At 42.1% G+C, this 72,089-nt stretch overlaps 1 protein-coding gene across 1 annotated transcript; it reads right to left on the bottom strand.

The window, feature by feature from the left end:
- Positions 1-34,086: 34,086 nt before the first annotated feature.
- On the bottom strand, positions 34,087-68,942 carry LOC124567794. Its single transcript, XM_047131047.1, has 6 exons — positions 68,794-68,942; positions 65,053-65,107; positions 54,670-54,734; positions 54,539-54,574; positions 34,331-34,454; positions 34,087-34,184 (listed from the first exon to the last, which is right to left on the bottom strand). The coding sequence occupies exons 1-6, from the start codon at positions 68,875-68,877 to the stop codon at positions 34,087-34,089; spliced, it is 462 nt and encodes a 153-aa protein (XP_046987003.1). The 5' UTR covers positions 68,878-68,942.
- Positions 68,943-72,089: the final 3,147 nt, after the last annotated feature.

Below are 72,089 nucleotides of genomic sequence, written 5' to 3'. Positions count from 1 at the left end.
TCGAAGAATTTACGAGCATCTTGCAAACGCTGAAATCAATTTTTTTACTGTGTAGTTCAGATCTATTTGTATCGATTCCACTGGGGGAAGTGTTCAGTGCAGATCATGGGTGGTTTCGGAAAGTGTTTGTTTACCGGTATCTACACCCGATTCGAATTTCAACAGATTTGTTCCCGAAAAATGTTTTCGATGGACTGCAGAGCCAAACAGAATTTCGGCGGGGTACTCGGGTCCGAATCTGCAGAGCGCCTCTGGAGACTTTCTTGTGACGAAACGGTCCTGTGAAAGTGAGCGCAGTGGCGCTTGTATTTCTACGGCATTTCAATAGACAGTTAATCTGGAAAAATCTATAGTTTTATTTGGCATTTAATTAATATGCTGCAATTCATAATTTATATTAGATGTAATTTTCTTTCAATTTAAAGCATGCTGCATCAGCATCACAACAAATAATCGCACTATTGATCTGGCGGTTAGGGTATTTATGTTGCTGCGCTATAAATTTGTGTCTTGTAAATTTGGGTCTACTTCGTAACATGTATGGCACGCCAACATGTTATGAAGTGGAGGTGTGTGAGTTAACGAACATTTCGCTCTCATATAAATAAATGGCAGAAGGAGTCAGCTTCAGGAAATGTGAAACGGATCCTGTCGTCCAGGACCATGTGTCACAAAGGGTGCAGATTCGCCATGAGATGGGGAAATTCACAGATGTCTTTTGTGCTAAATGAGGCCTAGGGGGTGTAGTGTGCGAGTGAGACAGACAAGAACCTATGTCATAGGGAAGAAACATTTGTGAAAACTATTTAATTCTGCAGTAATTCAGGTAATTAAGCCATAGTAATTTTAATCTACCATCCTTCATAAATTTCATGGTGATCTCAATAAAACATGAATATTGATCATATCTATAATAGCTTACGATTTACTGTTAAAGTGAAATTAACAAGTTTTGTAACAAAAACCTGAATGCTAAAATCTGAACGCTTTAGTCGATCTTAACGATAGACATTTCATATAGAAGTGCATCATTAAAATGACAAATGTTGTAAATATCAACTCTGCACCTTTATTTGTTTAAAAGATATTGTAAATTTAAATTATCAGTATTTTCAGTTAAGCATCAGATCATCATTTCCTCCACACAAAACACATAAACGATGACAGCATGACACCTTAATGAATCATTAGGTAATAGAATATTTGGTGTAAGGTTTAGTGCATAATAGTTACTTTCGTTCTTTATTTAATTATCAAAAAACACATTGGTGCAAGACTTCTGTCCGTGACATTCGAAGTTAAGAAGGAAATTTTATTGGTTTAATGTAAAAGAATTTAACGTTTATTATGTAATGGATGTTACTGTTACTTATTTTAGAACGTGATAGTGGTCAAGCTTTGATTATTTAGATATGATAAAATGTAAAATAATGTACTATAAGCTGTAGCGAATCAGATGGACGGCTTCAAGAAAGGGAACTGCTCTAGTCAGTTGAGCAACGATGTTCGGCACGCGGAGGACGCGGCGGGAGACGGGGAAAGGGACAGTTCTGGTCTAGACACCAAAGGGTACACGGCTGGTGGAGACGCGAAAGCAGACGGTCCGTCTTCAGGTAGCTAGGAAGCGAAACAACTTAGAAAATTTCGCGTTGTGTGGTATCGCGGGACTTAGTCTCTGAGTGGTGAGCAGCCGCGCGCCTGGTGTGAACTTTCCGCGAAGGTAACTAGGTGGAGTATTGGACTTGTATTTTGCAATGAGATTGTGAATGATCGAACTGTGTCAAATGGATATGCGCTCGAGTGTAACAAGAACTCTAAACACGACCACTTCGGCTATTAGTTTTCTTTCTGAATAAACATTGTTGTAACCAAATCGCAACTGTGTACCCTACGTCATTTATGGGTCATTAATTTAGTTCCCGATACTATTATTGCTGTTATTATATGTTATATTCACTTTGTATTTCGCAAACTTGCCATCAGCCAGACAATTTAACCAAAGGGTCGCAAGTGTCTAATTTAGGGCGTGTAATGCGACACGTGCAGTTTAACCGCTAGACGAGTTTGAGCCAAGACATTTCGAAGAAGAGGAACCGCATGTGAGCCCGAACATCTTTGGGATGTTAGCTGGCACTACAACTACTACAAAAGTAGGTTTGTCTTTCCTTAACCTATCTTCTATGAGAAGTCGTAAGGTCAGTATTGCCTCGCATGTTCGTTCATTTCTCCAGAATCCAAACTGACCATTCCTGAAGTAGATATCTAGTAGTTTTTCCATTCTGCTATAAAGGATTCGCGATAGTATTTTGCAGCCATAAGGTATTAAACTAATAGTTCGGTAATTTCCACACCTGTCAGCATCTGCTTTCTTTGGAATTGGGATTATTATATTCTTCTTGACGGCTGACGGTATTTCACTTGTCTCATACATCTTACTCACTATATAGAAGAGTTTTGTCAGGACTGCCTCTACCAAGGCTATCAGTAGCTCTAACGGAACGTTGTTTATTTCTGGGGCCTTGTTTCGATTTACGTATTTAAGTGTTTAGCCAAATTCTTCTCACAGTGTCACATCTCCCTCCTCATCTTCATCTATATCCTCTTCCATCTCCATAATATTGCCCTCAAGTACATGTTTCTTATACAGATCGTCAATGTATTTCTTCCACCTTTCTGTAAAAGATGGTTCAAATGGATCTAAGCACTATGTGACTTAACATCTGTCCCCTACACGTAGAATTACTGAAACCTAAGGACATCACACACATCCATGCCCGAGGCAGGATTCGAACCTGCGACCGTAGCGGCAGCGCGGTTCCGGACTGAAACGCTTAGAACCGCTCGTCCACAGCAGCCGGCCTCCACCTTTCTGATTTCCCTTCTTTATTTTGTTCAATGATCTCTTTAATATTCCTGTAGGCAGTATCTATCTTACCCCTAGTGATATATGCCTCTACATTTGACCTCTGGCCATCCCTGCTTAGCCATTTTGCACTTCCTGTCGATCTCATTTTTGAGACGTTAGTATTCCTTTTTGCCTGCTTTATTTACTGCATTTTTATATTTTCTCCTTTCATGAATTAAATTCAATATCGCTTCTGTTACCCAGGGGTTTCTACTAGCCCTCTTCTTTTTACTTACTTGATCCTCTGCTGCCTTCACTATTTCATCTCTCAAAGCTATCCGTTCTTCTTCTACTATATTCCTTTTCCCTGCTCCTGTCAATCCTTCCCTAATTCTCTCTCTGAAACCCTCTACAACCTTCGGTTCTTTCAGTTTACCCAGGTCCCATCACTTTAAAAACCTGCTTTCGCAATCTATTCAGTTTTAATCTGCTGTTTGTAACCAATAAACTGTGGTCAGAGTCTACATCTGCCACTGGAAATGTCTTACAAGTTTAAATCTGGATCCTAAATCTCTGTCTAACCATTATATTGTCAGTCTGAAACTGTCCGGTGTCCTCATGTCTCTTCCACGTATACGACCTCCGTAATGATTCTTAACCTAAGTGTTAGATATGATTAAATTATGCTCTGCGCTAAATTCTACAAGGTGGCTTCCTCTTTCATTCCTTTCCCACTGTAGTCTTACTGTGTTCTGGGGATGGCCTGGCAGTCGACGATTGCGTCATGAAGATGCGGTGGTGTACACTGTGTGCGGGCGTTGCGATGGTGTAGACTGCTTGCTTGCGGTGGAGCAGTCGTCGATGGTTGCATGTTGACCGGACGTCACTGGCTGCTGCTCGCTTTAGGCGTTCATCTATTAATTTTGCTTGGCTTCGTTTTCCTACTATCGAATTCCAGTCCCCCATACTACTAAATTTTCTCCACCCTTAACTATCTCAATAATTTCTTTTACCTGATCATACATTTCCTCAATGTCCTCATCATCTGCGGAGCTAGTTGGCATATAAACTTGTACTACTGTGGTATGTGTGGGTTTCGTGTTTATCTGGGCTACAATAATGCATTCACAATGCTGTTCATAGCAGCTTACCTGCGTCATTATTTTTTTACTCATTATTAAACCTACTCCTGCATTACCCCTATTTGATTTTGTATTTATGACCCTGTATTCATCTGACCAGGCGTCCTGTTCCTCCTGCCACCGAACTTCACTAATTACCCCAATATAAATCTTTAACTTGTTCATTTCTCGTTTTAAATTTTCCAACCCACCTGCCCGGCTAAGGGATCTGACGTTCCACGTTCCGATCTGTAGAACGTCAGTTTTGGTTCTTGTTGATAACGACATTATCCTGACGGATCCGAATGGGGGAATATTTTACCTCCAGATGTTTTATCCAAGAGGATACGATCATCATTTAATCATATAGCAGAGATACATGCCCTCGGGATAATTACGGCTGTAATTTCCTCTCGCTTCCAGCCTTTCGGAGTACCTGCACAGCTTGACCGTTTTGGTTGATGTTGCAAGGCCAGATCAGTCAATCATCACAGACTGTTGCTCCTGGAAATACTGAAAAAGCTGCTGCCCCTCCTCAGGAACCACACGTTTGTCTGGCCTCTCAACAGATATCCCTCTGTTGTGGTTGCACCTACGGTACGGCTATCTGTATCTATGAGGCACGCAAGCCTCCCTGCCAACGCCAAGGTCCATGATTCAGGGGGAGAGAGGAGGGAGGAGGGGGGGAGGATGGATTTTGTAAGAACATTTCCATATTCACCTCTGTTGACATTTTCCTTGTTATCACTGGCATAAACAATGAAAGGTGGCTACACTGAGCCACAGCGCCAGAGATTGCGCCAAAGAGTATCATACAGCCGCCTCCACTGGCAGTGCTTGGGGAGAACTCGTAGTAGTCAGTGCTTCTTGAGATGTGCTAGTGAAAAGTGCTTGTTGAGAACTCGTAGCAGAGAGTGCTTGCTGAGATGTGATACTGAAAAGTTCTTGTTGAGATGTGATAGTAACGAGTCGGTGTGGAAATATTGGAATGATTAGAGTGCTTTTCGTCAATATATGAAGGTAAAAAAAAAAAAAATAATTTCCTTTTCGTTTTATTATCTCAATGTCTGAAATAATGCGTCATTACAGATTCAGTCAACAAAGCATCTGGCTTGTGTTCTTGTATTAGAGTGTAATTCTGGTTTTCTTGCGTGATTATAGGATTTCTATTTTCTTTAATTACTTCAGTATAAATGATATTTAAAATTTCTTGTCTTATTGAAGGAGAACCGTGCCAGATGTGTACGTTGAGTTATACTTCCACATACAGAACAGTTACACTTGTGTTTTGGTTTCGTAGGTTTTATAGTTGCTGGGGACTTAATTAATTAATTGTGTTAACGAAAATTTCCATTTCGTTCTTGTTGTTGTTCTATGCAGTCAGATTGCGTAATAATACTAGTCAGGGCCAACCGTTTACGAGACACAGCGTAATCGGACATACAGCCACCAAAATAAAAATGATTTTCAAATTTAATAATAATTAAGCCCCCATGCACGTGGCTGCCCTGCCAGGATCGTCCCTTGGAATTCTTCTGATTGTAAAAATAGTGGACAGTAGTATTGTTGTAGTAATTTGTAGTTTAGTAATTGTAGTCTATATTGCATGTGTAGATTTGGTAATTGGCATTCTTCTAATGGTATTTTTCAAAATTTAATTTTTATTGCCTTGTATACGCGTTTGACAATTTAGTGCAATTATTTCAATTGTTCGATTAATCGTGTTTGAGGGAGACATCTCATGTAAATGGTATTGTTGGAGATAAAGAGTCATTGTGTGTAATTTTCGTACAGTGACGAGTTTTGTATGTTTTGTAAATGATTACGCGATCGATGAAAAAGGCAAAAATGATGGATAGTGAGAATGACGAAATTGTTAACATGGCGAACTCGCCAACAGAGGAAAACAGTATGATGGATAATGAAGTGGAAAACAATGTAATAAGTCGGGAAAATAGTCCGGAAGCATTTCAAAATTTTTCACAATCAAAAAATTTTCAGAATCCGAGATTAACGACAGAAGATTCTGGAATAGTATCGAACTCAGATAGCTTTGCAGCTATGACGAAGGAAACTGGTTTCGTGGGAAATTTTAGGGGTGAAAAGAATTTTGAAACAGTTACTATGGAGCAGTTGATGAGTGCTATATTAAATGTGGGATCACAGTTACGATCTGAATTTAAAACAGAGATAGGAACCATTAAAACTGATATGGGAACAATGGAAACACGGTTAGGATCTGAATTTAAAACAGAGATTGGATCAATTAAAACAGAGATGGGAACTTTGGAAACACGGTTAGACTCACGAATAGGGACATGTTTCAAAAATATGAAAGATGAATTAAAGAAAGAAATCAGAGAAGAAGTACAACCGATTTTGAATTCTCATAATAATAGATTAATTGCAGTAGAGATTAGACAAAGGGAACAGGATAGAGAACAGGAAGAAAGAGATCGCGTGATAGTACAGAAATTTTTAGAGTTAAATTTACAACGTGCAAAAGATAAGGAAGAAATACTTGAGAGAATCGAGGAATCCGTACCAAATGACAGATTAAATAACCTAACACAACAGTATGAACAGTTAACTACTAAATGTGTTAATACTGAAACCCGAGTCGCGACACTTACGGAAGACGTAAATAAACAGAAAGAACAAATAGGTGATTTATCGGAAAGAGTTGAGGAGATTTCAGACAAATTGACAAATCTTAGTTTAAATGGGGACAGAGATTCAGATGATGCAGCACCATTGCCATTTGCAGAAACCGAAGAGTACCAGAACATAAATAAGCATGTTGAAAATCAGGGAAAATTTAATGAACGAGTGAAAAGGGAATTTGAGGCATTAAAAAAGCAATCAAACAAATTGAAGGCAAAATCGTAGGAAAAGACAGCAGAAGAAATTTAGAGTCACGGATAGCAGAGGGCTTTGAAGAAAATAATTTGTTTCATTTACGAGAAGCAACAAGAGAGCGCCAGGCGCGTGAACTTGACAATAATCAACATTGGGACTGGGACAGACGCGGTAGGTCTTTGTCGCCACGGGGCGAAAACTTTGACTATAAACACTTTTTGACTGTTTGGAAATTTAAGATCTTTCGTAATTCTAGGAATGACATACATCCATGTTCATGGCTAGATCAATTTATGTACGCACTTCCGCCAAATTTGCCACTAAGTCACAAACTGGAAATTATGTGCAGCTATTAAAGTTCTCAGGGGATTCACTACTCTAAGTGAATATGTGCCGTAGCGTGCATAGGGCCCCGAGCTGTAGTGGTGCTATTTCCCTTTTAGTTTTCTGCACCGCTGCCTACTCTTTTACTATTCTTTGCATCTGTCAAAAACAACTCTTCTACTATCAATCTATCTAGAGAGTAAATAAACAATAACCGGGTATGACTATTTTACCCAAAAGTGATTTCGGAAATTACCGTTTGGACTTACTGTATCTTCAGCAGCATTCATTCGTAGCTTAAATGAAATTTTAACTGTTTATCTTCGTGACAATATTACTTCATATGTTGACGACATTCTTATTGCTAAACGTTCTTGGAGTGAGCATAACAAAATTTTGGATTCATTATTACGTATTTTGCACGAGTTGGCATTACAGTGAACTTAGAAAAATCTGAATTTGGTCGTTCTCAGGTGAAATTTCTCGGTCACATTATTTCTACAGAGGTATTCTTCCTGATCCAGAGAAATTAGACGCTATTCGTAATTATACTGTTCCTACCACAAAACGTGATGTTCGTAGTTTCCTTGGTGTCTCTAATTTTCTTAGACGCTTTGTTAGATTGGACAATTTGGCCACACCTCGTTTATGTGAACTGTCTGGAAAGAAATCTAATTGGTGTTGGGATGATGAAGCTCAGTCAGAATTTGAACAACTCCGTGATGCTTTAGTTGCTGCTCCACTTCTTTCACATCCGGATTTATCTAAAGATTTTTGTTTGGCGACGGACTCAGAAACCAACAGTTTACGTAAACATGCAGAGAATACAGGGATACCGCACTGTGTTTTGGCGGCGGCACATACTCAAAGCAACAGTCAAGTCTGCGCGCCGCACAAGGCAGTCGTTGACCGCAAACAATTACTTCCTACGTCACGCGCCTACAGCTGATCGAGCGCTCAGTGCGAATGCACTGACAGCCGTAAACAAACACACAGTCTAATTTCTCCGATTAAATTCAGTATAAAGCTATAGTGACTTGATGAATTATGTTATTAACATTCAGTATTTTTCAGGATACGGTTCTATAAAATATTTAAGAACTTCAGGTAAATTCTGTGCGTGTCCGACGTTAAGACGACTTGCTATCGAGAAAATTTCAGGAAAAATGTCATTTCCAAGAAGAAACTAATAAACTAAAAGGGTAACTATTAATTGAGTTTATTTTTCAGGTAACATATTTCCACTTAGGTACGTACTTTAGACGTAATTTGCTGCTCGCGGTTACGTGATTTATACTTTGTGCTAAATTTCATGTTCTATGAAATTACTTGTGAAGCGACGTGCTTGCGTACATTTGCTGATTTTTGTCAATGTTTTATTAATGAACAGGGTTGTTATTTGTATATATTATGCATCGCTTGGCTGCACTGCTTTTTCACTGATGTCATATTTTTTTTATTATGTGCCTGCTGTGCTTATTTATTTAAATTATAATTGTCACCTGATTAATTGTGCTGACTGTGATTATGTATGTAGGTTATACTTTGTGATTTATCTGCTTGCGCCTTCATGTTTACTTATTAAGATTACATATGAACATTTATTTGCTTATGCTGGTATGATGCTAATGACCTGTTTATTATGTTAGATAACATATTTGCTGCCTTGCTTATGGATTGCATATTTACACATTTCTGTTTTGTTGTCATAACTACTCTTTAATTTGGTATATAGAAATGCTGATATACTGTGTATGAACATAGAGTTTAGGTCACGCTATTGTATTAATTATAGATTGTTCGCTTGGCAGAGCCTCGTTGTAAGAATTGTGATGCATCCACTTGTTGACATTCTGTTCTCTACTGCTATATTTACTCGCTATTGCATGTTTTGCTTACGCTCAGTGCCTTATATTTTTAAGATAAGAAAATGAACTGCTATAATTCGACGAACGACATTAGTACAAGAAACTTCATAGAAGTCACATGAGCTGAGCTTTTATGGAAGCTGTATAAATTTATGCTAATAGGAAGGAAGCTAACGACATGACATACCAAAACTAGGTTTAGACCATTGACAGTTATTACACTGCATTTTTAGTGAGCAATTGAAATAGGAAGTGACACTTGACACAAGAAATACTCCACATGTTTGCTTCTGTTTGCCATAATTCTTGAAGTGGTGTACACACTGTGAAATATTATGATCATTCACACTCCGTAATCGTACTTAATTACTGAGAGTTATTCGAACTAAGTCTGTTAGAGGTCATGTATGCATTTCTTTTGTTTATAATTCATAATGAGTAGAAGATTTGGGTCAGATGGATTACACAGAGGTTGTGTGTTGACAGTGTGTCTTCGGATCGTATGGGATGATGAGGTTTGCATTAGGATTTTATCTGTACTTGTTCGAGGAGACTGACTAGAGGATAGAGCTGTTATGGAAGTGAAATGATATTGGTAATAAGGTTTATATGTATCGACGTATTGAAGAGGTATTATTGAGGTATTATTGAGATTTTGTGAAGTTGATGATTATTGGAGTTTTGGTGGACAAGAGGTAAGGTAAATGCTATTAATGATAAGGTTTAAATGTATCGACGTAAGAGGTATTATTGAAGTATTGAGATTATGTGATGCTGATGATTATTGGAGTTTTGGTGTATAAGAGGTAAAGTAAGTGAGGAGCAATTTTTTTTTTTTTTTTTGTTGGTCTATATGGAACAAGGAGGATGAAGATAGCAGACTAGAACACTAAAGTGGAAGGAAGATTGTCTACACACACTTTGTTAAATCACTAAGCAGTATATACTTTTTTTTTTTGGAGAGAGGAAGTAATTGCATATCTAGGCTCACTGACAGTTGTTCAGCAACCGTACATTTTGATCTGGCTTGGCAAACATTGGTCTTGACATGATGACTATGACGTTGACTTAACTATTATTGACTGTTATACATTGCTGCCACTACTACTTGATACACAAGATGAACATCAAATTTTGACAGAATTGCATTTACACAGTTAACACTATTCAATTACACAGTAGTACTTAATGTGGATGAAAGATGAGTGAGTGTGTTTTGTGTGTTTTCCTTTCCTAATCCTACCCACCTATCTCCTAAATATTATTTTATTTGTTTGTAGTGGCTTGCACTGACACCCATAAATATTATAGGTTTACTGAGATTTGTGTATTTGTAATAGTTAATATGACAATTATCTGACATCATTTGTGTGTTTGTTATGATTTGTATGTTTAGTGTAAAAGCATTTGTATGTGGATTCAAACTATTGTTCATGCCTGAACTGTCTGATTAGTGATGGTGAATATTATGGACTGTTACCTGCACTTTTTCAACATAATGGGTGCCACTTAGAAATGTTTAATTTCTGCTGATGAACTGTGTGATCAGTGATAGTAAATATTATGGATTGTTACTTGTACTTTTTCTACATGATTGGTGCCACTAGGACATGTTTAATTTCTGCTTATAAACTCTGATGAACAATGTGATTAGTGATAGTGAATATTATGGACTGCTGTCTGGACCTGCTCAACATTGCTGGGTGCCACTAATGGACCGATTCTACTGGAATAACGTCACTTGTTGGTGTCTGCACCTGTTCAACAATGCTGGATGTCACTAATGGAACCGCTTCTGCTGAGAAATGTGACTTGTTGCTGTGTGTACCTCCTCAACATTGCTGGGTGCCACAGATGGAACTGCTTCTACTGAAATAATGTCACTTGTTGCTGTCTGCACCTGCTCAACATTGCTGGGTGCCACTGATGGACTGCTTCTACCGGAATAACGTCACTTGTTGGTGTCTGCACTTGTTCAACACTACTGGGTGCGACTGTTAGAACTGTTTCTACTGAAATGATGTTACTTCTTGCTGTCTGCACCTACTCAACATTGCTGGGTGCCACTGATGGATTGCTTCTACTGAAATAATGTCACTTGTTGGTGTCTGCACCTGTTCAACAATGCTGAGTGCCACTGATGGACTGATTCTACTGAAAAGATGTCACCTGTTGGTGTCTGTACTTGCTCAACATTGCTCAGTGCCACTAATGGAACTGCTTCTGCTGAATGATGTCACTTGTTGGTGTCTGCACCTGTTGACCATTGCTGGGTGCTACTGCTGGAACTAATCATTGAAAGCATTTTATGTGAACATTTGTGTAAACTGATTTTTTGTGTATTGTGTAAACTATCATGTAAAGTCACATGTATGAAAGAATTTGTATTGCCTACTGTATTTTATATATTAGGTTATTGAAAGGTCAGTGCAAAGCCAAAATTTTATCTAATTATGTGATATTTATGTATTAATATTATCTTTTATTTTTGTCTGTATTTTTGTGGACGAATTTGGTGGTATTTTCACCACCAATGCTGGCAAAAATACCATCAAATTCTGGCCCGTGGAGGAGGGGCATATGAAAGGTGGCTACACTGAGCCACAGAGCCAGAGATTGCGCCAAAGAGTATTATTCAGCCGCCTCCACTGGCAGTGCTTGGGGAGAGCTCGTAGTAGTCAGTGCTTGTTGAGATGTGCTAGTAAAAAGTGCTTGTTGAGAACTCGTAGCAGAGAGTGCTTGCTGAGATGTGATACTGAAAAGTTCTTGTTGAGATGTGATAGTAACGAGTCGGTGTGGAAATATTGTAATGATTAGAGTGCTTTTCGTCAATATATGAAGGTAAAAAAAAAAAATTTCCTTTTCGTTTTATTATCTCAATGTCTGAAATAATGCGTCATTACAGGTTCAGTCAACAAAGCATCTGGCTTGTGTTCTTGTATTAGAGTGTAATACTGGTTTTCTTGCGTGATTATAGGATTTCTATTTTCTTTAATTACTTCAGTATAAATGATATTTAAAATTTCTTGTCTTATTGAAGGAGAACCGTGCCAGATGTGTACGTTGAGTTATACTTCCACACACAGAACAGTTACACTTGTGTTTTGGTTTCGTAGGTTTTATAGTTGCTGGGGACTTAATTAATTGTGTTAGCGAAAATTTCCATTTCGTTCTTGTTGTTGTTCTATGCAGTCAGATTGCGTAATAATACTAGTCAGGGCCAACCGTTTACGAGACACAGCGTAATCGGACATACAGCCACCAAAATAAAAATGATTTTCAAATTTAATAATAATTAAGCCCCCATGCAACAAGCTCACAAATTTTACCCAATGATCGCACTACACCCACAACAACAATTATGAAATGAAATGCTGGTGTAGCTCACCGTAGTCTTACTGTGTGCTGGGGATGGCCTGGTAGTCGACGATTGCGTCATGATGATGCAGTGGTGTACACTGTGTGCGGGCGTTGCGATGGTGTAGACTGCTTGCTTGCGGTGGAGCAGTCGTCGATGGTTGCATGCTGACCGGACATCACTGGCTGCGTGCTCGCTTTAGGTGTGTCCTCTGCGTTTGCGTGTTACATCGGTTTAGACGGACGCTCTTAGGAAAGGCGCATGTTGTTCATGCTCCCTGTTACTCTTGGCAACACGTCTTCACTTTCCTGATTTATTGCGGAATTTCTTCCTTTCTGTCCGTTTTTCTTTTTTTTCTGCCGCTTTCCGCGTATGACCATAGGGTCGCTTCGTGGAGTGTTTATTAGTGACTGCTGACTGTTGTACTTAGCTAGTGTGCGATGTTTTGACTGCTTCAGCAACATCTGTTCTAGACCTGTTACTCAATGGTGTTATACCTAAAACCGTCACATTAACACTTTCGTATTTGTTTGGTGTAGATATTCAACGTCGCAACTCTTCTGATCTACCTGTGCGTGCAGCTATACAGTGCTCTGTTCTTCCTCGAACTTCTTTTTTCCGTGCAGATTTCTACAAATGAAGTGACTATAAAACAATATACTGCTTCTCTTCTTAAATAAAGTGTAGTCTTGTTCCAATTAACTTTGTGTTTTCTCGCAAACTTCTACAAAACGTTACACGTTACATGGGAACCAAACTAATATTACTGTCTCAAAGATCTCTTCTTTACATTGTGTGAATAGTATGTAACAAATGGCTCTGAGCACTATGCGACTTAACTTCTGAGGTCATCAGTCGCCTAGAACTTAGAACTAATTAAACCTAACTAACCTAAGGACATCACACACATCCATGCCCGAGGCAGGATTCGAACCTACGACCGTAGCGGTCGCTCGGCTCCAGACTGTAGCGCCTAGAACCGCACGGCCACTCCGGCTGGCCAATAGTATGTAACAACGATCGCTTATATACATCATATTCGTTTTCCTTGGAGTTTCAGATCTTCCATGTTACCAGTGCTCCTTCGTTCCTCCCTGGTCCACGGAGATTACAGATCCTCTCTAGCAGGTAGAATCCGCACCTGTTGAGTAATTTTCTCTCACAGTAGGTGGGCCGATGTTTACCAACTGATTGCGATCATACACATCTTTACTCTGAGCTCTATATTTGATGTGATCCAAATCCTTCCGTAAATTGCATAGACCACTACACAGTTACCCTAAAAACTAGCTATTCCGTTTGTATACAACACCCTCAGCGCTCAATAATCAATTATATGTGTCCTTGGTATGCCTCTTCCTCGTTAGTGGGGTACCGGTCGACACCGGTCCGCCAGAGGATACGTACGCACCAGTGGACTGCGATGCAGGGGCGTGCTCGGCAAGCAGGAGGACAGTGGACTGCTGGCCGCAGTGTGGGCAACTGGTGGACTGGATTTACCTGGGACGCGTGAGCGCTCTGTTGGGCCGAACGTAGCTGGAAAGCGGCGGCCTACCCTTTAGATTGTTCTTGGGGCCATGACGCCGGTTCGAGCTTAATAGTCAGCTATTGTGTTGCTGGAGAAAGAGAGACTGGTGGGAGAACCGTCGCATGACCACATAGTGGAGTACACGGTGATCCTTACTGCAACGGGCAGTAATTTTGTTCTTAACTGAGGTGTGCCCTACTGGCCGCGCGGGATTAGCCGAGCGGTCTTATGCGCTGCAGTCATGAGCTGTGTGGCTGGTCCCGGCGGAGGTTCGAGTCCTCCCTCGGGCATGGGTGTGTGTGTTTGTCCTTAGGATAATTTAGGTTAAGTAGTGCGTAAGCTTAGGAACTGATGACCTTAGCAGTTAAGTATCATAAAATTTCTCACACATTTGAACATTTTGTGTCCTATTGCATCCTGGTTCGTATCAGGTCTGTTTGGTATTTGTGATCGTTCCTCTAATTTACTGTTGTGATTCAAAGGCGGTGGTATTTTTCTATCAGGCTGTGTTTAGCCGATTTTCTGGACAGGCATTCGCGATTTGTGGCGAACTTGTGCTAGAGCTTGATTTTGTTCTCTACTCGCCACGTTACTGGGTAACTTGGCTGGGCTGTTTGCGTACGCAAGCCCGAGCTTTTTGTCAAATCTTTTTTTTAAGTTGCATGTCTGGTATATCATTTATTCAGTGATTGCCAGCCCTCTTTAACTCATTGGGGTTTTGGTGATTTGTTAGATTACTGTTTAACTTTTTGAGTGTTTGTCAAACTGGTTTAATTCATTGACGTTTTGTATTTTGTAAGAATACTGTTTAATGCTTTTACTGCTTGTCGGACATGCTTTTATTCATTGGTGTTTTGTATGTTATCAAAAATCTTTTAATTCCGCTTATACACGTGTGCTACAGAACAGATTAGCCATTATGTTTGCCTTACTTGTCGTATCTAGGAGAAAACCCTGAAAGGGGCCTCACTGTTAGCTTTGGTTCGTCTTGCGACGTTCATCAAATCATTTTCCAGCGTGAACTCCTCATAAATTTGTGGAAAAATAATTTATTCTGGAAGGACGGCAGGTCAGATGGTTCTAGTACATTCACATTACTTGTCATCAGGTGTTTTCTGGACTAGCTGCCTGTGTTGCAGCTATCTTGTGTTTTTTTCTTTTGCCGTTTCTGTCCGGAAATGTTGGATGATTTATGCCGTATATTTTGTCAGCTATTGCAGTTGTTTGCTTAACTGTAATCCCGAAAATGAAGCGTTTGCCTTGCTTTGGTATTCTATATTTAGGTCGTACATGGTACAGCAAAAGGAATCATTATAATTAACTTTCGTTATGATTTAATGCAAAGGGTGTCCTCTAAATCTCGCTTAAGAGACGACCTGTAATACACTCCTGGAAATTGAAATAAGAACACCGTGAATTCATTGTCCCAGGAAGGGGAAACTTTATTGACACATTCCTGGGGTCAGATACATCACATGATCACACTGACAGAACCACAGGCACATAGACACAGGCAACAGAGCATGCACAATGTCGGCACTAGTACAGTGTATATCCACCTTTCGCAGCAATGCAGGCTGCTATTCTCCCATGGAGACGATCGTAGAGATGCTGGATGTAGTCCTGTGGAACGGCTTGCCATGCCATTTCCAACTGGCGCCTCAGTTGGACCAGCGTTCGTGCTGGACGTGCAGACCGCGTGAGACGACGCTTCATCCAGTCCCAAACATGCTCAATGGGGGACAGATCCGGAGATCTTGCTGGCCAGGGTAGTTGGCTTACACCTTCTAGAGCACGTTGGGTGGCACGGGATACATGCGGACGTGCATTGTCCTGTTGGAACAGCAAGTTCCCTAGCCGGTCTAGGAATGGTAGAACGATGGGTTCGATGACGGTTTGGATGTACCGTGCACTATTCAGTGTCCCCTCGACGATCACCAGTGGTGTACGGCCAGTGTAGGAGATCGCTCCCCACACCATGATGCCGGGTGTTGGCCCTGTGTGCCTCGGTCGTATGCAGTCCTGATTGTGGCGCTCACCTGCACGGCGCCAAACACGCATACGACCATCATTGGCACCAAGGCAGAAGCGACTCTCATCGCTGAAGACGACACGTCTCCATTCGTCCCTCCATTCACGCCTGTCGCGACACCACTGGAGGCGGGCTGCACGATGTTGGGGCGTGAGCGGAAGACGGCCTAACGGTGTGCGGGACCGTAGCCCAGCTTCATGGAGACGGTTGCGAATGGTCCTCGCCGATACCCCAGGAGCAACAGTGTCCCTAATTTGCTGGGAAGTGGCGGTGCGGTCCCCTACGGCACTGCGTAGGATCCTACGGTCTTGGCGTGCCTCCGTGCGTCGCTGCGGTCCGGTCCCAGGTCGACGGGCACGTGCACCTTCCGCCGACCACTGGCGACAACATCGATGTACTGTGGAGACCTCACGCCCCACGTGTTGAGCAATTCGGCAGTACGTCCACCCGGCCTCCCGCGTGCCCACTATACGCCCTCGCTCAAAGTCCGTCAACTGCACATACGGTTCACGTCCACGCTGTCGCGGCATGCTACCAGTGTTAAAGACTGCGATGGAGCTCCGTATGCCACGGCAAACTGGCTGACACTGACGGCGGCGGTGCACAAATGCTGCGCAGCTAGCGCCATTCGACGGCCAACACCGCGGTTCCTGGTGTGTCCGCTGTCCCGTGCGTGTGATCATTGCTTGTACAGCCCTCTCGCAGTGTCCGGAGCAAGTATGGTGGGTCTGACACACCGGTGTCAATGTGTTCTTTTTCCCATTTCCAGGAGTGTATATGTTCAGCCTAGTATTTTAGTCGGCCTTTGCGCCGTAAAGCACCCTGTGCTTATAAACCCGGTAACTTCTCTACCCGTTGAGGTGTATTTAGATATAAGATTAAGATCTCTCAAAGCAGTTACTAATGAATTTCTTTTATTTTAACCAAGTTTGATGTAAGAACCCTCATCAACTGGAAAACTAATTTGTATGGCCGCCGACCGTTAGTTCAGTTATTCTATATTTGCCTTAAATGTTATTTAAGTTCTCTGTAGTGAAATTCGGTTCACTTAAGGATGCCCTGTGTTGCTCTAAACTGTTCTTTATGGCTCAGTCATCGTGTTCTTTAGTGAAATTTATGTGCGAAACTTACGTATTTGAAATTATTTTGGCTTCGTTGTGGTAGGCATTTGTCATCTGGTCTTAAGCCGTTTGGCTTTTTGTTAAGTGTAATTACTTAAGCAGTTGATTTTCTTGACCTGTAATTGTCTGTTACCGAGCAACGCAGTATGACAGTTAATAATTTGGCGGCAACTACTTAGTACTTTGATAATTTTATTTTCGCCCGCAAACGTTTGGCGATCTTTGTTCTTTTTTTAAGTTACGATCTTGCTCCCATGCATTTCAAGTATTTTATTTATTGATGTGGTGAGCCTTGACTTTACTGCCTTATTCACTTCTCATCACTGCTCCCACTATTATATTGTGTACTTTCTTATTTTAAGGAGTTCTGTTGTTTTTATTAGTAAATTGCTGTTTAAGTACATTTCTTTTGATGGTCCTAGAGTCTTAACTCTCACCGACCAGTTCCAATCATTGGCGACTGTCGATCGCTGTCTACTGGCCATCATTGTTCACTGACGATCACTGTCCACTGATCATTATTGCCGACTGACAGACTTCTCCACTGATTGTTCCACCCACTCACCGTCATTGATCGCTAGCCATTGTTGTCCACTGACCGTCACTGTCCATTGACCATCACTGTGCGCTAGCTATCATTGTCCATAGACCATCATTGACCCAATCCCAACCATTTTCGTGTTTGAGATGGGTAGCAAATGATCCGCAAATGATTGGAAAATGGCAAAACAGGGTATCAGGGTTTATCTGTTTGAAAGGTTGCAGAAAAACTTACATAGTGAAAATGAATTGTACCCAATCTTAAGAGGGAAACTGACATGTTAGGGAGCTAGAACTTGGCAGTGGTAAGGTGCTGAGCATAAAAGAAATAATCTTTTGTACGTATTTATTTATCTCAGACGCCGTGTTTAATATAGACAACTTATTGGCAACAGTGCTCAAAATTTAAATTACAGTTTCTACTATAGCAAACAAAATTTTTAAACGTAAAAAACTCTGAGAAAATCTCCTCAGATCTTCCGCTGCGTCTCACTATATGATACTTGGAAATCGGTATTAGAAAGGCCAGACTGTGCACTCACTTTAATCATTAAGGAAAAAAAAACTTTCAAGGTATCAGAATAGGCAGAGAAACAGATATATCGGTACAACCTTTAAAACAAGAAAGTGGGTATTACCAAATCAACAGGCATAAACAATTATTCAAAAGAGCAACCAAGGACAAATCCTAAGTAAATAAGGGAGCTGAAATGCATGGATTAACGAGGAATTTGTGACCATCTTGAGCTCGGCCCAAGCCAAAAGCTGTTGCTCGTTTCAGAACAGAGTAAAAAAGAAAACATTCGCAGAATTACATTTAAGTTGCGTAATATATAAATGAGAAGTAGTACATTAACATTTTAATCTGAACTGACAATGAAAAATGCTAAAGAAACCTAATCCTGGAGAGTGGAAGCACCAGTAAGGCAGATGAAGGTAAATGTTTCTAAATCAAAGTTATCTGACAATGAAAAATTTTAAAGATACCTAAATCCAGAAAATACAGGCACCAGTTGTTCAAGTAAAGATTAATCTTTCTAGATCATGGTTAACATAGAGAACAAGATAAAATGAAAGCCATCTTACAGTTGAATAAAAGTTTAAATCTGTCATCTCCTTATTATTGTGAGGCTGATTCACGTGAAGAGATTCAGCTAAAATAATTTCCAGCATATAACCTTATGGCAAGAACACTAAATGAAATTCGGTAGCCAAAGCGCAGGTATTTTCGCGAACCGCAGTGGATACCTTACAGCATGCAAGAAACGGTGCTCACCGTTATTCCTCCGTCACGCCTAGAATGATTGAAAACGGCGTATGTGACTATGTCTCCAACCCAAATACCAAAAATAGGCCTATTCGACCTCCAGAGAATGGCCCGCTACCGCACAGGCAGAGGCGAGCGGCGACTCTCCAGTAGGTGTAGGCACGCTCTTCAGAGTCAACCTCGCTGATCCAGACTCGGCGAGTGAGCCTCCACGAATAGCAAGCACAGGCTGCGATCCAGAGACACTCCTTCCCACACAGTACATCTCCAGCATACAGTATGCTAGTGCGAACTGCGTGCACGCCTAAATCCTGCTCGAGCGCATATACAGCTTAACCTCGTTCCCTTACAGAAAAGCAAGAGAAGATAGCGACGGGGAGCAGACCCTAGGATTTAACGGACAAATTTGGGTTCAGCATCCCGATTACCATACATAATTCGGAGCTGACTTGACGACAGTTGGAACGTCCGACACTGACAAGGTTAAACGTAATTAATTGACTTTCCTATATTTCAGAAGCCACTTTAGCAGTGGACATGAAACTCTTACAGGACGTTATACTTTACGTTCTTAGTGTACCGAATAAAAAACATTGCATTTAAGCCGGAGGATTGGGGAAATTTTGTATAATTGTTCGTTTTTTTTCAAAAATTACTTTAATTATAGTCAACATTATGTTTTTATTTCTGTTCAGTGGACTCACTTTATCTATATTGCAACTATACGCAAATTTGTACACTTTAATCTAAGTGGTTCCGAAGATTTAGGGAATTACGCAACTGAAAATAAGAGTTTTCAAAAAAATTGGTTCTAAAGTTTGAAGTGGCTATGTTTACTCACTCAGAATCATCCAGCACCTTGCTGCGTATCATCCTTTCCATAATTTTTCATAGGTTTCATTCTTTCCACTCTTCTGTACTCCTTAGTGGACATTTCTGCTGCACAGTGAGTTTTATCGCTGCGAACCTTGTCTATCTGTTGAAGCCCTCTGATGCAATTTACACTACGAATAATTCGCATACACTGTGCAGCTTCCACCTGTAACGCCGGAAATGCATATCCTCCTATTTCCATCTATTGTACTATATTTTTTGGCCTAGGTAAAACTACGCCATCGAACGATTACATCGATAGGTCGTGTGCAGAACCAAAGTGTTTAGCATCTTTGGTGGTGTTAACTCTGCCATATGGAGCGCGGACAGAGGGAGTCTGGCTGGAGCAGGGGGTGGAGCAGGTGTCTTGTGTGACGCTCCCGCGAGTTGCCGCGCTTTCGGGGTTTGGCAGCATGTAACTGCACTCGACTTGCTATGATAGTTTCTGACACGGTGTCGCGGACGGGAAGCACTAGCTGGCGCACATCAAGAGCCCGTTTCGCCTGGTGACCGTGTCGCGAAGAAGGTGCGCCAACATCCAGCTTCTGCAACAGCGATGGCCGACAATGAGTGACTGTCGCCACCTCCCCGATCGACGACTGTAAACCTTCAATCAACGAACAAGGAAGACTAAAAGCAAGTGAAGTTTTAGAACTGCATGGCAGACCTCAGCTTCTCAAACTGTTGCATCACAAAAATACAGCAACTTAGCATGAACCTTTGTTGCTCATTGTCCCAATTGCATTACCAAGCAGGGTCCCTTCCTTTTCTGGAATGAACCCGAGTGTCGTTGAAATTCATACGCCAGCATTAAAGTAATATCATTCCATTTCACTGCTTTAATTTCAAAGTTCAGTTAAAGAATTCGTAGCTGGCTACAATAGATTACACAAGCAGAAATTAAGAGTGCGAGTTTTGTTACCATATTTTAGCTTACCTGTGACTGCAGCTCAGCTTGGTACTTACTAAATTTTACTATTGTTAATTGTTCAAAATCATTTAATTCAAGTTCAAAGTTAAATCTCTTATTTCTAAATCACGTAGATTCAAGTAGCTTTTGAAATGATTGTTGAGGTAGCCCAAGACTAACCTTATTTTATTGAATTTCATAGTGCTTCAGAAACAAAGTTCGCTATTAATTTCAGTCACTAAATTATCTTTCAATTTTCCAGTTTTATTAATTCTTTTGCTAAATTAAGTAGCAAAATTTATTACTTCTAACAAACATTCAGTTTTCACACAACACGTGTCAACCTTCAGTTGCCACGCTTTTAGTGCTAATTATATGTGCATTAATCTTTCATTTTCAGTTATTATAGTAGTTGTCCATAGGACTGTGACCGTAATTTTCCCCAAATCTCAAATATCTAATTAACGCCGATTAATTGTTAACGTAACGACCGCACATTTACTTTCTTTGTTAATTTTACCCTTTTCTCAAAATTAATTTCCACCAATTCCATTTGCATTTTTCCTTTCATTTAGATGTAACCCGTTCCTCCTTCTTTACCGACAAATTAACTTCGCTGACGATTGCTTTTCCCAAATTTCCATTAGGTGCACACGGTTTAATTTTTCACTGTCATTAAGGTCTATAAGTGAGGGGGAGGTTACACACCCTACTACTATTGACATCATTAAAAACAATAACTGCATCACGTAAATCCCATTTTTAGTGTTTTCTTTCCTACAAAAAGAGTTTTGGCATGCAAGTTAATATGAGACTGTTGAAAGACTCATTTCGATTCTGAATCTGCCCATGTAGACACTTATTCAACAAGTCAGCATCTGCCATATCTTTTAAATGGTATTTATGACTTCCATGACTACTACGATGGAATGTTTCTGGTTGTATGAAGTGCTTGAGTATTGGGCGTTGCGTTACGTGCACCATGAATGTGGTACAGTAGGGCAAAGATTTACTATTTTGACTATATCTTCTGTTTAATATACGTTTATACCCCACCCCATGCAAGCACAGGGTGGCGCAAACTATGTGTCAGAAAATATTTGTCTACTGTGGTTTAATTGTATGCCGTATTGATTCTCCTTGTTATATTTCATTCTCCTTGTTAAATTTCTAAAAATTCTGTAGCTTACTCATCAATGTCTTAGTTTAGATTTCAGGAAGGAAGCATTAATACTGGAACAGCGTTTGTTGATGGTTAATACATTTTACACAAATTCTGGTCCCAATTTTGTGACAAGATGCACATTCAACATCACATTTGCTCCGAGAAAAGCACCGTCCGGAATGACCAATGCTCGGTGAGATTACACTACTGAACTGCCGTGAAATTGTAATGGCAAAACTTAAGCATCCTCTGATACAGATTGCGCGTAATGTTTTCTTTGCTTTTGCATGTTGATGACATGTTTTGAAAGTAACGGATCTCTGTATGCTTCCAGGTATGGCAAGTCAGGATGACCAGCCTCAGATGTAACGAGAATCTTTAACGAGTGCAAACCTTATTCAATGAGTAGCCCACTACATAAGTAAGACATGCAGCACAGCAGCTGAGGATATCACTATAATCCCTCCAGAGAATAAATATAGAGGAACTTAACCTTCTCCATCCAAAAATTCAATAGTGCCAACCTTGAAGGGCAAGGATGTGAATCGGCGATTTTTTAAAATTTTTCATGAGATGAGTAAGGCCTTTGAAAATGGAACAGTCGATACCCGTCATATCGGGGTTAGTGATGAGGCACACTTCCATCTGCATGGGTACGTCAACAAACACATCTGGCGCCACTGGGCTACTGAGAATCCACACGTTCCAGCTGCTGCTCCATCTCATCAACAATAAATCACTGTTTGCTCCGCAGTCGGTGCACATCGCATTATTGTTCCCATTTTTATTGAAGGACTTGTTACAGCAGACACGTACAGACAGGTACTGGAACACGAATTTGCACCGGTTGCGCGACGCGACGGAATGCTCCGAACCTGTTGATACATGGAGGATGGAGCACGTTCACACTCCACCGCGGATGTCTTTGATTGTTTTCAGGAGACACTGACAGATCATATTGTTGCCCTGAACACCTTATCATTCACTGGAGGTGGTGTAGAATGGCGCCCTTATTATCCTGAGCTCAACTCGTGTGATCATTTCTTATGGAGTTATCTCAAGAACAGAGACTTTATAAAGATGCACCTGCATCACTCCAGTAGGCTGGTACCGTAGTTTCCGGAGAGGTTCCTCCAGATAGTCATCGGGGAATTCAGTTTACAGCTCTACTCACTCTTTGCTGCAGAACGAAAGCACTTTGAATACCTGCCTTATCAAATTTCAGGTTGTCTGCTATAGCACAAATATGTAACAAGAATCTATCAACCCATATTACGTTGTAGGCTCTAAAATTTTTCTATTGCAGTACCTTGTACTTTGTTCTTATTATTTGTATTCTGTTGTTACATTTAAACATTATATCATTTACGCCACAGTACAATTTTTGAGACTTACGTTTGCATTGTACAGCCGAGGGTAGGGACACATTTCACTCTGTTCCATTGTTACTGTTGACGTCTGGTTGCTACATTACACCCTGCATAAAGGAATTTGTATCTAGTTCGTAATTTATCTTAGCCTTATGAAGTGAGTGATACGTCGTAGGTAGCCATGTATAATACGCAGGTGTCCGAAAAAGGTGGACGAACTTTAAGAACAGGTTCTGTATTCAGAAATAAATAAAAAATATCGAGTAAACGTGGGCTCTAAAACGAATGCTGTAAGAGGTATGAGCACTTATTGATTTTTCATACTGTGAAACAGATCTCTTCCACAGCATGCTCTTTGATTTCATATGTTGGGAGGAGGCCGTATCGACCAAAATAAGAAAAACGTTCAGTAAACATGTCGCCTAAAATGCATACTTTAAGAGCTGTGAGCACTTGTTCATCTTACATAATGTGAAACACATCTCTCTCACTGAACAGGTGCTCACAGCTCTTGGAATATGCATTTTAGACTCCATGTTTACTAAACATTTTGTTCTTCTTTTGATGCATTCTACCTTCTCGCAAAGAGCTTTCAGAAAACGAGAGATGTGTTCCATAGTATCGAAGATGAACAAGTGCTCGCATCTCTTAAGATATGCACTTTAGAGCCCTTGTTTACTAGAATTTTTTTCTTGTTTTGCTGTAATGAACTTGTCCCTAAAGTTTGTCGGTGTTTCTTTGGGGCACCCTGCATATTGCATCAAAAATATTATTGCTGTCCTACAGTGGTAGATTTTTTACATGTGACTTTATTTTAAAGGATTTTCCTATACATATTGGATTACAGGCCTACAACCTACGCAATTTAGATGACACATTACGCATACAGCGTTTTATATCATGTGCACGGTACCAGACGAATGCGATTCTAATAAAGTTGCTTTAGCCTCATATGTTTTTAGGCAATATGAAATAAATCTATGTATAGCTTCTCATTAATATGTATGTACTCCTCTTACTACACTACTGGCCATTAAAATTGCTACACCAAGAAGAAATGCAGATGATAAATGGGTATTCATTGGACAAATATATTATACTAGAACTGACATGTGATTACATTTTCATGCAATTTGGGTGCATAGATTCTGAGGAATCAGTACCCGGAACAACCACCTCTGGCATTGAGTCAAACAGAGCTTGGATGGCGTGTACAGTTACAGCTACCCATGCAGCTTCAACACGATACCACAGTTCATCAAGAGTAGTGACTGGCGTATTGTGACGAGCCAGTTGCTGGGCCATCATTGACCAGACGTTTCCAATTGGTGAGAGATCTGGAGAATGTGCTGGCCAGGGCAGAAGTCGATCATCTGTTGACCAAGGGATCGAGACGTGGCTGCACGATCCGTTACAGCCATGCGGATAAGATGACTGTCATCTTGGCTGCTAGTGATACGAGGCCGTTGGGATCCAGCACGGCGTTCCGTATTACACTCCTGAACTCACCGATTCCATATTTTGCTAACAGTCATTGGATATCGACCAACACTAGCAGCAATGTCGCGATACGATAAACCGCAATCGCGATAGGCTACAATCCGACCTTTATCAAAGTCGGGAACGCGATGGTACATATTTCTCCTCCTTACACGAGGCATCGCAGCAACGTTTCACCAGGCAACGCCGGTCAAGTGCTATTTGTGTATGAGAAATCGGTTGGAAACTTTCCTCATGTCAGCACGTTGTAGGTGTCGCCACCGGCGCCAACCTTGTGTGAATGCTCTGAAAAGCTAATCACTTGCATATCACAGCATCTTCTTCTTGGCGGTTAAATTTCGCGCCTGTAGCATATCATCTTCGTGGTGTAGCAATTTTAATGGCCAGTAGTGTAGTATAACTATTGTGCAGATTATCTGATTTTCAGCAACTATTACACATATATGTTATAGTGGAGCACAATCTGTAGCTGTTATCTTTTACAGGTTTAATACTATCATAGACATACTCAGATATTTAATTTTAATTGGCCTGGTCTAATTTAGTTAACGAATAGTGTGATAATGATATGTCTGTTGTATCTATATATGGGTTCAAGATAGTGGACATCACAAAACTGGTTGCAGTTCAATCTAATATACAACATAACAGCTGTTGTTCCGTTATCCATTATAAGAGGGATGCACGGAAACAATGAATTAGCATTTTTCTGTTTAGTGTCTGTGATGGTATAAACCGTCACCATGTGCGCAGCAAGCTGAAATTCCAGCGGCTACTCGGCACGTCTGTAGAGCACGCGACTGTAACTAACGCATGTGCCGCCTTGGTGGAGCTGCGACGAGGTGCTTCTCATCGGCGGTGCTGGGGCCACCTGAATATGTCTCTTGCGTCAGCAGCGTGTTAAGGATACAGGGTGGAAAAATCGAAAATTTTTATGACTTTATTAAATTCTACAGTCCCTCCTGATTACATTCATATACACATTATAGGGTTTCGAATGAAAAACGACCTATATATACCAAATTTTAAAGTTACGGTAATGTATGCCACGCCCCCTTTATCTTTGTTATAGAAACCAGTATTATTTCGAAAAGAACTGTGAACTTTTTGTTTCCAGCGATTATAAGTATGCTACATTGTATATGTTGGTAACAGTGCAGGTTTCTAGTGTCTGTAAATGATTACCTTCGCTAGTATTTACTTTTTTTTCGCTGAAGCAGTTTGTTCACGTGTTACTAAATGTCTGTTGGCCAAGTGCTACACATATTTGTGGAAGTACATATCCTTTAGTGAGCAATAAATACAAACTATGCCACACATCAAGAAATTCAATAAAAGGAAATTCCGTGGTAACCAGTTTACAAACAAAGCAAGCCACACTGTTGAAAGTAACGTATGTATCAGTTCTTCAGGAAAGAAACTCCCACATGGCACGCCTCCTGGTGATACAAATCTTTGTTTTAACAATGACGCTGTTTGTAGGGCAACTGTCGTTGTTGATGTGGGCATCTTATCTTCTTTGATAAAGGAAGTGGCGAAATGTAAACAATGTGATGGTGTAGGCTGTCTGGAAATAAATGAACAGCAAAGTAGCAGGCAGGGTTTAGCGTCAAAATTAGTTGTTCTGTGTAGATTCTGCAATAAATCCACCTCGAAAATGACTTCGAATATTGTGCATAATTCATATTACGTGAATTTGATGTTAGTGTATGCGTTGTGTGCAATAGGAAAAGGAGAAAAGGTTGCTCAAACGTTTTGTGGTTTGATCGACATTCCTCCTCCTCCCAGAACGTTCAGCAAGTACATAAAAATACTTTTAGGTACCTTGACGGTTGTGTCCAAAGCATCTAAGAACCGTGCAGTAGAAGAAATTGTAAATATTAGTGGAACCAGGGACATTGCTGTTGCACTTGTGGGACATGGCAACGTCGAGGACATCGTTCCTTGAATGGTGTTGTAAGTGCTACTTCTCTGGCGAATGGGAAAGTTGTTGATGTTTAGTTCTTATCTAAGTACTGCCAAACCTGCCATGGTAACACTGAAGGACATATTAAACATCAGTGTTCTAAGAATTATGGTGGTTACAGTAGAGGTATGGAGTGTGGTGGAGCTGTAAAAATATTTCAGAGGTCGGTGCCCGTTTATAACGTTGGATATATGAAGTACCTAGGCGGTGGGGACTCTAAAGCTTTCAGTGAATTTAAGTTCAATGTTTATGGTGATACCTTGGCAATAAAACTGGAGTGTTGTGGACGTGTGCAAAAGAGGATGGGTGGCTAGACTGAGGATGCTACGAAGAGAAATGAGAGGAAAGTTGCTATCCGATGGAAAATCTTGGACTGGCTATTGCACGAACTGCACCTCTGAATGATGTTACAGCAATTATAAAAGCTGTATGAGCCACATACTTTCATAAGTTCTTCACAGATGACCACCCTGTTCACGGACTTTGCCCTAAAGGAGCAGATTCTTGGTGTGGTTACCAAAAAGCAAAATAAAATAAATATACCATCAGAAGCATTGTCTTCTGGAGCCTGTTATGAATGAAATAAAGCCAATTTTTAGAGACCTGAGTGACCTTGTTTTGCTTAGTAAATATCTTCATGGGGGCATTCAGAGAATACAAATGAAAGTTTCAACCACTGCATATGGGGATGATTACTCAAGAATGTTTTTGTAGGATCAAATAGATTAAAAGTTGGTGTACTAGATGCAGTGATATGTTTCAATGATGGAGTGATAGACAGTTGGAAGTCCTGAAAGATTTAGGCATAAAATGTGGCTTTAATATGGAAGATCAATTGCTTGCGTGTGACAGACAACGGGTGCATGAAGCTGAAAGATTCGCTCTTCAAGTTACCAAAGAAGCAAGAAGTGCTGAAAGGAATGCCAAGAGGAAGCTTGAAGATGAAGAGATGTTGCAGGATGAAGACTATGCTTCAGGAATGTTCTGAGGCGCTGTTTAATTGGACTTTCACCTTCTTTCGCAATTTAGTGCAAGTTCTATTTTTCAGAATTCAGGTACAAATATTTCCTAAGGTTTACAAAGCATTGCTATAATTTGTTTCTGTAACTTGCAATAGTCCATACTTATGTAGTTGACCTAAGCTTTATTGGAGAATCAACTGAAATAACGAAAAAAAATTATTAGGAAAGAATTACAAAAATTGAAATGTAAGATGTGATAATTTTTAACCTTGTAATATACGTAATAGGTGAAATTAAATAGTCTAGTATATGAGCCGTTATGTCATACATACCTGGTAATAAATTGGATAATAGGTGAAATTAAATAGACAAGTATCTGAGCCGTTATGTCATGTATATCTGGTAAAAAATTGGTCTACTTCAAATAAAAAACATTGGATTAAATGGTACCTCAATTTGAGGAAGCATTTTGGGGAAAAAATTGCATCAATTTCTTTGTAATTTTTTAATAAACCTAAGCAGGTCCAAAAATATTCAAAATACTTCTAATTTGTTTAGAAAGTGTGCTGCGTTGCCTGATACCAACAAAAAACCTGCAACATAATACATTATAAACAGTGCCTGAAAGAAATAGGTGCTGATTTTTACATAATATTGAACCGCAAAGGTATCCTGTATCCTTAAGAAGAAGCATCAAGATTGCCCGTAAGGTCGAATATGACTAGCTAATGACGACTGGTAACCTGGGGGGAGACAGGCAGCGACTATCGAGTTAAAACCGATGTGTGGCGATCGTTTGAGCAGATGGGCCTGTGTGACCTGCGAGTAATTCTAGTTCAAGATTGTCTACATTTTGCTTATGTTTGGTAGCCGTTAGCCTCACCTCGTTCCTCGGTAGTAACAGTATCTGGATCTGGACCAGAAATAAGGACTGTTTTGGCATTAATAATTTGAACTGGTTCACAGTAACTGAAGTTACATTATTAATATCAGTACGCGTGTGCCTTGAATTACGAGTAACCGCTTGTGATTGAAGCTGGCGATTGACCGTTTGACCGGCAGTTGTTTCGAAAAACTGATATTTCGTACCTGCATTTTTACGTCAACAATTTGAGGAGACACATTCAGTGCCGGTTTGAGGTTAATTTAAGCTGGTAGTTGAGCAGCATTGTGTTCTGAACTAAATATGTTAATGATCTGAAAGTGTGTGCCGGACAGAGACTGGAAATCGAGACCTTTGTCTTTCGCGAGCAAGTGCTCTACCAACTCAGCTACCTAAGCACGACTCATGACCGTCCTCACAGCTTCAATTAAGCCAGTACCTCGTCTTCTACTTTCCAAACTTCACAGAAGCTCTCCTGCGAACTTTGCAGAACTAGCACTCCTGGAAGAAAGGATATTGCGGAGACATGGCTTACCCACAGCCTGGGGGATGTTTCCAGAATGCGATTTTCACTCTGCAGCGAAGTGAAAATCTCATTCTTATATTAGTGATCTAATTTTAAATAACTGAGATTTTATACGGTGATCTCGTGTAGGCACCTTCAGTGCCAGTTTCACGTTAAGCTGGAGCTTGATCAACGTTGACCTGAAGTATAGCTTCTAATGTTTCTTGCTTTTAAATAAATTGAATTTTAATGTAAGAAGGGATGAGCAACTTCAGTACTTGTTTGAAGTTAATTCAAGCTGGGTCTTGATCAGATTTGTGCCTAGAATAAAATCTGCTGGTGTTCTTCACAGGTCATGTTAACTGAGGCTGGAACTTGGCCAGTCGTTATTTTAGACGGACTTGTATTTGTGTCTTGAAATTTTCTCATTAATAGTGTTGCTACTGTCTGAACAATGGGATGGATGTATCGTGTGTACCCGCGAATGGAACTGAGCCTCACTATCTGGAAGTGCAATTTTTTTCTTTCGATGGTGTTTTGGAAAATAAAGATGTTTTTGGAGGTGTGTACACGTCTCTCAGTCTAGCACCACCTCTCCCCAAAGACCAGTTCCGCTGCAGTGTTGCTACCACTCCTGGTGGGTTTATGAGGGGTGACGAGTCATCACTGTGCAAGACAAGGAGATACCGCGTAATCGTCTGACACAATGTTACCAGCGCCTGACAGTCTGAAACGGAGCTCACTGTGGTTCTCCATTTGGCCTGCTGGTCGAATTGTGTAATATCCGGATTTGGTGGGCACTGCGATGTGCCAGTGGCGTGATGTTGGACTGCGTGGGGATGTGGGTGCAGGCTAGCACGTCGTCTAGGTTCAGGTCGACCTCGTCTAACCACCACAAGGGGGACTCTCCGTATTGTGCACCAAGTACGCCGTAACTCCCTCACGTCTGCGTCTGCCGCCCAACAAAAAGCAGCGGACACCTTGCAAAACCCTGTGTCATCCCACACCATTGGTTGGAGACAATCAGTAGCCGAACCAGGGAATTACCACCCCATGCGAAGGCAGTCGTTAACACCACAAATGCAGCCTTTGGTGTGGTGCCGTGACCGGGAAGCATGACCTGCTGATCAGTGGCGTCACGTTGTGGTCAGCAACGAATTGCAGATGTGCACTACCCCGGATGACCATTATGCAAGTACGGCGGCGACCTGTGGAAAGGTCTTATTCTTGCAATGTTTCGGAGAGGTTCAACAGTATCACTCCTGGCGGCGTCATGTTGAGAGCCATTGGATGTAGCATCAAGTCACGGATCGTAGTGATTGAGAACACTCTGACAGCACGATGATACCTCGCAGACATCGTGCATACCCGGAACCGTATCGTACTGCCATATTTCAACAGGACAATGCTTGCCCATGCATGTTACGTGTCTGTACGAAATATCCGCGTGATGTTGAGGTATTCCTGTGGCCAGCAAAACGCCAAATCTGTCCCTGATTTAACGTGTGTGATACCAGCTCGGACGTAAACTCCATCACGGTGACACTATCCTGCATGTCACGGCCCAGCTACAACATTTGGGGTCCAACTTGCCGCAGGAGAGGAAATACAAATAATTATTTTTGACTACCACAAACCATCGTTTCTATCTGTCATCAACTACAGACTGGTTTGATACGGGTCGCCACGAATTCCTCTCTTGTGGCAACCATTTTGACTTAGGCTACCAATTACATTCAGCGTTCTCAATCTTTTTTTTAATTTGCATCCTCTACAGCTCTATCTACGATCATTGAAGTTACTCACTGCTGTCTCAACACATATCCTATTATCCTCTTCCTTCGTCTTATCAATGTTTGCAACATATTTGCCTCTTCACTGATTCTGCGGGAAACCTCCTTATTTCTTACCTTACCAGTCTAACTAATTTCCAAAAATCTTTCTGTAGCACTACATCTCAAACACCCTTCTTTGCCAGCCGGTGTGGCAGTGCGGTTCTAGACGTTTCAGTCTGGAACCGCGAGACCGCTACGGTCGCAGGTTTGAATCCTGCCTCGGGCATGGATGTGTGTGATGTCCTTAGGTTGGTTAGGTTTAAGTAGTTCTAAGTTCTAGGGGACTGATGACCTCAGAAGTTAAGTCCCATAGTGCTCAGAGTCATCTGAACCATTTTTTTATTCCTTCTTTCTGGTTTTCTCTCAGTCTATGATTCACTCTCAGGCAGTGTTGAACTTCCAGCGTATGTATTCAGAAATTTCTTCCTCAAATTAAGGCCTATTTTTCATACTAGAAGTCTTCTTTTGGCCAGAACTGACTTCTTGTGCTAGTCTGGTTTTTTATGTTCGCCTTGCGTCGTCCCTCATGAGTTATTTTGCTTCCCAACTAGCGGAATTCCTTCACTTCGACTACTTTGTAGTCCTCAGTTTTGGTGATAAGTTACTCACCAATTTCATTTCTACTACTCCTCTTTACTTTCGTCTTTCCTCAATCTGCTATGTAGACCATATTCTGTGCTCAGTAAACTATTCATTCCACTCAGTATGTCCTGTAATTCTTCCTTGCTTTCATTGAAAACACCAAAGTCATCGTCGAACCTCATCATTAGTTTTCATCACAATTCTACTCTGCATCTCGTGGTCTAGTGGCTAGCGTTTCTGTGTCTGGATCACGGGGTCCCGGGATCGATTCCCGGCCGGGTTGGGGATTTTCTCTGTCAGGGCACTGAGTGTTTGTGTTGTCCTCGTGATTTCATTATCATCATCATTCGTGAAAGTGCCTAGAACGGATTGTGTAAAAAAAATTGGACTGCGTGAAAATTGGGACTGTGTACGGGCGCTAATGACCGCGCAGTTGAACCCAACATCATCATCTCCCAATTTTGAACCTTTATCTCATTAATGTCATTGCTTCTTCTTTGATGTAGAGATTGGTCAGTATAGGAGAAAGTTTACATCCGTCCTTTAAGCCCTTTATAATGCGAACACTTCATTCCCGGTCTTCCATTCTTATTTATCCTCCTTCCTTCCAGTAGTATTGCATATTACCCGACTCTGCATATACCGTACGTCAATATTTCTCAGAATTTCGAAAACCTAGCACCATTTTACAGCACCGAACGCTTTTTAAGTCGGCAGATCCTAAGAAAAATTCTTGATTTTTCTTGCTTCCATTATCAACCACAACGTTAGAGCTTCCTTTCCGGTGCCTTTAACTATCCAAAAGCTGAACTTATCATCCTACAAAAAATTCTCATTTTTGTTTTCCGCTCTTCTGATACATTACTATTATCGGTAATTTTTACGCATGAGCTCTTATGTTGACTGTACAATGGCTCTCGTCTTTATCTGCCCTTCTTATCTTCGAGATGGTGTTGATGATGTTTTTCAGAAAATCTGATGGTGCGTCTCCAGCCGTATAGATTCTACAAACCAACGTAAATAGTTATTTGGTTGCTATTTTGCCCTTTATGATTTTAGAAATCCCGAAGGAATTACCTTTCCACCGTATCTGATAGCACATCTTCCTAAAATCTGTTAAACTCTGACTTTAATACTGATTCCCCATGCCTGCCATACCGACATCCCTTCTGACATGTAGTCAGACAGTTCCTTCTCCCCACAGAGGTATTCGATGATCTATTACCACATGTACACTGACTCTTCTGCGTTTAACATTGAATTCATCTTCAACGCTTGATATTAACGCCTTTGCTTTTCATTTCAAGCAAGATATTTCCTATACACTGAATCAGTCCTTCCGAAAACCATTTTTCGATTTTTCACATTTTTTCTGCGCCGTTTCATCTTAGCTTTCCTGTATTTTCTATTTATTTTGTTCCTAACTGACTTGTTGTGTTCCCTTCTTTTCGTTAGCATTCTTGCACTTACTTCTTTCATCGAATCATCATCCCAGCAATACCTTAAAAAGTAAGTCGAAACTCACAGTTTGAAACTCGTTTTCCAAGACGTTTTCTTTGGCTGCGTAGAAAAAGAATTGCACGTCACTTACAGCTAGTTTTCACTTAGGTGCTCTTACTACTGCCCTAACTGTTCGATCCGTCTGAAAAGGATAGAGTGCTATAATGGCTTAAGTGTAACTATTGAACTGTACAAAAATGCCGTCCACGGATTGTGCAGAGAAATAAATAGTCAACTGATTTGAAGAAATGTTAAAATGTGTGTGAATTCCTAATGGTCCAAACTGCTGAGGTCATCGGTCCCTAAGAACAACACATACACACCCATTCCCGAGGGAGCACTCGAACTTCCGGCGGGAGGGGCCGCGCAGTCCGTGACATGGCGCCTCAAACCGCTCGGCCACTCCTCGTGGCAACTGATTTGAAAATTCATAAAAATGCCTTCTACTGTTCTAACGCAAACGTCGGTAACAACGGTTCCTCAACTCTGACGTGGTTGCACGATACCTTGCCACCGTGGACCCCTGGTATTTGTTACGTATCTGCTCTTTTTTCTCTACGTTAACCAATGCATTCAGTTCTGCTGACGGTCATTGTTGGTCACGTGGGGATAGAAGAAGATCCGAGATAAGATGTGGGGCCTGTCTCACACGCTGAACACGAAGAAGAGCAAATAAGAGGAAATCACTTGTTGAGTTGATATACAAAGTCAACACAGAAGTCAGTTATTGAATTACCCGTACGAATTTTCCGGTTCCTTCCTTCGGCGGTACGCCAGTCCTCGTAGGTCACGTTGGCGTCTATAGTGACGCTGCAGCCGGTGCCATACGGGTTATCCATTATAATGCTCATGTTATTCTGCATTATTTGTACTAGTGATAAATGAGTTCTCTTGCTTTCACAATGAAAGGTGAACCCTACACATTTCACTTATCGTACCTCAGCTTTCTCCCGATTATTTGTTGTACAGTTAAAAATCATATTCCCATGTCATTAATGACAATTTGTTGCCACTTCGTCGATATAAAACAATGAAACGGTTGAGTGAATCTGTATGGTAGTACGTTCATTAGGTCGCCAAAATGTAAAAAAAGTAACATTTAATTTGCTGAACTATTTATTACCCCAATAAACAAATCCACACACTGGATTAAGTATTGAAATCTACTAAGATCAATTATTAAAGATCGATGAAGATGATGAGCTGGCAGTAAGACCCTCGGCGATGCACTTTTTGATCAGGTACGCTGTCATACACTGACCTGTCCCAGCTAAAAACAAAAGACAGAAAGAAAGAATATCTAAGTGATAACGTGATCATCCTACATACTTATAAGGTTACCAGTACATGCGAGCTAATCTATAGTGTATCACATGTTTCAAATATATGTGTTAGGTGAATTTTAATCATACTTACACTTCGACTTGCAATTTTCGATTATTTTCTTCACAGACTCGACACCAATCTGGGATATTTTTGGATAGTAACTTGTCAACATAGATAGAGTTCTTTCCACATTGATCGTTCCATTGCTGTATATCTTCGAAAGAAGAAAAAATGTGTTAAATTCTTTGAAACACCACAAAAGCAAGGTAAAGCAACAGAATCTGGTTTTTAACCCAAGGTTAATGTGTCGCAGGCCCGTCAGTATCGATGTCTAGTACCGAGACTATTGTTAAAGACGCATTTAGAATGTTCTAAAACCTTTGCGTGATATTACTGCCAGTGACGCACGGAAGTAAGACATAAAGAGTGGAGTCGTCCATCGAGGCAATGGAACTTAAGACAAAAGATTTAAATTTTGAGTGAGAAAGTAATACAGAATATTCATCACTACTTGTCTCCATGTTTACTTGGACAATAAATATGTTTAGAGTATTGTGAGCCAAACATGACTTCTGCTTCTCCTCCCTTCACTGACACATGTTTCCCCGTTCTTACACTATCGCCAGGGGCTTTCTCTACATTTTACCGCCAAACAATAGCAGACAGTCTCACAAACGTCAAAAACAAACAGTAAAAACAATGAGCATAGCACGTTTGGCAATAGAAATGATAAATAAACCGACTCTAAGCAAAATAACATTAGCAAAGTGAAAAATAACCCAAACACATATAGTTTTATTATAGCCCTAAATTATGCTCTTCATTCAAAAAACAGTACTCTAAAAGAATTCTCCGTTAATTGCAGATAACAAACTGTATTGAAGGGAAATGTGTTGTGGGGAGGGCCCCCGGCGGGTAGACCTGATCGCCTGGTGCAAATCTTTTAAGGTGACGCCACTTCGGCGATGAGGATGAGGATGATGAAGACGACACAAACACCCAGTCCTAGAGCGGAGAAAATCTCCAGCCCGTCCGGGAATCGAACCTGGTGCGTTAGCATGACAAGCCGGCTCGCTGTCCACTCAGTTACGGTAAACATGCAACGGTGCAAAAAGGAAAACAAGAGCTGTATTTAGAAGAAATCTATATTCCCGCAAAATTAAATTTATTGTGGAAATTAAAATATTCAGTGTGGAAATTTTAAAGACGGGTGACAGGAAGTTATAATCAAAAATATAAATGTTCAAGGAAAAGCTATAGGCAATAGAAGCTAACTCTACCGCCGGCGTCTTGGTGAATATAAGGGATATTGACAGAGACACTACTACGAGAAAATACGTAACAAGTGGAGCGACACGTACATTGAATAATGTTTTAAGAGCGATTATTTAAGCAGTCAAGTCTTTTTAACGCATGAATCCTAAAACGAGTACAGCCGCACGACAGATTAGTGGAAGAACAACGGAACGTTTTAGTCAGTGTCGTCATAGCTCCACACAGGCATGAGTAAGTACACAAAGCCGCGCGAACGCTTGTGTCTTCTCGTTTTCCATTGTACATCGTGAGTACAGGTAACAGCCCCGTGGCTACGGTACCGACTACTTGTGGATGCCCAGTAAGACTCTGTGAAGCAAGAAATTGATATGGAATAATTATTATGTAGCACATTCTGATAGTTTAAAAGATCAGTCTAACAACAAAATCTAGAAGAAGCGTACATTTTGGAAATCTCGCCAGGCTCAATATTTGAAAGACTGATGATGTTTCATTGCTTCTCCAACATGTACACGAGATTTGGTTCAAATGGTTCAAATGCCTCTAAGCACTATGGGACAACATCTGAGGCCATCAGTCCCCTAGACTTAGAACTACTTAAACCTAACTAACCTTAGGACATCACACACATCCATGCCCAAGGTAGGATCGAACCTGCGACCGTAGCAGCCGCGTGATTCCCAACTGAAGCGCCTAGAACCGCTCGACCACAGCGGCCGGCCAAGATTTGGTACGTGGACCATTCGCCACTGAGAAAGGTTCTACCATGCGGCTGCCCGGTGGCGTCCCGTTTCCGCCAACATGCAGTGATTGGAGCTCTTGCACTGACTTGCCCGACCCTCTGTTGTGTGTTACCAAATACGATAATATCATATACCTGAAGATGGGATTTTAAAATCCCGAAACCGGTCTTGGTTTGAGTAAATAATTAATACAAATTAAGTAGATCTCTTAATTATTCTCCAAGGCCCTTCTCATTTGGGGACCGCGCATACTCGTCATCACCGGTTTCCTGAAAATTTATGGTGTATGCACGGCTTGGCCGGAAATGAAAGTAGCAGAAGTTGGAGCTGCAGATGGCCAGGCGTTTAGAAAAAATAGCGTTTCTGATACGGGTTGGGCGATGCATACGAAATTTGTTTCAGTCTTGTGTTAACTAGAAATCCAGACCAGAGCTTGTAACGCCGGAAATGCATATCCTCCTATTTCCATCTATTGTACTATTATTTTTTTCCTTGTTTTGTTACCTCAAGATATGACATTTCTGTCTCTTTATATATTGTAATTGCTTTACTGTTTGGATATATATATATTTATGCACTTATGTCGATGTATAATTGGTTTGTTTCGTAAATATTATTTGTATTGTTACGCTGGGTCTTGCCTAGGGAAAACTGCTATCGAAAGATTACGTCGATAGGTCGTGTGAAGAATCAAAGTGTGTAGGATCTTTGATAGTGTTAACTCTGCCGCGTGGAGCGCGGGCAGAGGGAGTCTGGCTGGAGTAGCGAGTGGAGCAGGTGTGTTGTGTGACGCTCCCGCGAGTTGCCGCGCTTTCGGGGTTTGGCAGCATGTAATTGCGCTCGACTCGCGATGATAGTTTCTGACATGGTGTCGCGGACGGGAAGCATTAGCTGGCGCACATCAAGAGCCCGTTTCGCCTGGTGACCGTGTCGAGAAGAAGGCGCGCCAACATCCAGCTTCTGCAACAGCGACGGCCGACAATGAGTGACTGTCGCCACCTCCTCGATCGACGGCTTCAAACCTTCAATCAACCAACAAGGAAGACTAAAAGCACGTAAAGTTTCAGAACTGTATGGCAGACCTCAGCTTTTCAAATTGTTCCATTTGCCTCGCAAAATTACAGCAACTTAGCATGAACCTTTGTTGCTCATTGTCCCAATTGCATTGCCAAGCAGGGTCCCTTCCTTTTCCGAAATGAACCCGAGTGTCGTTGAAATTCAAACGCCAGCATTAAAATAATATAATTAGATTTCACTGCTTTAATTTCAAAGTTCAGTAGCTGGCTACAATATTTAGGTTACACGAGCACAAATTTAGAGTGCGAGTTTTGTTAGCATATTTTAGCTTACCTGTGATTGCAGCTCAGCTTGGTACGTACTAAATTTTACTATTGTTAATAGTCCAGAATCATTTAATTCAAGTTCAAAGTTAAATCTCTTGTTTCTAAATTGCGTAGAGTCAAGTTGCTTTTGAAATGATTGTTGAGGTAGTCCAAGACTAACCGTATTTTACTGGATTTCGATGTGCTTCAGAAAGAAAGCTCACTATTAACTTCAGTCACTAAATTAACTTTCGATTTTCCGGTTTTATTAATTCTTTTGCTAAATTAAGTCAGAGTGTAGCGAAATTTATTACTTCTGACAAACTTTCAGATTTCACACTACACGTGTCAACCTTCAGTTGCCACGCTTCTAGTGTTAATTATATGTGTAATAACCTTTCTTTTTCAGTTACTATAGTAATTGTCCTTAGGACTGGCGACCGTGATTTCCCCCAAATCTCAAATATCTAATTACCGCTAGTTAATTGTTAACGTAACGGCCGCACATTTACTTTCTTTATTAACTTTACCCCTTTTCAAAATTAATTTCCACCAGTTTCATTTGCATTTTTCCTTTCATTTAGATGTAACCCTTTCCTCCCTCTTTACCGATAGATTAACTTCGGTGACGATTGCTTTTCCCAAATTTCCATTAGGTACACGCGGTTTAATTTTTCACTGTCATTAAGGTCGATAAGTGAGGGGGAGGTTACACGTGGCGACCTGGTGACAGGACAATCTTCGGATTTGAGGTTGTCCTGGACACGAATTTTGTATGTTGCAAATCTCGTAACAAAGTACTGGTTACGTACAGGCCGTTACGTCAGCGAGAATAAGTAGTGGGAGTAATCCTAATTATATTTGAGATTTGGCAGTTATATTGAAAATTATTAAAATGAGTGAAGGCAACAATTGCCAGAATTTGGTAGACTTGGATACGGAACAATCGGTCGAACAGTGGGAAACGCGCGCCGCGGTACCCATTGTTCAGGGGCAGGCGGCTAGCATGAAAGACGCGACCGCCGAAACGCAACAAAGAGCAGAAATGGAATTCCAAAGTTTAGAAAATGTTTCGGAATCAGAAGTGAAAATCAAATCTGAATCCCTTGATGACGAATACGGGGGGACAATTAAAGAGGAAGCCGCTACGGAAGTAAAACCGGTAGTTTCCGGGAATTTAACTGATTTATTGAATGTTTTGATTAACGAAATCAAGAGTCAATCGGCCAAGCAAGAAGATCAGGCTGCCAAACAAGAAGCTCAGGCTGCCAAGCAAGAAGCTCAGTCTGAAAAATTTGAACGGATGCTAGACAATCAGAACAAAGCTATTAACGTTGTTATCAACAATGTTGGAGTTTTTAACACAAAAGTTGATAAAATCAAAGAAGATATTGTTGTAATTAATACCGAAATCGGTAATCTTAAACAGGAAATGATAGGCGTTCAGGCGGAAATTGCGAGCATAAATACTCGTTTTGATTCCGAAATTAGCAGAATCGAGAAAAGTGTAGGAGACGCAGTTGCTCCGATCATCGAGAATAAGGTGACGGAACAAATTCAATTAGTGAGAAAAGAGGATCATCAGAAGGTGGAAACTTTAAAGGCTTTAGTATCCGAAGTAGATACCAAAGTGACGAAGCAGGCTAATACCTGCGAAGAGAAAAAGAGGGAAGTGGAAACGCTTGCGACAACCACTTGCCAAGTGATTACGAGGGTGTCGGAATTAGAAAGGAAACTTGACGAAAAACAGAGCTATGTGCCAATCTGTGCACATAGTTCGGAGTTGTTGACGAAAGAGGAGCGGTTCGACCCCTTGAAAAAAGGCGGTATACACCCGACGGATTTCATTAAGAATTGTGAAAGAGTTTTACCCAGATCATGGACTAATGAGAGAAAAATTAATGCGGCTATTGATGTGTTGGCTGGTGATGCCAAGCGTTGGGGCCTAAACCTCAACATTACGAACCTGACTTTTGACGAGTTTAAAAATTTGTTTCTGGCTGAATACTGGTCAGAGCAAAAACAGCAAAGTGTCTGGCGCGAATTTGTCGTATCGAGGCCTTTCGATGCGAATTCGCGCGGCTCGATGAAGGAGTTTTGTGAGGGCTGGATCCGCAAGTTGGAATATTTGGGTGATCGCCGAACGGAATCCGAAATAGTCTGGGAACTCTACAAAAAGCTTCCAGATGATACAAAACGCTACGTAGGAAGCAATTACAGGACAATAAATGATTTCCTGGAAAGAGTGGAGGACGAGGGCAATTGGCGCAATAATCGCGACAGTGGTAGAGGCCGTGGTAACAACAACGGGTACCACAGCAACCACAACAACGACAACCATGGGAATAATGCATACCGCAACCATGGCAGCAATAACAATAATGGTTCGGACCGTAATAACAATCGGTACAATGCAAATAATAACAGGAATGACGGAAACCAGTATCACACTGACGTGATACGGGCTTCACAGAATAGTAATAACGCCAGAGGGTGTGATCAGCCGCCTCAGCAGCATCCGGGGAGCGTATCTGCTGGGACGAGACAGGGAAACCATTAGCCGCGCCGGTGAGGGGCCGACCGGGCGTGGAGAAATTTTGGCGGCCCAATAACAGTAGAAAACCGAGGTGTCGTCGTTATGGAAATTCCGTATGGAATAATCAACGGCGGGAGAGTGTGCCAGTGTTAAGAGAAAGGAGTGCGCCCACAAGTAGTAGATCAGCTGTATACACGGCAGTAGAAAATACATTCACTGTCAGTGAGAACAATTTAAGTAGTGTTCCGGAAATCGACTATAAAGTGGCAGCTGTAATACCCACAGCGGAACTGGAGATTGAGTTTAAGAATGATTCGCAAGTGTTGAAAGAAGATCAGATATCGGATAAAACGTCCGTCATCGAGCGAGGGGATGCAGAGAGGGATGAGGTCTGGTTAAGGCAGTTCGGTCGCTTATACGACGAACTAAGAGATTATAGGGGCCTGTACGGGAGAAGTGTTTATGGGGAGCGCGGGCAGGATTTGCCGCGTCTCGTCCCGCAGGAAGATAGTGATTGTGAAGTGATGGAAAGTTCTGGCCCTAACCGGCAGACTTTACTAGAAATAGTTGATGTTAAGGGGGAGCACGAGCAAGATGCGTCGTGTTTCGTCCCGCAGGAGTTGAATGTTGAAGTAGTAACGGAAAGTTCTGGCCCTAACCGGCAGACTTTACCGAAAGTTGTAGTGGTAGAAGTAGCCGACCCATCCGACGCGAACATCCAGTTTAAACATTGCGAGAGTATTAAGGAGAAAGATTACGAAAATTTTAGTGATAGCCGGACACGATTGGTAGAAAAGCAAGTAGATTACAGAGTGTATGAGGTTAGAGCTGACGTTATACGGTCAGACGATAACAGTGTGGGTTGCGCAGATCTAGAGGAAGTAATTGCAGATACTACTGGGCACATTCTTCCAGGTAGATTGGTAGATGAGATCAATCTGACCAAAGAGGAATCAACGAAGGTGACAATTAGTGAAGTGATAGCAAAGCAGCACTCACTAGTTGACGAGTTACAGGAAAAGGTTTCGGTATTGGAGGCGAAGCTACAGACTAAGCCTCAGGACAGACGTGTTGAAATTAAAACTGTATGTGAACAGAGGCTGAAAAAGCCGCCAGATAAACCGGATTTAGGATCAAAGCCGGATGGTTTTTTCTGGAATGACCTGGATATAGACGAGGATTTACTGCGGGAAAATAAAGAAACAGTCGAGGACAAGTGTAGACAGATAGTAGTGTCTGTTAATATGCACGACCTACAACTAAACGTGTTGATTGACACCGGTGCAGAATTGAGTGCTGTATCTGGGAAAATATTTGAGTTACTGAAAGACAGACCTGGCATCGTAGTTATGCCAGTAACAGGAGTGAAAATTATTGGTGCTACTGGGAAGGCCAGTAAACCGGTCACAAAACAGATTTTTGTCAACTTCGAGATATGTGGGGCACGATTTGAACAAGAGTTTGTCGTCGTGCCAGACTTAACTACGGAAGTAATTATCGGGTTAGATTGGCTATTAAAGTACCGCGCAGTGATTAATTGCGAAAGCAAAACTTTGACATGTACGTCCCAAGATAAAACAATAGTAGTTAGTTTTGACGAGGCAGGAGACGGTGTGCATAGGCAATACCAGCCTATACACATTGTTAACTGGCCGAATGGTATTGACGCAGGTGTGAATTTGAACTACTGTAATGTGAGGAATCTCGGCATTGACAATAGTGTAGAAAGTGATTTGGAAAGTATTGTAGACGGTGTGTCAAACGTAACACACGAACAAAGACGAGGCCTGTATGAAGTAATAATGAGGAATAAGAGTGTGTTTTCAGACAAACCGGGACTTGTGGAAGGATATAAATGCAAGTTGCTTGTGATTCCGCACGAACCATTCTTCGTGAGACCGTATGCTATACCGCTGTCCAAAAAGGAAGCAGTGCAACGGGAGATAGAAAAGATGATCGAATGGGGAGTGATTGAAAGAAGTACGAGTCCATATAATAACGGTTTGGTCATTGTAGCAAAACGGGATGGTAGTGTGCGTATTGTGATTGACGCACGCACGTTGAATAGGGTCGTTCAACGTGAAACAGACAGACCAGAGAGTATGGAGGACATTTTGCAACGTTTTCATGACGTTAAATTCATGACTAGCCTCGATCTGACGGCTAGTTACTGGCAAATAGAACTCGAAGAAGAATCTAGGCCATACACCGCCTTCTTGTTTGCGGGCAGGTGTTATCAGTATAGAGTACTGCCGTTTGGACTTAATATATCTGTGTCCGTATTCATCAGGGCCCTAGATAAAGTGCTAGGACCGGCTTTGAGTTCAAGATTAACTGTATATGTTGACGACCTATTGTTGGCCAATGCCACTTGGCATGACCATTGTGACCTGTTAGATGAAGTTTTTAGAGCATTGCGCCGTGGCGGAATGACTCTAAAGCTAAAGAAATGCGAATTTGTGAAGCGGGAACTGAAATTTTTAGGGCATGTAATTACCACTGCTGGTATTACAAAGGACCCAGAGAAACTAGAGGCAATAAGGAATTGTCCTCCACCCAAGTCTAGGAAACAGTTAAAAGGTTTTCTAGGGCTAACAGGATTTTACCGTAAATTTGTAAAAGGACAAGTGTTTAATGATGAAAATTTGAATAACCTCTTACGCAAAAACGTTCCGTTTGTGTGGACTGACGGGTGTCAGGCCGCTTTCGAGAGATTAAAAGACGAGTTGTTAAGATCTAACATACTATTTCATCCTGATTTATCGCTACCCTTCCATCTGGGAACGGATTCGTCGAATTATGGGGTGGGGATAGAACTGTTCCAAGAAGTTGGTAAAGGAGAGGATAAGGAACACCGGACGATAGCGTTCGCGAGTCGAACTTTATCAAAAAGTGAGCGAAACTACACGATTTCTGAGAAAGAGTGTCTCGCTATCGTGTGGGGATTCAAGAAGTTCAAGGGTTACCTATGGGACCGTAAGGTGATTATTCATACGGACCATAAGGCGCTCACTTATCTGAAGGATTGTAAACTACTTCACGAAAGACTGACTAGGTGGTCGTTGTATTTACAGCAATTTAACTATGACATCTGTTACGTAAAAGGGACCGACAATTGCGTAGCGGATGCGCTGTCGCGGTTGCCCGAGTCTAATCAAGGTCTATTGAAAGATGAGGCAGATGGAGTGGTCAAATTGTACTATTTTAAAGAAGTTGAGGGACGTAAATTAATAATGAACATCTGTAAGAATCTACGTCGTCATCAGAACGAGGATGGTTGTTTAAATGTGGTGAAAACCCGATATAACGAAAGGAGTCCAGAAGGAGAGAAATTAAGGAAGTATTACAAGATATACGATCATATCTTGTACATACGTAAGGGTGAAGATAGTAATATTTGGCGGGTATGCTGGCCCACCAAATTCGTCACGGAAATAATAGACTACTACCATTTGGCGTAAGGTCACTGTGGACCGAAGAAATGTACGGAAAAGCTGTGTGAAGTAGTGCATTTTAACAACATGTTAAAACGCATTACTGACAGAGTGAAAACTTGCGATTTATGTCAGAAGGTGAAGGTTACCAACTGTACGAGTCGTGGTCCTATGCAAAGTATAAGGCCTAACGACACCTTTGAATTACTGTGCGTGGACTTGTACGGACCTTTGCCCAAGTCATCAGGAAACTTTGCCTACATTTTAGTAGTGCTAGAAGCTTTTTCCAAGTTCATCAAGCTATACCCGATTAGGAAAGCTACAGCCAAAGCGGTCTATAGCAAGCTTGTGAACGATTATTTTGTTCATATTGGTAAGCCCAAGGCGATTCTATCAGACAATGGGGCACAATTTACTTCTAAGTTGTAGAATGAAGGCATGGAAAGTAATGGGGTCGAGGTGATCCATATTTCAGCTTATTGTCCGGCTGGGAATCCCGCTGAGAGGTATATGCGCGAGCTAGGCCGACTGTGCCGTACCTATTGCCATCACAACCATAGGGCATGGGGCAAATATGTAGCAGTATTTGAGAGAATTATGAACACCTTGAGACATGAATCTACGGGATTTTCTCCAGAGGAAATCCTGTTGGATGACAGAAGTAAAAGTTTAGTGGAAGAGATAATCAAATTCCCTCCACGGATTGACATTAGTATTTGTGTGAAAAAGGATCGTTTGCGAGAAGTAATGAAGCTAAAAGCCGATGCTCGCATACGTCGTCATGACGCTAAAGCGCGTTTTGCTAAGTTTGCAATCGGAGACTTAGTACTTGTAAAAGCTCATGAGAAATCGAGCGAGATAGACAATGAAATCTCTAAATTTAAGTTTGTTTATAATGGACCATATAAAGTCATTGGTATACCTCACACAAATGCTTATTGCTTAGAGTATCCAAGCTCTGGAAAACTATTAGGTATACGGAACATTGTAGACTTGAAATTGTACCGACCTAGGATCGATTAATACCACACAATGGGTAATTTATACAGTATGTAAAATAGAGTGTAAGTTTTAACGATTTGCTAGATTGCCATGCTTTTGACTGACCAAGGTCATTAAAGAAGTTGTAATTAATAAGTAATTGATTTTGATTAATCAATTTAATTTTAATCAATTTAATCATGATCTAATCAACTGAAAAATCCAAGCTCCTAGTTTAAGTTTTCAGCTGAGTCACAGTAGATTAAGGAATGTAAATATGATTTTTTAAATAGCTGTAAGATTTCATAAATATGTGATTTACTAGTCATTGCCGATGTACTTAGACGCTGTTTTAAGTTTCAGGCTAGTACATGCGTGTGATGATGGACAGTGTTGAGTTATCCACTGTGATGGTGTTTATGGACTCCTTGAGATTACTGGGGAGTGAGTTTTTCCGAGAGAATTCAGTGAAACGGACGTTCTGGAAACGCCGTCACAAGGGCGAGTGAGATCAACCGTGCCGCAAACGCGGGCGCAACAATACTGGCGAGGCGAGCCGCTGTCGGCTCTTGTGCCGCTGTTGGCTCTTGGGCCGCTGTCGGCATTCTTTGTACTTGCGAGTACGGAAGGCGGAATTGTTTTTCTTCCTGGACAGCTGAAAGAATTCTACTGTCAATATTTATGTTTTTTTCGATCTGATGTGTGTTATTTTCTTGTTCAGCGTTTAATGGACTCCCATGACGAGAATATTAATTATGAAAGGGTTATGTAAAAATGTGTACTATATGTAATTAATTATTAATTTGCGTATTTTGATCTACCTGTTTTTATGACCATGTACTCTGATTAATTTTGTAAATAGTATTCCATTTCTTGATACTGTTGGGAATTTTGACAATTTTAGAATAGCTAAACCATTTTCTATGTTTTCTATGAATTTTAATATGTTGTCAACCTGTTTTATTTTGTGCAAGATGACAGAGTGGAATAAGATTAGGAGTGTCTCCACTCAATTATTATGGTCTAAAAAATTTATTTATGCTTAATTAGACGAATGCTAAATTTTGTTGATGTTTTGAGCATATGCATTTCCGCTGTTTCTTTTTTGGGACATTTTCTGAGTCTGTTTACGTTACACGAACATCCTCAGACAATGTGGGGCACGTGTAACGCCGGAAATGCATATCCTCCTATTTCCATCTATTGTACTATTATTTTTTTCCTTGTTTTGTTACCTCAAGATATGACATTTCTGTCTCTTTATATATTGTAATTGCTTTACTGTTTGGATATATATATATATTTATGCACTTATGTCGATGTATAATTGGTTTGTTTCGTAAATATTATTTGTATTGTTACGCTGGGTCTTGCCTAGGGAAAACTGCTATCGAAAGATTACGTCGATAGGTCGTGTGAAGAATCAAAGTGTGTAGGATCTTTGATAGTGTTAACTCTGCCGCGTGGAGCGCGGGCAGAGGGAGTCTGGCTGGAGTAGCGAGTGGAGCAGGTGTGTTGTGTGACGCTCCCGCGAGTTGCCGCGCTTTCGGGGTTTGGCAGCATGTAATTGCGCTCGACTCGCGATGATAGTTTCTGACATGGTGTCGCGGACGGGAAGCATTAGCTGGCGCACATCAAGAGCCCGTTTCGCCTGGTGACCGTGTCGAGAAGAAGGCGCGCCAACATCCAGCTTCTGCAACAGCGACGGCCGACAATGAGTGACTGTCGCCACCTCCTCGATCGACGGCTTCAAACCTTCAATCAACCAACAAGGAAGACTAAAAGCACGTAAAGTTTCAGAACTGTATGGCAGACCTCAGCTTTTCAAATTGTTCCATTTGCCTCGCAAAATTACAGCAACTTAGCATGAACCTTTGTTGCTCATTGTCCCAATTGCATTGCCAAGCAGGGTCCCTTCCTTTTCCGAAATGAACCCGAGTGTCGTTGAAATTCAAACGCCAGCATTAAAATAATATAATTAGATTTCACTGCTTTAATTTCAAAGTTCAGTAGCTGGCTACAATATTTAGGTTACACGAGCACAAATTTAGAGTGCGAGTTTTGTTAGCATATTTTAGCTTACCTGTGATTGCAGCTCAGCTTGGTACGTACTAAATTTTACTATTGTTAATAGTCCAGAATCATTTAATTCAAGTTCAAAGTTAAATCTCTTGTTTCTAAATTGCGTAGAGTCAAGTTGCTTTTGAAATGATTGTTGAGGTAGTCCAAGACTAACCGTATTTTACTGGATTTCGATGTGCTTCAGAAAGAAAGCTCACTATTAACTTCAGTCACTAAATTAACTTTCGATTTTCCGGTTTTATTAATTCTTTTGCTAAATTAAGTCAGAGTGTAGCGAAATTTATTACTTCTGACAAACTTTCAGATTTCACACTACACGTGTCAACCTTCAGTTGCCACGCTTCTAGTGTTAATTATATGTGTAATAACCTTTCTTTTTCAGTTACTATAGTAACTGTCCTTAGGACTGGCGACCGTGATTTCCCCCAAATCTCAAATATCTAATTACCGCTAGTTAATTGTTAACGTAACGGCCGCACATTTACTTTCTTTATTAACTTTACCCCTTTTCAAAATTAATTTCCACCAGTTTCATTTGCATTTTTCCTTTCATTTAGATGTAACCCTTTCCTCCCTCTTTACCGATAGATTAACTTCGGTGACGATTGCTTTTCCCAAATTTCCATTAGGTACACGCGGTTTAATTTTTCACTGTCATTAAGGTCGATAAGTGAGGGTGAGGTTACAAGCTCTTAAATTTCAATGCTAGCCATCTAATTTCAAAACATCAAGGGTTTAATTTTAGTGCAGATGAATTCAGATATATATTCTGTCACATGCAATCAACAACGTCCCAGGGTACATTACATATTCCATTAAAGACATTTCTGTTGGGTAATTCCCCGTTTTCCGCTGAAGAGTAATTTCACATAACCGTTAGAATTAATATTTTAAGCTACTGTATAATAAACATTTCCACTAAATACAATAATATTCCGTAGTGTTAATCCCCAGATTGGACTTAAAGAAAACGTACATCTTCGACTACTTTCCACATTCCACAGATCTGAGACAGCTATAGGTGGAGAGAGAGATGCATGGAATACGAATAGTGATAACAAATATAAATAACAACGTGCGTACTTCAGAAATTGTCCTGCATCTGTCGGTAAAAAGGAAGGAAGGTTAACTGAGATGTAAGCGTCTGGTCTGTGCCTGGGATTCTGATAGTTACCGGGCGTGGTCTCCGGTACCAGCAGGGAAACGAGACCTGCTGAGGTACATTTAGGAAAACCTTCAAGTAGTCCATTACCCTAGTGCGCACCATTTCCGATACAACGCTATGATCACTGTTAAGGTTTTTTAATAACTTTGTTGTTGATGCTGTAATACTGTAATATACAAAGCGCCTTTTTAAAGTTAAGTGCCGTTTTGAAGTATGTCCGTTAGAGCTTTGCGATGGCTCGCGAAGTTCCTTCAGCTGTTGGATATCCACAAACGCCATTACAGTAACCTTCCCTTGCATTAAAGTTTATCATTATTGCATGCTTTTACTGACGTGTCAAAAAGAAATCTGCATCAAACTATTACAGAATGCGGACAGCGTCGGAAAGCCTGCACACGCTGAGTTTAAAAAATGCTTAGTTTCATAACAAAAAAAGGTCGTTTGCTTGGAGAAATGTATGATACACACTGTGCTACATCTCAATACATTTATTCACTGCCAGTTTCAATCATGCACCATCTTCACAGTGGAAAAATATCTATTGCGACAACTTCACATGGGGTACATGCCATTTAACGAGGAAAGTACACGCCAAAGCTGATTCGAAAAAGTAAAATATTAACACGTAACGGCATAATTTTCATACGGTTTCAAATAAGCAATGACGTATACTTTCCTGATTAAATAGCATGTATGCCATGTGAAATTGTCAGTAAATATTTTCCGCTGTGAAGATAGTCCGCGACCGAAACCGGTACTGAATTGATGCTGCGTAACACAACACATTGTGTATCGTGCATTTCCCAAGAATATCGATGCTGTTGACAGTCCGCTGCAATTTTTTTTTAAATCACTTAGCCAGTGCAATGACTTTCCTACAGATGTGCTATGTCACAGGGAATGGCCTACGTTTCCAAGTCAAATAATCACAGTTGACGAAACTTGGGCTGCTCGCGTTACCCCGGAATTAAAACAATAGTCCTTGGAAGGAATGCAGTAACGCCAATCTAATCGTTTCCCAGTTTGGCGCTTTGGTTCTTTCCCAATACAACTACGACAATTTACAAGTACAACACGGATCGTTTCTACAACTAACTTACTGTGTTTTACCTGACCCTTTTAGACGAATGCCCTTTCTGTGGTTCCCTGGGACCCTCTAACCTAAAAAACCGCCCGGTCCCTTCCACATAGCCCCCGCTACCCGTGTAGCCGCTTCCTGTGTTTAGTGGACTCCTGACCTATTATTCAGACCCCGGAAACCCACCACCCGATGGCGCAAGTCAAGGAATCTGCAGCCTACACTGTCACAGAACCGCATGAGTCTCTGATTCAGACCCTCCACTCGCAGTGGGTTCTATCGACGATGCTGCAGATTGTGAGCTCCGCCTTAATCTCGCAAGCAAGACTCGCAATCTTTACCATTTCCTCTAGGCTCCCGTAACCAGAGAGAATCTCCACCGATCCAAAGCGACACACGTTATTGATATCGACATGAGCCACCACCCGCAGCTGGCTGCACCCTGTACTCTTCATGGCATCCGGAACCACCCTTTCAACATCCCGAATGACTTCCCCCCCGTATGCACACTGGCTTTCTTCCCCTCTTTGGCAGCCGTGTTCCTAAGAGGCCCCATTACTCACCTAACGTTGGAGCACCCAACTACCAGCAAACCCACCGTCTGTGAATACCTGGTCCTTGCGGGCCGAGAAGCTTCCTCTGGAAAAGTGTACGACTGCATCTGGCTGTGGTTCGTCCACCACAGATAACGCCCGAAACCTGTTCGTCAAACGAACCGTGGAGGCCCTACCAAAAACAAGTCCAGCTTCCAGCGCTGCTGCATTGCAACGTTTTACTAGGTCACCTCAAAAACCTTGGGAGCAGAGTGTACATGAAAGCGGGGTAAGTCGATCAAGCGTACGGCGAATACTGGAGGCTGCAAAGTGGAAAGCATAAATTCCAAGATCACTTCACGCTATGAACGAGGACGACCCGGTTCGAAGGATGGAGTCCACGGCGCCGCAAGAGGTCGCTACAGCCGCGGACCTCTTTCCTTCCGCTCGACACGTGACTGCAAATAGAGCCAGCCATATCCATGCGCCAAGCAGTATTTAGGTTGGCGCAGGAGGCTGGAGAGGCAGTTCACGCCGAGCGAGCCCACTGGTGTCATCGTAGCCACCGCGTCATCGTCCACCGCCGCCAGCGTACCGGAGCCATCCTCGCAGGGCCTCTACTCGTCCTCGGACTCAGGTGACGGCAACGTGGACTCCGCGCCGCTCTTCACGAGACGCCTGGGGGCTTGGTTTGGTGAAGTTGTATGGTTACTACAGATAGTTTACGTTTGGAAGAATCTCTGATTTAGTTATTGGTAGGCTTGGAGGATCATTCCTACCTCCCGAATATTGTTTTGTAAATTTTAAAGAAAGACTTTAGTTTAAATTAAAACGCTGTAGCTCACACTCTGAGATTTTCCTATCCGCTGACGGCGGATATATTAGTGTATCTTCATAAGCTAGAAACATGGCTTTTACCTGTCATCCGAGAGGTGCTTGGAATGAAAGATTTTACCTCCAACAAGATGGCGGTCCACCTCGCTGCTATAGAGATGTCAGAGCCTGTGTGGATGAAACTCGACCTCGACAATGGACAAGTCGAAAAGGAGCTATTAAGTACCCACCACGGTCTCTACACCTTACACCGCTTAACTTTTACCTTGAAAAATTATGTTTATCAACAGAAGCCATCTACACTGAACGAGCTACGAGAAATCATCGAGGCTTCCTGTGCAGCTATCACACCGGCAACACCATAGTCTGTCAAAAGTTCAGCGGCATCGACGATGTTTGCCTGCCAATGGGCGTCACTTTTAACACTCAGAATTACCTTACCCTACGTTCAAGAATTCTAGCGGTATATCATTTGGCTCCATTATTATCGACTGCGTACATTTTTCTGACCCCCCTGTCGTGCTATAATATGCCGTGTGATCATTTCTTAACACAAGTGCCTGGCAGACATTCTTTTGCCCAGCCGGTAGCCAGCCGGCGGCGGGGCTGGTGGGGAATGTATTTCCCCTCCAATGCAAGGTCCTTTGTTTGTGTAGAATTGTTGCGAAGGTAGCGTGAGATTGTCAGGCGACGGAATACAGTGTATTGAATGAAAACGTTTAAATTGGAATGGCTAAATACAAGTATTCTGTCCGCTAAGGAGTATTCTTGTACGATTCTTGCGTTTGTACAGAATCAGTGTGCGTCATAGGCAGATTATATCAAGTGGAATTTCCAGATGTTCAAGATCATAATCGTAGAACTATTCACCGACTGATAAATAAATTTCGCGAAACGGGAAGTGTTCTCCGCAGGAAACATACAGTCTTGTACAGTACTCACAGAAGAAACTCTCGCTAATGTTGGGCATGCTCTGGATGGGTCTCATTCAAAACCAGTTGGACATATTTTTCAGCGAATGGTATTGCCTATGGCTCTGTTGAAATGAAGTTACAGCCCTATAAAACAACTGCAGTATAAGAACTTAAATCGGGTGACCCTGTAGAAAGGTTGCAGTTTTGTGAATGGATTTTGAATAGGGTCCGTGACAGAGAAATTGACCCTCACCTAACTTTCTTTATGGGCAAATCGTGGTGCCTCCTCAGTGGATACGTCACTTCACAAAATAACCGTTAATGGAGTTCTGAAAATCCTGACGTACTACTCTAGGCACCCCTGCATGTTCAAAAAACGGGTGTGTAGTGTGCTATTAGCAGTGAGAGAGTAATAGGCCTTTTTTTTCAGGAATTAGTCAACAGCGAGAGATATGCGGGAAACATTTTTTTTTTTTTTTTTTTTTTTTTTATCAGTTAGCTGAGAGAGAATGAGCTTCCGTGGCCTTTCAACATGACTTTGTGCAGGCACCTACAGCAACTTCTCATTACAGGAAATTCATGACGGGTTTCAGGATAGAGGTATCACTAACAATATCCCCCCGATTTAACCCTCTGCGGTTTTTGCCTCTGAGCGGCCATTAAAAGAGGAAGTGTACAAATCAAATACACACACTTGAATGAACTTAAAGCTAGCATTCGTCAAGAAATTGCTGCCATTTCTCAGTGGGAACTACAGAGTGTAATGAGCAGTTTCCTAAGCAGATGTCAGAAATGAACAACAAAGGGAGGCAGTTGTAGCACCTCCTTATTTAATAAAAGGGGTAATTTATTTTTCTTTTTTTGGTGCTTGTTATTTATGTTAGAAATAACTTAGGCGACAAACTCTACTATATTTACTGTAGACCACCTGTGAACCGAGCTGCGGTCACAGCAGCCGCCATCGCCTAACGGCCGCACGCGGCTAAAGCGGTTGCGTTAACGAGTGATCACCCTGTGCCTGAGTATTGCGAGAATCTGTGTCATTGCTAGGCCAAGGGGAAATTCTTCTATATTGTTAGAACTTCATTAAACACATTTCGCAACAAAAAACTGATGAATGAAAGTAATGGTCAAATAAGGTGTTGTGAAAGAATTTTCTTACGAGTGCGAGTACTTATGTAGACTGTACATAAATGAAGCACTCAAAATTCTTTTTATATTTAGAAGGACCAGAAGAAGATAAGCAAAATGTGTAATAGGAGCGTACAATTGGACGGATGCGTGAAACTACAATTTCTTAAAATACTACGACTTCTAGTGTATTTACAGTCCGTCGTTTGATTAAGCATGCGATGTGGTTGTGTAAATTTCATTTCTGAAGTTATCTCGTCACCGAGTGACGCTATCACGGTTACCAAATAACCCTGTGACGAAACACTTCCCACGATTGATACATATGTTTTGTAACGTCATGGCACGCTCTCCACGAAGGGCTCTACTGCAGTGATTTCATTATTTAGAAAGAGACGCCTGGAGATAGAGCCATTTATCTCAGCTAATGGTCTGCAGTTAGTGACTCCAATCCACGCCTGACATGCTTCGCAGGAATCAGATTCGGTTATCTCGCGTATCCTGTGAGTGATCCATTGAAATGTACAGATTACGTTCTGACTACATCAGGGGCAAATGTAAAGAGAAATTATCCCATAATTTGTAGTATGAATAGTGCAACCTAGGCTAGTAAAAAATGGCTAAAAGAGAAATGTGATGGAATTGAAGAAGTGGACAGGAAGGGAAGATACGACTTACTATACAACAGAGGAAAGACTATGACATGGGATCAAAACAGAGCAGGAAGTGCTCTTCTGTAAATATTGGGTAAAGACGAAGAGATAGTGCACAAAGATCGTGACGATGTCCTCCAGAGATAGGAAGACTATCTAAAAGAGCTATATAGGACACAGATCGCAGACCAGAAACTCTGGAACTTGAATCACTCAACAGTGAAGTGATGACGAGAAAGTACCAACCATCAACTTTTTTACAGACAACTCTGCTGGGAGAAAAGTTTATTGAAGAAGGAAGAGAGCCATACATGTGCATCCTCGATCTAGAAAGGGCTTTGGTGGTTTGACACAAGATGGCGACTCTAATGAGGGAAAAGACAGTGGACTGGAAAACCAGAAGACTTGTAAACTCATTATATGTTAATCAAAAAGCCTGAGTTAAAGTGAGAGGAGAAAGTACAAACTGGATCGGACCTAGGAAAAGGAGTAAGACATGGATGCTCTCTATCACCTACCCTTTTCAACCTCTACTTGGAAAATATGATTGATTAATGCCCATTAGATGACAAAGGAGTAGAAATTGGAGGAAGAAGAGTAGGGTGTTTTGAGGTTTGCTAATGACATGGTCCTTCTAGCCACAGGGGAAGGAGAATTACAGAATTCGGTGGACACCATTGAAGCTAACGGAAAAAATTGTAGAATGAAAATCAACAGAAAGGAAACGAAAGTATTGCACTAGGAGGAAATAGAGAAATAAAAATTATGCTGAATGCAGAAATATTAGAACAGGTACAAAATTTTAAGTATCTTGGAAGCAGGATAGACACCGACTGGAATTGCGCCACAGAAATTAGAACAAGGATAACAATGGCAAAAGAGGCATTTTATAAGAAAAGGAGAATTTTCTGCAGCGGTCTGGACGGAGAATTCAGGAAGAGACTCATAAAATGTATGGAATGTTCTTCTGTGTGGCGCTGAAACATGGATGAAAGAAAGAGAAAGGCTGGAGGCTTTTGAGATGTGGACATGGCGGAGGATAGAAAGAATAAGTTGGATGGACAGAGTAATAAATGAAGAGTTACTGAGAAGAGTGGGAGAGAAGAGACAGTTACTAGATGTAATAAAAAGAAGAAAAAGAAATTGGATTGGGCATATATCAAGAAAGAATGACGGACTGATAAAAACAGTTTTAGTAGGTTATGTAGAAGGGAAAAGGAAGCGAGGAAGGAAGAGATTTCAGATACTGGATGACGTAATGAACCGCACAACATACAGCAGCCTTAAGAAGGAAGCAATGGATCGTAGAAAATGCAAAGGACCTGCTAATATAGCATAAAACTGATGATGACAATGATTCAGTCATCCAATATCTCAAAGCATGATACTTCAGAAATGGTTCAAATGGCTCTGAGCACTATGGGACTTAACTTCTGAGGTCATCAGTCCCCTAGAACTTAGAACTACTTAAACCCAACTAACCTAACAACATCACACACATCCATGCCCGAGGCAGGAATCGAGCCTGCGACCGTAGCGGTCGCGCGGTTCGAGACTGTAGCGCCTAGAACCGATAGGCTACCTCGGCCGGCGCATGGTGCTTAGCAGAACACTTACTGTCCCTCCGAGACGGTCGTAGCACTCCAGGTAGCACTGCAACAAAGCGGGGAGGGAGATACCGTTAGTTCTCCAGTTCATCTATTTTGATTAGCGCATAATTTTTAAAGACTTTCAACACCTATACTTACTCTGGCGTTAGCGTCCGATTCATCAGAAAGAATGCCACCGGTGCTTGCTAAGTACTGCAGCATTTCTGAAACAAAATTGGTTATTCATCCACAAAAAAGCCTCTACATACAAGTACTGTTTGCGAAAAATTTAAAAATGTGTATTTGAGTTTCATTGTACTGAGTGGAACTCTTCAGCAGAAGCCCGAACTTCGGACATCCCTGTGAATACCGATACCACATTGTTTAACGTTGTTACCAAAAATCTCAAAAACGTCTTGATCAGTTTACTTCATATTTTTACACGATTAATAAACTTTAAACGGAGGTAGAAAATGTTGTTAGCAAGTATCTCGAAAAGTCCTTGACCGATCTACTTCATATTTTTACATGGTTCTCTAAGGAACATAGGTTATTTCTTTCTTTAAATAAACAGGGTGATTATAGTTGAAGTTCCAGTTTCAAAACACAGCAAAAATCTGAGAATAAGATTAAATTCGAACGGAATATTATAAACTAAGTGGGAACCTTTAGACAAAAAAATTAACTAAAGTTTCACCAATAATCGGCACTCTAAAGGGCAGAATATATGAAATAAAAGACGCAGGCTACATGGCTATTCCTCTGTTTGCGTCAGAGACGTTTGGCAGAATCGCGCTCTGCTGTTAAAACAGTTTTGCAAGAACGATGACTGTGGGCCAGTAGCTCTGAAGGAGTTTCGGTTACTCACAGGTACGAATAAAGGCGTTGGTCCGATGTCTGCAAAGGATTTGGAGAAAATGATTACGAAATTCGAAAAGACAGGTTCTTTTGAAATGCTATGTCACACAGGCCATAACATTGCAGGAGGGATCGTGCTGTCCGTTAACATGGGTGTACGGAGAATTCCCCGAACTTTGGAATGTCTGTGAGCACGGTGCATAAGATTCTACGAGACATCCTGCATTGTAATCCATAGAAATTTACCCATGCTCAGGAGTTTCTTCATGCTGACTTGCCTGTAAGATAAAACTTTGCTCCAGAATTTCTTGCTCGCATGGAACTAGGCAATGAGTGCCCATGGAACCTCCTGCTTACAGACCATTTCTAACTTCAAGGAAATGTTCATGAACAGAATTTCAAAATATTGGCAACGGAAAATCCCTTCATACATCAGTCGGTACCGTTTCATTCCGCAAAGGTAACTGTGTGGTGCTGGTTGGCGGCATCGTTTATGGAAGGGCCATATTTTTTCGAGGAGATGGATCCTCCGAATTCTGTTACCTGTACCGTCACCAGTAAACGTCATGAGAGTCTTTTGAGCACAGAAGTATTCCAACTCTTCAACAATGTAGATCTCTAGATAGGACAACTTTTATGCAAGATAGCGCTGCTCCGCATACTGCACAGCCATTGAAGCACTTGCTGCTGAGGCATTTTGGAAAGCCTAGAGTTGTCAAAGCGTCATTTTCCTGCAGCCTGGTCGTTCAGATCAATTGCTCTTAATCTGTGTTACTTCAGGCTATGTGGTTATCTGAAAGATGCTACGTTCATTGCTGCGACTGAACTGAAGGCACGCATTGTGGAACGCCCTCTGAATGTGATCCCTGAGGTACTTCTGTCGTGGAACACTTTGTTTGTGGAATTCAGATAAACTTGCGGCAGAAAACGATGTACAGCATATTGGACACATGTTACGCCAGTCTCACAACATTTAAAAGCCGACTTCATTGTTTTTTGTTTTTTTGCTCAGGACAGTTAAAAACCAATTTTTCTCTTCCGATGTGGATCCGTCCTTGCCGTGGTTGATGAGCTTACCTAACCTAACTAATAGTACCACAACTGCAGAGTACGAAAGTTGCACAGTACAGGTGGTTCCATCTGCAACTCGCACCAAAGCCATCGTATTGCGATTCATCATTCATTTGTAGCCGAATCTATTTACCATATGTCGCTTACAGCGACAAGTAATGGGAAAATTTTCATTCAGTTTTTGTTTTATCCCATAACGTTTCTTCTCCCTTCGATAATACTCCGTCCAAATTTGACGTCATTCTGATGAGTGGCCTTTTTTTTTTTTTTTTTTTTTACAGCGCTTTAAAACAAACTTTAATTGTAATCACCCTGTACGTATTATGTAAATATATAGTAAAAATTTCGAGGCGTTCTTGACCAATTTACTTGACATTTTTACGCAATCCTTTAATTAACAAGCCGGCCGAAGTGGCCGTGCGGTTAAAGGCGCTGCAGTCTGTAACCGCAAGACCGCTACGGTCGCAGGTTCGAATCCTGCCTCGGGCATGGATGTTTGTGATGTCCTTAGGTTAGTTAGGTTTAAGTAGTTCTAAGTTCTAGGGGACTAATGACCACAGCAGTTGAGTCCCATAGTGCTCAGAGCCATTTAATTAACATTCAGAGGGACATAAGTTATATACTTTTATAATATGTATATATAATACACTCCTGGAAATTGAAATAAGAACACCGTGAATTCATTGTCCCAGGAAGGGGAAACTTTATTGACACATTCCTGGGGTCAGATACATCACATGATCACACTGACAGAACCACAGGCACATAGACACAGGCAACAGAGCATGCACAATGTCGGCACTAGTACAGTGTATATCCACCTTTCGCAGCAATGCAGGCTGCTATTCTCCCATGGAGACGATCGTAGAGGTGCTGGATGTAGTCCTGTGGAACGGCTTGCCATGCCATTTCCACCTGGCGCCTCAGTTGGACCAGCGTTCGTGCTGGACGTGCAGACCGCGTGAGACGACGCTTCATCCAGTCCCAAACATGCTCAATGGGGGACAGATCCGGAGATCTTGCTGGCCAGGGTAGTTGACTTACACCTTCTAGAGCACGTTGGGTGGCACGGGATACATGCGGACGTGCATTGTCCTGTTGGAACAGCAAGTTCCCTTGCCGGTCTAGGAATGGTAGAACGATGGGTTCGATGACGGTTTGGATGTACCGTGCACTATTCAGTGTCCGCTCGACGATCACCAGTGGTGTACGGCCAGTGTAGGAGATCGCTCCCACACCATGATGCCGGGTGTTGGCCCTGTGTGCCTCGGTCGTATGCAGTCCTGATTGTGGTGCTCACCTGCACGGCGCCAAACACGCATACGACCATCATTGGCACCAAGGCAGAAGCGACTCTCATCGCTGAAGACGACACGTCTCCATTCGTCCCTCCATTCACGCCTGTCGCGACACCACTGGAGGCGGGCTGCACGATGTTGGGGCGTGAGCGGAAGACGGCCTAACGGTGCGCGGGACCGTAGCCCAGCTTCATGGAGACGGTTGCGAATGGTCCTCGCCGATACCCCAGGAGCAACAGTGCCCCTAATTTGCTGGGAAGTGGCGGTGCGGTCCCCTACGGCACTGCGTAGGATCCTACGGTCTTGGCGTGCATCCGTGCGTCGCTGCGGTCCGGTCCCAGGTCGACGGGCACGTGCACCTTCCGCCGACCACTGGCGACAACATCGATGTACTGTGGAGACCTCACGCCCCACGTGTTGAGCAATTCGGCGGTACGTCCACCCGGCCTCCCGCATGCCCACTATACGCCCTCGCTCAAAGTCCGTCAACTGCACATACGGTTCACGTCCACGCTGTCGCGCCATGCTACCAGTGTTAAAGACTGCGATGGAGCTCCGTATGCCACGGCAAACTGGCTAACACTGACGGCGGCGGTGCACAAATGCTGCTCAGCTAGCGCCATTCGACGGCCAACACCGCGGTTCCTGGTGTGTCCGCTGTGCCGTGCGTGTGATCATTGCTTGTACAGCCCTCTCGCAGTGTCCGGAGCAAGTATGGTGGGTCTGACACACCGGTGTCAATGTGTTCTTTTTTCCATTTCCAGGAGTGTATATAGAAATTGGATTGGCTATAAAATGGCTGCTGATCCGGGCTAAACTAAAGGCTTTTACCCCTTGTTCCGAGCTCAAATGGGAACCGAGCACCAAGACTGCCAAACGGCCATTCTGCACACGGCCTCTTCAAGCACATTTGCTACAGCACTTCCAGGTTGTAACGATAATAATAGATTGGTGCATACATTTGCAGCGTTTCTGTGTTGCATGATGGTATTCTGGTTCCTAGGGGTTTATTTGTCGATTGTCATTTTTTATTTGTGCTTTTCTGTTGCTATTTGATTTTACATATATGTCATTTTGTCATTTGGAGATAGGGAGTGGAGCTGTGGACGCTAGAAAATGGAATTCCAAGCGGAGAAATCACAACGTTTATGGCATATTCTTCTGTCTGAGTTCAGTAGAGGGGTGACAGCAGTGGAGGCACCCAGAAACGTTTGCACCCTGTCCACGGTAAGAAAGCGGTTTATTCGTTTTAAGGAGGATGGTTTGCATTACTGGCTCTCCACGTTCAGGAAGACCTTCGGGGTTTGACGAAGATCGTTTAAACTCATTAATCGACAATGATCCACGTCTTTGTACTCTAGAACTGGTAAATGTGATGAACTGTGATCATTCCACCATCGTGCGACAGTTGCATGCTGCGAGGAAGGTTCCAACACCGGATGTATAGTTACCGCATTCTCAGAGCCAAAATCACATAAATAAGCGGATGGTCGTGTGCACATCTCTCCTTCCTCGTCAGCAACTGTTCCTATCCTGTATTGTTACTGGTGACGATAAATTGTGTCTTTATGCTAACATACGGAAAAGAAAGGACTGGTTCATCTACATCTACATTTACATGGATACTCTGCGAATCACATTTAAGTGCCTGGCAGAGAGTTCATTAACCACCTTTCACAACTCTATTATTCCAATCTCGTATAGCGCGCGGAAAGAACGAACACCTCTGTCTTTCCGTACGAGCTCTGATTTCCCTTATTTAATGGTGGTGATCGTTTCTCCCTATGAAGGTCGGTGTCAATATTTTCACATTCGGAGGAGAAAGTTGGTGATTGGCATTTCGTGAGAAGATTCCGTCGCAACGAAAAAGTCTTTCTTTTAATGATGTCCAGCCCAAATCCTGCATCTTTTTTGTGACGCTCTCTCCCATATTTCGAGATAATACAGAAAGTGTTGCCCTTCTTTGAACTTTTTCGATGTACTCCGTCAGTCCTATCTGGTAAGGAACCCACACCGCGTAACAGTATTCTAAAAGAGGACGGACAAGCCTAGTGTAGGCAGTCTCCTTAGTAGGTCTGTTACATTTTCTAAGTATCCTCCCAATAAAACGCAGTCTTTGGTTAACCTTCCCCACAACATTTTCTATGTGTTGCTTCCAATTTAAGTTGTTCGTAATTGTAATATCTAAGTATTTAGTTGAATTTACGGCTTTTAGATTAGACTAATTTATCATGTAACTGAAGTTTAACGAATTCCTTTTAGCACTCATGTGGATGACCTCATACTTTTCGTTATTTACGCTCAGCTGCCAATTTTCTCACCATTCAGATATCTTTTCTAAATCGTTTTGCAATTTACTTTGACCTTTTGATGGCTTTATTAGCAGATAAACGACAGCGTCATCTGCAAACAACCTAAGACGGCTGCTCAGATTTTTTCCCAAATTATTTATGTAGATAAGGAACAGTGTCAAAAGCCTTCCGGAACTCCAGAAATACAGAATCGATCTGAAACCACTTGTCAATAGCACTCAACACTTCATGTGAATAAAGAGCTAGTTGTGTTTCACAGGAACGATGTTTTCTAAACCCATGTTGACTGTGTGTCAATAGACAGTTTTCTTCGAGGTAATTCATAGTATTTGAACACAATATATGTTCCAAAATCCTGCTGCATATCGACGTTGACTATATGGGCCTGTAATTTAGTGGATTACTTCAACTACCTTTCTTGAATATTGGTGTGCCCTGTGCAACTCTCCAGTCTTTGGGTACGGATCTTTCGTCAAGCGAACGGTTGTATATGATTGTTAAGTGTGGAGCTAATGCATCAGCATACTCCGAAAGGAACCTAATTGGTATACAGTCTGGACCAGAAGACTTGCTTTTATTAAGTGATTTAAGTTGCTTCACTACTCCGAGGATATTTACTTCTACGTTACTCATGTTGGGAGCTGTTCTCGATTCGAATTCTGGAGTATTTACTTCGTCGTCTTTTGTGAAGGCATTTCGGAAGGCTGTGTTTAGTAGCTCTGCTTTGACAGCACTGTCTTCGATAGTATCCCCGTTAATATCCCGCAGAGAAGGCATTGATTGTTTCTTGCCGCTAACATACTTCACATACGAGCAGAATCTTTTTGGATTTTCGGCAAGGTTTCGAGACAAAGTTTCCTTTGAAAACTGTTATAAGCATCTCGCATTGAAGGCCGCGCTAAATTTCGCGCTTCTGTAAAAGAGCGCGAATCTTAGGGATTTTGCGTCTGTTTAAATTTGGCATGTTTGTTTCATTGTTTCTGCAACAGTGCACTAACCCGTTTTGCGTACCAAGCAGGATCAGATCCGTTGTTTGTTAATTTATTTGGTATAAATCTCTCAATTGCTGCCGATACTATTTCTTGAATACAAGCCACATCTGGTCTAAACGTATATTATTAATTTGGAATGAGTGGAGATTGTCTCTCAGGAAGGCGTCAAGTGAATTTTTATCTGCTTTTTGGAATAGGTATATTTTTCGCTTATTTTTGGAATATTTGGGGATTACAATATTCAATCTCGCTACGACAACCCTGTGTTCACTAATCCCTGTATCGGTTTTGATGCTGGTTATTAACTCAGGATTATTTGTTGCTAAGAGGTCAAGTGTGTTTTCATAATCGTTTAATATTCGCGTGGGCTCATGAATTAACTGCTCGAAATAATTTTCAGAGAATGCTTTTAGCACAATTTCGGATGATATTTTATGCGTATCTCTGGAATTAAAGATGTATTTTCGCCAACATATCGAGGGTAAATTAAAGTCACTACGAACTATTATCGTATGAGTCGGATATGTGTTTTCTTTGAACGTTTCAGCAACTATACCATCTGAATTGGGAGTTCGGTAAAAGGATCGTATTATTATTTTATTCCCGTTGCCAACAATGACCTCTGCCCATACAAACTCACAGGAGGTATCTACTTCTACTTCGCCAAGTCAAACTAGTTCTAACAGCAACAAACACGCCACCGCCAACCATGTTTAACCTATCCTTTTGGAACACCAATAGGTTCTTCGCAAAAAATTCGGCTGAGCTTATATCCGGCTATAACCAGCTTTCAGTGCCTATAACGATTTGAGCATCAGTGCTTTCTATAAGCGCTTGGAGCTCTGGTACTTTCCAACACAGCTACGACAATTTACAACTGTTATACCAATGGTCCCTGTATCTACGTTCTTCCTGTGTTCAGCCTGCACACTTTGTGACTGAAGTCCTTCTTGTGTTTTCCCGAGACCCTCTAACCTAAAAGAACCGCCCAGTCCACGCCACACAGCACCTGCTACCCGTGTAGCCGCCTCCTGCTCATAGTGGACACCTGAACTATTCAGCGGAAACCGAAACCCAGCCACCCTATGGCGCAAGTCGAGGACTCTGCAACCTACACGGTCTCAAAACCGTCTGAGCCCTTGATTCAGGCCCTCCATTCGGCTCTGTACCAGAGGTCCGCAATCGGTCCTGTCGATTATACTGCAAATGGTCAGCTCTGCTTTCATCTTGCAAGCAAGATCGGCAGCCTTTACCGCTTCTTTTAGCAGCCCGAAACCTGAGAAAATCTCTTCTGATCCAAAGTGACACACATCATTGGTACCGACGTGACCAACCACCTGCAGTTGGCTGCACCCTGTGCTCTTCATGGCATCCGTGTGGACCCTTTCCACATCTGGAATGACTCCACCAGGTATGAACACGGAGTGCACGCTGGTTTTCTTTTCCTTCTTGCAAGCCAGCCCGAACAAGGCAACAATTCCCCGTACAAAGACCTGCGCGCATCCACAAAAAATGGTGAAACAGTGACGGTGTGGTGTACTACGAATTGCTTGCCGGAGGTGAGGCGTCTTGCTGATGCAATCCAAGAACGACCAGGAAGGCTGTGTGAAACGACGCTACTCCGCGATAACGCCCGCCCGCACTCTGCTAGACAAACAAAAAAACACTACACAGAGGTTGGGCTGGAAAGGCATTCCGCACCCACCTTATTCATCTGATTTTGCGCACTCAGACTTTCACCTTTTCCGCTCTCTACCGGACAACCTTCACAAAGCTTCCTCTCCGGATGAGAATGCGCTCCGAAACTTGGCTCGACGAGTTCTTTGCTTCAGAACTAAGTAATTTCTACAGTCGAGGAACCGAAACGTTACCCCGGCGTTGGCTGATTTGTAAATAGTGAATGAGAATATATTAGTGACGACTCAAGTCTCTTACGTGTATCTGTTGTGTTTATTAAAACTTACTCAAAAACGCTACTAAATTATGCACCAACCCAATAAATAAATAGGAAGCATTGTTAGCAAAACTCTTGAGAATTTCTTGAGTGATTTGCTTCAGATTTATACACGATACTCTAATAAACATTCAGACGGCCGAAGGCGAGATATTTTTTCAGAAACATCAACATACAGGTCTCCTATTAAAACCGACTGAAAAATGTGTTGTGCTGTGAAAAGATGCGATTTAATTTTATTTCTCGCAATCAGTTTTCACGACAATACCATGTCATTTAAGCCATTAAACAAATTCTTCCTCCGTTACGTATAATTTTAAACCAAAATTGTATACACAATAATAAGCTGTTTGGATTTCTTCCTCGCAGTCGGTTTTGTGGGAAAACAGAAAAGTTATATTTGTGACTTAGCGGTTTAGGATTGGAATCTAAAGCGTACGAAATTTTGTAATCTGTCATTGAAGCTACTGCCCTCATAGATCTAGCAGCTGGAGAGCCCAGATACCAATGGTCCTAACCGATTTAACGTATCATTTTAAGCGACTTAAGTTCCCAATCAAGGTTCCGTTTGCAATACAGAGAAATAAGGCTAAAGGTCAGAGAGATGGGGGAAGAGCAAGTGGACAGAGAGAGGTGGAGGAAAGTAATGGAAAAAGAGGGTGGGGGTGGAGTACATGCAGAGAGAGAGAGAGAGAGAGAGAAAGGTTGGGGGGGGGGGGGGAAGGAGGATAATAACAAGAAGAGGGGAGGAGGAGGAGGAGGAGGAGGAGGAGGAGGAAGTAGGACATACAACCAATTTCCATTCATTATATAATGCTGTTGTCAAAAAGTAATATTTACAACAACTACCTTCTTCATCAGCCTTTCCGTATGAATCGGTTTTGAGATTGTGACAGTGTCAGCAACAGATTAGTGTTTCCGCGGAGTGTGAAAAATGTAAACAGAGAGATAATGTCGTCCTGTTCTACGCGGGAAATGGCAGACATGGCTCTGTCGGTGATGTTGACTGACATGCACGTGTCGTGTAGCGGAATGATATCCTCAACGCCTCATTCTATTTGAAAAAAATGTCATGCAGGTTGTTCCAGGGAACTGCAAATGTATGATCGTTTGGAATAAGGAGGAGGGATCACTGTACAACTTCCTACAGTTCGCACAGCGGACATGATGGGGAGTTTTGGGAAAATGACGCTGACGCCAGTAACTGGATCTGCTGTGGGCACACCTCACGCTCTTTCGAGACCAATTGTGCACGAGCAGTTATTTCATTCAAGTCATTGACGCCACACCTCATACGGAAGCACTTAACGCAACCGTTTAATGAGCCTGGTATTATTTTAAGAGATTCAGTACCTTCGTCTGCACTTTCACTAGACCTTAGATATCTGGATGAGAAAACGTTTAATGCCATTCGTGTATTCATTACCCATCGACTACGTGCACACGTTACAGGAGTTTGCGTTTCAGATACACGTTCGTACGAGTTTGTGTTTCTTTGGGAAGAAAGGTTGGTTGGTTGGTTGTTTTGGGGGAGGGGACCAAACAGCGAGGTCATCGGCCCCATCGGATTAGGGTATGATGGGGAAGGAAGTTGGCCATGCCCTTTCGGAGGCACCATCCCGGTATTTGCCTGAAGCGATTTAGGAAAATAAGGAAACCTAAATCAGGATGTTTTTTAACCGTCGTCCACCTGAATGCAGTCCTGTGTGCTAGTCACTGCGCCACCTCGCTCGGTCTTCGAGAAGAAAGGCTGAAGGCCTATGTTTATAGGATTTCCCTGTAAGAATATAGGACACTTTCTTTTTAACATTTTGTGGCTATTGTCTGTTCCCTAATATTTAAGTCTCCGATCAGGAAATGTCTTACCTCGAAATAAATAAAGGCGCTTAGTTAGTAATGAGATTGTACATCGCTGTAATCGCTATTTAATGGGACGACTTGTAATTAAAAAACTGTCAAAATATTAATTTTTGTATGCAATAGAGACATTTAAAAATCAAAGTTGCGAAGAAGACATTCATAGGACGTATTAAACACTTTACAAATGGCAACCTTACCTTGAGAAATGGGATAGCTCTTGTTGCATGTTTCTACCCAATGGAGGATGACGTCCTGAAACACCGACAGACATCAAAATATTAGACTTTCTCATATTCTAAATGTAAGGCTGAATTTAGAAGCAAACGGCTCCCATTCTACGTATGACATTAAATTCTACTGCAAACAAATATTCTAATACAATACCTTAACGACCAAGTCTGTTTCGAATTATTTCAACGGCCTATGAATAATTCTTGACTTAAGGTTGAGGCAAAACATATTCGGCGCCATTACTTTTGTGAATCTGCTACTAGTAGATTTCACGACGAACAAACTAAAATGAAATTTTTGGGGAGATAAAGATAAAAATGGTTGCTTTATGGTTTAATGACAACTCTAAATTGTTTCTAAAAAGTTATGTTTGTTGTGTCTAGACAAGACAGCCTAGACACAATGAGAGGAAGCCGAAAGGCACGCGCTAAGTTAAAGCAGGGTGCGTGAGGTCTGAAACAGGATACGTAATGAAATGGTTCAAATGGCTCTGAGCACTATGGGACTTAACATCTGTGGTCATCAGTCCCCTAGAACTTAGAACTACTTAAACCTAACTAACCTAAGGACATCACACACATCCATGCCCGAGGCAGGATTCGAACCTGCGACCGTAGCAGTCGCGCGGTTCCGGACTGCGCGCCTAGAACCGCTAGACCACCGCGACCGGCGGATACGTAATGAATGCTATAAAGAAAAGTACGTAGCTTCTGGAATACTTAACTTTAATCCATCCTTTTGGTGCATCTGGAGATTGTGGCGATACAAGTGAGACTCTTTAGATACATGCAATGTTACTAATGGCGCCTTGCTAGGTCGTAGCCATTGACTTAGCTGAAGGCTATTCTAACTATCTGCTCGGCAAAGGAGCGAGGCTTCGTCAGTGTAGTCGCTAGCTACGTCGCCCGTACAACTGGGCCGAGTGCTAGTCCGTATCTCGAGATCTGCCTTGTGGTGGCGCTCGGTCTGCGATCACACAGTGGCGACACGCGGGTCCGACATGTACTAATGGACCGCGACCGATTTAAAACTACCACCTAGCAAGTGTGGTGTCTGGCGGTGACACCACAATGTTTATTTTTACTATTTTGGTAGATTCTGATATTCAACAGATCATCAACAGCCGTTTGGAATTCTCTGCTGGATAAAAGCCTCCTCGATGCTTTTCAGAGCTGCTCCTGCGCATTTTCTAACGTAATGTACCCTCCTTCCATTAGATCGATGTGTTGGTGTCGTCTTATTTCTTGGAATCAGTGAAGAGGTGTCTTTAGTCATCTAATGTTCACCCCTGAGGTCTTCTTTTTATTCTGATTACAATTATGATTACGCTTTACGTTCCAATCCATACCCCGATCCTCCATTGTTTCGTCTCTGTCCTGACAATTTCCAGCATTCATCTTTTTAGTGAATGCTAAGAAACACTCAGTTTTTAATGAATTTTCAGATTAAAATACCATGGTTCACTGCACGTGATCGAGATTTTTTTAGTTCATGACACATCTGAAGCTTCCTTTCTTTAAATTATTTAGTTTACTAATATAATTTGTGCTCATTTATGCTACCGTTTATTTCTTATGTTCTCCATTCAGTATTAAAAGTCAGCAGTAGTCATCCACAGTAAATAACAATAGTAACTTTTTCCGGTTTTGGAAATCGACAAGTAAATGCCTGCTTACTAAGCAGTACTTCCAATCAGTGTAGCAAGAGTCCAATTTCGTGGATTTTGCGAAAATAACGAAATGAAAACAGATTTCAATAAATCAGAGTTTTCATTACTTTGACAAAAGGTCGAGGGCTAGTACCAATCGTTATCAGAATGATTTCATAAGAGCGGGTGGGCATAACCGCCTCCTCGAAACCCAATATACATAACACAAGCACCGTAACATTAATATAGTAATCTTCAAGACCACATTCGGTGACCTCGCCAACTGACGACCGACCTGTCACACTGCAACGTAAAATAGACCTCAGGTTACCCTGCAGCTCATTGTCAGTAAATCACCACAATTGATATACTGTATTCACATTCGTTGGCTTCACCAACCTACGACACAACCTTCACCTTTCAAGCTAACCTAGATCTCTGGCTAGGTTAGAGACCAGTCTGTCATCACGATCCACATTCCAAAAAATAACATATAAACGAAACATACATTGTCAGTGCTCTGTTCCCTTTCTGTTTCGCTGGTATGACGCACTCAACAACTTCAATACGTCGCCCATTAAAGCCAACGCCTGGTATCGGTACATTCAATTGGCCCATTGGCAAATCCAAACAATATAAACAAATAAGAAAAAATTGAAGTAAAAATCGACAAGTAATAATAGGACTGAGGGTTCCGTACATATTTTAATATGTGTATAGATGATAATAATAATAATGTCGTCTGGCTCAGTGTCCTGGTGCAAGTCTTTTTATTTGGCGCCACTTCGGTGACTTGAGTGTTCCTAACCTACCCAAGTTATCCAATTAAGAAAAGAAGACCTACAGCTTAATGAAGAATCCGAATTAAATGTTGTTTCTGGATACTACTTACGTCACTGAGAGGCGAAGGTTAAGTTAAAACGAATACTGATAAATTCACGATCCGCTCGAGATCCGATCCCGCGACCTCGCCCTCTCCATGCACGCACTTTAGCGCCCCCATCTCCCTTTTTTATCATTATTGCTGTCAGTGTTTGGTCTGGGCGGACGTCACATGGCAGCGATTGAGGTTGATCGTTGAATACTTAACTCAGTTTCTTTTTTTTTATTATTACAGAGGGCAGACAGCTAGCGCACCGAACACATTGAGTTACAGTGCCGGCACCGCTAGATCACCAGCCCGACAAGTATAATGATAGTTCACCTGCAGGTTTTGATTAATGAATTTGAGAGTACCGTACGGAACCCTAAAAATTAAAAAAAAAAAAAAAATAAGCAGAACTATTCACCTCATTAACTTCTTGGCTTAATCGGAAATGAACAAAAATATACGAAGTTCCTTAGTTTCAATATTATGGAAGTATTATTTATCACGAATAAAACGTTCTCGGTTTTCCAGCCGCGTCAATTCCAATAAAATGCTCGAGCTTTCGATAGCCATCTCCGCCATCGTCGTCAGGAGTTCACTGACTGCCGGGGCTGTTACGGTCTCTTGCTTATATAGGCATGATGGCATCATCAGCAGCCAGTTAGCTCGATCCAATGTGGCGCGCACGCGTAAGTCGACCCGGGCAGCTCGTGGCAGCACCGGTGACGTCAGGCGGGGCCAGGGGGAGGCGCCACGTTTGAAACTGCCGCTCCCGTGTCGCGCATCTGTCTGCTTTCTTTCGATGCCCAACGCCCGTCCCCATGCCCTGCTGAGTGTGTATCCCTGGTCTCTGGGGGCGAGAGACCGTAACAGCCCCGGCAGTCAGTGAGCTCCTGACGACGATGTCGGAGACGGCCATCGAAAGCTCGAGCATTTTATTCGAATTGACGCGGCTGGAAAACCGAGAACGTTTTATTCATCTATGCCGTCGCGAAAAACTCCGAGGACACTATTATTTATCAGTCTGAGTTTTATAGGAGTTTTAATGTTTTGTCCAAATCTAAAATTTATGTAGGTGTCTAGCTTTGTTGGGATAACACCTGATATCTGATCTTGTTCAGGGCCTTTATCTCTGGACGGTTGGGGCCACTGCTCTAACAGAACCTTCACTGCAGTGAATGAATCACTTACCAGGGAGAACGCAGTTGTGGTTGTGCTAGCAAAAGCCCCTGCTACGAGCCAAAGGGCGCACACAGTCGTGAGGAAGACCGCCATGATGTTATGGTGGAGACTGGGCGCTGATCGCCGGCCCTGCTGTTTTCATGTCCCCTCTCGCCTCTACGACCCTGACTTGGTTCCGGAAGACACTCGTGCCCAACGCCACGGAGCGGAACTTCCGGCCCTCCTGTCCGCACTGTCAAGTGCGTTCCACCATTTATCACTCGAGATCATTCAGAATGCTCGCTCTGTTGACACCAAGTGCTGTGGGCTGGCCGGCAGCTGCGCACGATTCAGCAGTTATCCGATGTTGACCTCACACAGCGTGCATCCGAAACCACCAACAAAATGCCGGATGTTGTACACATTATTTTCCTGTAACATATAACTAGTCTCCTTTGATTTGTAACAGAATAATGGAATTTTATTTAGTTTTATTTCTTATTGCTAATTGTCTCTTATCTGTATTGCGCTGAATATATCCGCACAACGCAAAAGTTAACAATTTGCGCTGTATGTCGTTCCTGGAAACAAACTTATTCCGTTCACTCATGGTACTTACTGTTGACAATATAAAACGCCCATTTTACTCTTCACCCTCAAGTTTGCATTTGGCACCATTGCCTTCTGCCCAGATTTTTTTCCTGCAATGTTCGTGTGGATACTGTTTTGTTGGCTACTGTGCGACTACTGACACAAACAAGGAAGGAGAGAAGTTGTGATGGCCGGTGGCAGAAATGCAAAATCATCTGTACAAGACGCTGCAAGATTAAACGCTTTAATTCTAAAAACACAAGAACTTAACTTCTGTTGATTCCTATGCCTCCTACATACTTTACTCGCTATGACTACTCACAGAATGCATGCTAAGTATCGTCTTCCTATTACTTCGTATTGATGCTCTCGAAGTCTGGGACCGATCTGGGGCCGACCAGCGACGGGCGGCTGGTTATATCGTCACTGAGAAGAAGCGCTAAACTCTTGTCTGACCGGAGGTCTAGCGTTGCCCACTCGTTTGATTGGCGTGTGGGTCAGCGCCTTGTACACTACTGGCCATTAAAATTGCTGCACCAAGAAGAAATGCATGATAAACAGGTATTCATTGGACAAATATATTATACTAGAACTGGCATGTGATTAGATTTTCACGCTATTTGGGTGCATAGATCCTGAGAAATCAGAACCCAGAACAACCACCTCTGGCCATAATAACGGCCTTGATACGCCTTGGCATTGAGTCAAACAGAGCTTGGATGGCGTGTACAGGCACAGCCGCCCATGCAGCTTCAACACGATACCACAGTTCATCAAGAATAGTGACTGGCGTATTGTGACGAGCCAGTTGCTCGGCCACCACTGACCAGACGTTTTCAATTGGTGAGAGATCTGGAGAATGTGCTGGCCAGGGCAGCATTCGAACATTTTCTGTATCCAGAAAGCCCCGTACAGGACCTGCAACATGCGGCCGTGCATCATCCTGCTGAAATGTATGGTTTCGCCGCGATCGAATGAAGGGTAGAGGTACGCGTCGTAACACATCTGAAATGTAACTTTCACTGTTCACAGTTCCGTCAATGCGAACTAGAGGTCACCGAGACGTGTAACCGATGGCACCCCATACCATCACGCCGGGTGATACGTCAGTATGGCGATGACGAATACACACTTCCAATGTGCGTTCACCGTGATGTCGCCAAACACGGACGCGACCATCATGATGCTGTAAACAGAACCTGGATTCATCCAAAAAAATAAGGTTTTGCAATTCTTGCACCCAGGTTCGTCGTTGAGTACACCATCGCAGGCGCTCCTATCTGTGATGCAGCGTCAAGGGTAACCGCAGCCATGGTCTCCGAGCTGATATTCCATGCCGCTGCCAACGTCGTCGAACTGTTCGTGCAGATGGTTGTTGTCTTGCAAACGTCCCCATCTATTGTATCAGGGATATAGACGTGGCTGTACGATCCGTTACAGTCATGCGGATAAGATGCCTGTCATCTCGACTGCTACTGATACGAGGCCGTTGGGATCCAGCACGGCGTTCGGTATTACTCTCCTGATCCCACCGATTCCATATTCTGCTAACAGTTTTTGGACCTCGACCAACGCGAGCAGCAATGTCGCGATACGATAAACCACAATCGCGATAGGCTACAATCCGACCTTTATCAAAGACGGAAACGTGGTGTTACGCATTTCTCCTCCTTACACGAGGCAACACAACAGCGTTTCACTATGCAACGCTGGTCAATTGCTGTTTGTGTATGAGAAATCGGTTGGAAAGTTTCCTCATGTCAGCACGTTGTAGGTGTCTCCACCGGCGCCAACCTCGTGTGAATGCTCTGAATAGCTAATCATTTGCATATCACAGCATCTTCTTCCTGACGATTAAATTTCGCGTCTGTGGCACGTCATCTTCGTGGTGTAGCAATTTTAATGGCCAATAGTGTAATATTACCAATCATTCTATCATTCATTGCACCGCCATTACATTTCGCTGCTGATTATGTAACGTCACTCAACGAAAGAAAATGCTGTTGACGGCACCTAGTTTGTGCTTCTCTTGTAATCCAGAGGCCTGTCTGCATCTCCACTGGAATTTTCCCCTCTTGCCCTCGAAACGACATCAACCGTTCCTCTGGGTTATCTGTGTCCACACGGTAGCAACGCCCCGCACTGACTTTTAAGAGGTCCCGCGCACAGTTCATTAGCGTACCAACTTGGAGTAGGCTCCCTGTTCTTGGCTCTCCATCAACTCTACACTCCGCTGTTTCAGGCCCATCATGCTTTATGGAATGCATGGCATCAGGAACGTCACATGCTGTTTGCAAGATAACTGCGGAAACCCTTCCCTTTGTGCCACTTGAATGAAGTCCACCATGTGCTGCCACTCATAGTCCAAGGCCGGACTGCTATGTCTGGCTTGGCTGCTGTCCAATTCAAGACTCCAGCCTGAGTGCTGATCAGCCCACGACTCAGCCAGCAGCGACACAGATTACGACTTGCGTGCAAGCACCAGCGCGAGAGTTGTGCTAACGCGGCACACCATCAGTGACATATTGTTTCACATTATCTGAATCAGACTGACTATTATCAGTAGTTTGCCAATTCTGTGTTGTAGAAACCTGCTGGTTTCGTCAAGCCAGGTTGGAGATCCATTTTCGTCTGGGAAGGAATTTTCTTGACAGTTGTCTTTGTTTATAAGGGGAAGTATTAATGACGATCATCCACAACCAGTTGGAGTCATACCTCGCGATGGAACTTGCAGA

This window comes from Schistocerca americana, chromosome 1 (genome assembly GCF_021461395.2).
Source record: "Schistocerca americana isolate TAMUIC-IGC-003095 chromosome 1, iqSchAmer2.1, whole genome shotgun sequence".
Taxonomy (NCBI): Eukaryota; Metazoa; Arthropoda; class Insecta; order Orthoptera; family Acrididae; genus Schistocerca; species Schistocerca americana.
The sequence above is the reverse complement of the archived record's forward strand: the minus strand, read 5'-3'. Positions and strand labels throughout refer to the sequence as shown.

What these genes read in the sequence shown, in the direction of transcription:
- LOC124567794 (XM_047131047.1), bottom strand. Translation starts at nt 68,877, where the DNA reads ATGGCGGTCTTCCTCACGACTGTGTGCGCCCTTTGGCTCGTAGCAGGG. An exon ending in CCACAACTGCGTTCTCCCTG is followed by an intron (nt 65,108 to 68,793) that starts GTAAGTGATTCA and finishes TCGGTGTTTCAG; the next exon opens with GACGTCATCCTCCATTGGGT. An exon ending in GAGCTATCCCATTTCTCAAG is followed by an intron (nt 54,735 to 65,052) that starts GTAAGGTTGCCA and finishes ATTTTGTTTCAG; the next exon opens with AAATGCTGCAGTACTTAGCA.